This window comes from Neofelis nebulosa, chromosome 8 (assembly GCF_028018385.1).
Source record: "Neofelis nebulosa isolate mNeoNeb1 chromosome 8, mNeoNeb1.pri, whole genome shotgun sequence".
Taxonomy (NCBI): Eukaryota; Metazoa; Chordata; class Mammalia; order Carnivora; family Felidae; genus Neofelis; species Neofelis nebulosa.
Window position 1 is genome coordinate 65,677,041 of NC_080789.1, and position 70,613 is coordinate 65,747,653.

Consider the following 70,613-nt stretch of genomic DNA (forward strand, 5'->3'; position numbering starts at 1 on the left):
GGGCAGAGCCAGGGGTTCAAAGGACCAAGGCCAAGAACGTGATTCTCAATATTTGGGAGCCAAAGAAACTAGGCAGGTCCATACTGCCAGTGGGCAAAAGATATAACACTTTTAGCTAAGAAAGAAAATGGGGCATCTGGGTGGCTCAGTCGGTTAAGCCTCCAACTCTTGATTTTGGCTCAGGTCATGATCTCACAGTTCATGAGTTCGTGCCCCACATCAGGCTCCACCCTGACAGGGTGGGGCCTGGGGCCTGCTTGGGATTCTCTCTCTCCCTTTCTCTCTGCCTCTCTCTCTCTCTCTCAAAATAAATAAATAAACTTAATTTGTTTTTTTTTAAAAAGAAAGAACATTCATCTATTCCTTTATTCATTCATTCATTCATTCATTCACCTGTTTGGTGAGCACCTGCTATGTGTCAGGCACGGAGCTCAGTTCTAGAGTTCGCTTTTGTACTTGAGAAACTGTGCCTGCCTTTGCCAAGCTAGGAATTGATTTATAATAAATCTGTCTGCCCCATATTGAAATTGCCTACCTAGTAGAGTAGATAGAGCGATTTCTATGTGTCATGTGCCAAGTGCTTTATGTAGTGAACCCATCTGCCCCTCTCCACAGCCATACAAGGTAATTGCTAGTATTATTACTCCCTTTTATAGACGACAAAACGTAGGTCTTGAGAAGTTAGCAGCTTACCCAGGTTTCTAGGTTTGGAGACGGTGGGCCTTCCACCTACTAACCTGCCTCACTCCAAAATACACGTCAAGGTAGGCTTTGTCACCAGCCACAAGACATGTGCCCACTTTGACAATGTGTCCTGAGTTCCCGCTCTGGGCCAGGCACTGCCTGGGTCCTGGGGACACAGTAGGGACTAAGGCATGACCTGCCCTCAAGCAATGCACAGAACTAGGTGGGAAGCACGGATGGGTATTATCCTCCTTCTGCAAAAGTAGAAAACAGAAACTCTGAGAGGTTGAGAGGCATTTCTGAATTTTACACAAGGCAAAGCACATAAAAACACGTCCATTTTCTTGCTTCTCCTCAGGTTCCTGTTTCTGGCTTTGTGTATATTCATGAATCAGTGCAATATCCACGAAACTTGCCTGTAGCAGTTGGGGAATGTTTAGTAAGACTAATTCTTTTTTTTTTTTTTTAAGTTTATTTTATTTATTTATTTTGAGAGAGGGAGAGAGAGAGAGCAAATGGGGGAGGGGTAGACAGAGAGAGGGGAGGAGAGAGAGTCCCAATGCAGGACTTGAACTCATGAACCATAAAATCATGACTCCAGCCCAAACCAAGAGTCAGACACTCAACTGACTGAGCCACCCAGGTGCCCCTGTTAGACTAATTCTTTTTTTTTTTTTTTTAACGTTTATTTATTTTTGAGACAGAGAGAGACAGAGCATGAATGGGGGAGGGTCAGAGAGAGAGGGAGACACAGAATCCGAAACAGGCTCCAGGCTCTGAGCTGTCAGCACAGAGCCCGACGCGGGGCTTGAACTCACGGACCGCGAGATCGTGACCTGAGCCGAAAGTCGGCTGCTTAACCGACTGAGCCACCCAGGTGCCCCCTGTAAGACTAATTCTTAAAACTCTTACATTTGTATATTTACAGGTCTAGGCATAGCACATGGGGGAGCATGATACCAATTCTTTACATTGTTCAGAGTGTGGTCCAAGGATTTCTAGGGATTCCTGAGCCCTTCCAGACGGTCTGTGAAATCAAAACCATTTTCTCAATAATACTAAGATATTATTTGCCCCTTTTTGTGAATTCTCTCATGTGTACAGTGTTTCCCAGAGGCTGCTTGGTATGATATGTCATCCTGCTCTGATGGCTGATGGAATGTGCGTTTGTGTGTTGTGTTTTAAAAGTTATCAGTTTTAAGGGGCACCTGGGTGACTCCGTCGGTTGAGCGTCCAAACTTTGGCTCAGGTCATGATCTCACGGCTCGTGAGTTTGAGCCCCGTGTCAGGCTCGGATTCTGTGTCTCCCTCTCTCTCTGCCCCTCCCCCACTCATACTCTCTGTCTCCCTCTCTCAAAACTAAACAAAAGTGAAAAACAAAATTTGTTTAAGTTACCAGTTTTAGTGTATAATGATAAATACTGATAGTTATAATTTACACAAACAAAAGTTTTTGGAGTCCTCAATAATTCTTTAAGAGTCTAAAAAAGTTCTGACATGAAAATGCTTACGAACTGCTATCCTATAGATCCAGATATTACTTTTGGAAATATTTACCATAGAAGACATAGCAGTGAATGTAATGAAATAAAAACATTTTGTAATTTTTTATGACAGTGATAACGTGGCATACGACATCCCATTATTTTGTTTGTACATGATACATCTAATCTGTGGTTTAGTTCTGAATCCAGGTATTGCTTTGAGGATTATACTGGTCATTTCCAGCCTCAGCAGAGTGAAGTGTCTCCAAATCGAACTCAATAAAAAACTAAGAGCTATAATGACTCGGTGAAGGCTAATTTGGCCTGACTGCCAGTAGAACACAAATTCTGTGAAAATCTTGAGTATAACCATATAATTGGTGATTTTCCTATGACAAAGGCAAGAAAAATAAATTTTATTGAACAAACATGTCATTACTTATGAATTCTGCATAATTATGTATGCAATTTATTACTCACCCAAACACTGCCAGTCCACCAACGGCACTCCCAGATGAGCACAATAATAACTAAATTTAGTTTTTCAATGTTTTGTCAATTTTCAGCTGCATAATAACCATAGCTTTATACATTTGAAAATTGTGTCGTCATGAAAGTATAGCATCAAGGTAGGCTGATAGAACATGTTTTATTTAACACTTTAACGCTTGATTGGTTAACTTTTCAATATTCAGACACATGGCCGGAGACCTGGCCTGGGTTCTGCAAAAGTTAAGAGCGAGCCTCGTACTACACACTGGGTCATCATTTCTCATAGAAGTTGGCAAGAGTTTCCAGAATGTTCAGATCCCCCACATCGGCCACTTTTCACTAAAGCTGGTAGTTCTGGTAACAAAGAAGAGAAGAAGGTGTGGAATCTACACCTCGTCTTGCTTCATGGTGCTCACTACGTTTTCCATGGCCCCGGAATTGCCGGAGCAATGTGACAAGTCACCATCCATAGGCAGGGAGCCTCTTGGAGCGTGCGGTATAAGGCAAATGCTTCCTATAGGCAAAAACCAGGACAGGGAGAGCACCTGGGACCCTCCTCCTGTCCCCCAGCACTCTCACATGGGCTGTGAGGATGAAGTCCAGAGTGAGGATGAAGGGCAAACATCTCCCTTGAGCAGGATCATCCTTACGTGGGGCTAGGTCTCAGGCTGTGACTGCCCAGGGGAGCTCCAGGCCCGAGGTTCCCTGTGGCTTGCCAGGTGTGGCTACCCAAGCTTGCCCGGACGCGGTTTCTCAACATGGGTTGCCCGTCAGTCCAGGAAATCTGGGTCAGAAGGCCTTGCCCAGGCCCTAGCTGTCTTTTTACACATCTCCACAGAGGTTGCTCAGGGAAAGAGTCAGGTGGGGAGCCAGGGGGACAGGGTGTTGGTCAGGGGGCGGGGCACCCAATGGGAAACCAGCTCAGTGTCTGGCATTGTAAGAAATGGCATGACAGAGGAAGTCCTGTCCCCTTCACCTCATCTGCATGGTCCAGCTTGACCTCCTTGCGATGTCTCACATTTTTGCCTCCCAGCCCAGAAGGAAGGGTAGGAAGTGGCAGAAAAGCGACTCTGTCAACCTCTGCTGTCCCCTCTGCTCAACATATCAGTTGAGTGTCACAAGGACAGAGAAAGCCATGACCTTGGGTCCTCCTCTTCCTCCACCTCCTCCTCCTCATCACCAGTTACCACTACAGGGTGCTGCACATGGTTCAAAAGGTGATGCCATTTCCTACCCCTGAGGCATCTCAGAGCCAGGAGACTAGGAGGTCAGACATGCCAGCCTCCACCCAGGGTGAAACTCGAAAAGATTTGGAAGCTGATTGGCCCAAGCAGAAGGGCTGAGGCAGAAGGGTGGAGATAAAGGCAGAGTTGGGTAGTGAGGCAGACTGACTGTTCTGGGTCCCAGCCTGGAGAGGCCTGAGTGATGGAGGCCCTAGGGTGTGGCAGGGAGAGGTCAGAGGCTGAGGCCATGCCCATTGCTAATTCAGTCCTCATGGGCATCTGCTACCTGCCAGACTTTGTTCCGTGCAAAAGTGGTCTCTTTCCTCACAGCCCTCATGTTCCTTTCAATTAAGAAATACATTTATCGAGCACCTACCATATACCTGGCTCAGAGTGGGCCATCAGGGTCTCAAAGATAAATACGGTTCTAAAGAGCTTACAATAGAGTGTCAGAATCACCTGGGCACACGGGTGCCTGGATGGCTCAGTTGGTTAAGCGTCTGACTTTGGCTCGGGTCATGATCTCGAAGTTTGTGAGTTCGAGCCCTGCGTCTGGCTCTGTGCTGACCGCTCGGAGGCTGGAGCCTGCTGGGGTTAAGAAGTCAGATGTCAACCACCCTAGTTATGTTGTTGCTGTAATGGGCCATAAAATATGGCGCTGAGCTTCCCAGTAGCCAAGGCAAAGGGAAACAGAGAGGCTCATAAATTTACCATTATCTCGTAAAATAAAACATATCAGGTTTCCAGGAGAGATCATTTTTTTCCTGGTAGTAAATAATAAACATAATTTGCTGTGTGGGTCCTTCCTTCCATCAGTAGTATAGATTACCAGAGTAGATAATGCCTTCAGGGGTAGTTTTTCCAGGACAAAACAATGTAGTGATTTTTATATGGTCCTTTCTTCTGCCAAACATCAACGATGTCAAGAGTGTAACATTAAACTGGAACTGGGCCAAAGGCATTTTTGCATATGGTCAGCTATGCTAACATGGTTCAATTGTACAGTTTTCTGCTGCCATGAACTGATACAAAGATAGAGCTCAGACTATGTAGAGGAATGGTTACGGACTAGGACCCTTCCCCACCCCATCAGAGCTTGAGTACTGACAAATGTTGCCAAGCAGAGCAAAAGTGGCATCTAAATTCTCGCTTGACTTTGTATTTCTTCACTTATGAGTGACACCAAGCATCCTTCAAAATGTTTATTGGCTTTATTTATATTAAGTAAGTATACCTATATTCTTACTGATTTTGATACACCTTTTTCTGTAAACTGCTTGTCTATATTGTTTGACTCTCTTTTTGTTTTTTCCTGAAGAAAGCATTTAATGATGAACCAAATATAGAGTCCATATTCTTTATACTTTTAGGAAAGTTGAGCTGGTTAGGCCCACTTAAAAAAAGAGCAACATGGGGCGCCTGGGTGGCTCAGTCGGTTAAGCGGCCGACTTCGGCTCAGGTCACGATCTCGCGGTCCGTGAGTTCGAGCCCCGCGTCGGGCTCTGTGCTGACAGCTCAGAGCCTGGAGCCTGTTTCAGATTCTGTGTCTCCCTCTCTCTGACCCTCCCCCGTTCATGCTCTGTCTCTCTCTGTCTCAAAAATAAATAAACGTTAAAAAAATTAAAAAAAAAAAGAGCAACAAAAGAATTAGTAAAAACATAAAACTTAATGTGAGTATGTATACTTGTGAATTCATTCAACAAACATATCTGATCATGTATAATCTTCTTCCAAACCATTGCTCACATGATGGGTAAACTAAGGCAAATAAAAGATCACTTCCCAAGCCCCACATAAAAGAAAATACTCAGGCTCATCTTTCTCTCTATGTAATTTGAGAAAATATTATGGATGTTGTGCATTATGCAATGGCTGTGTTTATTTTTCACTGGCTTCTAGGAACCTGTAGCAGGGAAATCTGCTTTGACTATCTATCTATCATCTTTTTTATTTATTTTAATATAATTTACTGTCACATTGGCTTAGATACAACACCCAATGCTCATCCCAACAAGTGCCCTCCTCAATGCTCATCACCCATTTTCCCTCTCCTCCACCCCCTGCCCCATCCACCCTCAGTGTGTTCTCTGTATTTAAGAGTCTCTTGTGGTTTGCCTCCCTTCCTCTCTGTTTGTAACTATTTTTCGCCCTTCCCTTCCTCCATGGTCTTCTGTTAAGTTTCTCAAGATCCACATATGAGTGAAAACATATGATATCTGTCCTTCTCTGACTGACTTATTTCACTCAGCACAATACCTTCTAGTTCCATCCACGTTGCTGCAAATGGCATGATTTCATTCTTTCTCCTTGCCAAGCAGTACTCCATGGTATATACAAACCACATCTTCTTTGTCCATTCATCAATTGATGGACATTTAGGATTTTTCCATAATTTGGTTATCATTTTAATTAATGAATTTATTTATTTATTTATTTATTTATTTATTTATTTATTTTAAATATAATTTATTGTCAAATTGGTTTCCATACAACGCCCAGTAATTTGGCTATTGTTGAAAGCGCTGCTATAAACATTAGGGTACAAGTGCCCCTATGCATCAGCACTCCTGTATCCCTTGGGTAAATTCCTAGCAGTGCTATTGCTGGGTCATAGGGTAGATCTACTTTTAATTTTTTGAGGAACCTCCACACTGTTTTCCAGAGGAGCTGCACCAGTTTGCATTTCCACCGACAGTGCAAGAGGGTTCCCGTTTCTCCACATCCTCGCCAGCGTCTACAGTCTCCTGATTTGTTCATTTCAGCCACTCTGATGGGTTTGATGTGGTATCTCAGTGTGGCTTTGATTTGTACTTCCCTAATGATGATGAGTGATGTTGAGCATCTTTTCATGTGTCTGTTGGCCATCTGGATGTCTTCTTTAGAAAAGTGTCTATTCACTTTTCCAAAGTCGTCTGCCCATTTCTTCACTGAATTATTTTGTTTTTTAGGTGTTGAGTTTGGTAAGTTCTTTATAGATTTTGGATACTAACCCTCTATCTGATATGTCACTTGCAAATATCTTTTCCCATTCCATCGGTTGCCTTTTAGTTTTGTTAATTGTTTCCTTTGCAGGGCAGAAGTTTTTTATCTTGATGAGGTCCTAATAGTTCATTTTTGCTTTTAATTCCTTTGCCCTTGGAGATGTTTGACTATCTTTTTAAACTGCTTTCGGGATCTCATCTATAAAGTGGAGATAATAATAGCACCTATCTCATAGAGTTACTCCCTTTGAGAGATTTAAATGAAATAATCTATGTACATAAATGATAGTAAATGATCGGGTATTAGCTATGATGATGATTAGACTTCTTTTTGTTCATTCGTCAGAGTTTCCTTGTAAATGAAGGAAATATCCCGTTGTCATATGTTTTCTCAGTTATTGGAAAAGTATTTTTTTATGGTGGATTTCCAAATAAAAGATTTATTTATTTATTTATTTATTTTTAAGCGTATTTATTTATTTTGAGACAGAAACAGCATGAGCAGGGGAGGGGCAGAGAGAGAGGCAGAGAGAGAATCCCAAGCAGGCTCCACTCTGTCAGTGGAGAGCCTGATGTGGGGCTAGAACCCACGAACTTTGAGATCATGACCTGAGCTGAAACCAAGAATCGGACGCTTAACCGACTGAGCCACCCAGGCACCCCTAGAAGGTTTATTTATGTATTTATTTATTTATGAGAGAGAGCGCTCATAAGTAGGGGAGGGGCAGAGAGAGAGAGAGAGAGAGAGAGAGAGAATCTTAAGCAGGCTCTATGCTCAGTGCAGAGACTGACATGGAGCCCAATCCCACGACCCTGGGATCATGACCTGAGCTGAAATCAAGAGTTGGACACTCAAGTAACTGAGCCACCCAGGTGTCCCTCTAATATAGAAGTTGTTTTTTTTTTTAATTATTATGTGGTCAAATATATCAAATTTTCCTTTGTGACTCCTGGGTATTCCATCTTGATTAGAAAAGCCTTCCCACTCCCAAATTATAAATCGATCCACCCACACTTTCTTGCGGAACATCTATGGTTTTATTTATTGCACTTAAATCTTTGATCCAAGTAGAACTTGTGTGGGCTCCATCTTTATTATCCAGCCCCCACCCCCAACAATAATCCAGGCATCCCAACGCTGTTTCTTGAACATTCTCTTTTCCCCATTGATTTCAGTGGAAATGCTTACACCTTTCAGTAGCATTCCCAGCCCTTTCCCTAACCTAAAGTTCCTTTTGGTGCTAATATGGCAGGATGGATGCCACTGGAAGAGACAGGCATGGATACGAGCAGCAGAGAGCACTGGACCAGGAGGTAGACAGCTTGGGTTCTCAGTCTCCGTACCGTTAGCTTGATGAGGAATCCTAACAATTCATTTCTGCCTTCTGGGCTTCCGTTCCTCTCACTATAGAATGAGGAGGTAAGACTAGATGGTTCCTAAAGTCTCCCAGCTACAATACTGTTTGGTTCCAGGGATTACAGAGAAAGTGCGTGCATGAGAGAGTGAGTGACAGCTGGAGATGGAGGTATCCGCGGTGTGAGTCAGCCTCTTCAGTGCCAACCCTGCCCCCTCTCACCATCCATGCCCCCATCTCCTCTGCCCAAGGCCCAAAAGCCTGGGAACCAACTGTCTGCCATTGCTAGAGATACTAGCATGGAAGGCAAGGCCCAAGAGAAGCTGCCGATCGGGGGTCAGTGGGCAGATGGCACTGAGAAGGCCAGCCGTGGGTGAGCACCACTGGAGTGTGCCCATCTCTAAGGCCCTGAATCCATCTCAAGAGAGGAAGGCCTGTAGAGAACTGGAAAACCCTCCTCTGAAGGTTAGAAGTGACCATGCACGAGCATGCACACACGTCATTCCACAATGCACACGCACAAAGGAGGGCAAAATTATTTAGCCTTTGAGGTGAGGCAGACCTGGGTTCAAATCCCTGCTCCACTACTTAAACTCTGTGAACTTGGGCAAGGTACTTAGCTTTTAGGGTGTCCTAGAGTATGAGCTTCACAAGATTTATTTTTCAGTGTTTATTTTTGAGAGACAGAGCGCAAGCTGGGGAAGGGCAGAGAGAGAAAGAGACAGAGGATCTGAAGTGGGCTCTGTGCTGACAGCAGACAGCCTGATGTGGGGCTCGAACTCACAAACTGTGAGATCATGATCTGAGCAGAAGTGGGACACTTCTGTGGATTGAGCCACAGAATTTCACAAGATTTTTGTGACAACTCAATGAATTCTAACACAGTGCCTGGGACACAGTGGGAGGCCACTTTGGGATACTCCATGTCTACTCCTGCTCCTTCCCTCACCATCCTGGATGCTCAAGTCTTTTGAACAGGCCATAGCATGGTGCAATGAAGAGAGAGCTGGGCTTTGTGAGCTCACATCCCTAGAGCACCAGCATGGCGCCTGGCCCTCAGTGAGCACACAATAAGTGTATTAATGTTACCATTCGTTACATCCTCGGTGAGCCAGGGAGCTCACCCAGGGCAGCATCCAGGTAGGCGACAGAAGGACGGGACACCCAGACCTGGGGGGAAGAGAGACTGCCTGGGAACCCCAAGCAGGCCTGAGTCTGAGGGATTCACTGACAGATAATGGCATAAGGCCATCTTGCAGCAACCATCCCCAGTGGGAGTCTTGACACACATCCTCACATTTGATTCAGTTCTAGACAGCCTCTGCAGAGCTGATTCCTAGCCCCACATCCCGGTCATCCCCCGCCAGCCAATAAACTGTCATCAATAAGGTTTCCAGATAAAAACCAGGATGCACGGTTACACTCGAATTTCAGATAAACAAGTAATATTTTTTTAAATATATTTAAAAAATTTTTTTAAATATTTTTATTTATTTTTGAGACAGAGAGAGACAGAGCATGAGCAGGGGAGGGGCAGAGAGAGAGGGAGACACAGAATCTGAAGCAGGCTCCAGGCTCCGAGCTGTCAGCACAGAGCCCGACGCGGGGCTCGAACTCATGGACTGTGAGATCATGACCTGAGCTGAAGTTAGTTGCTCAACTGACTGAGCCACCCAGGTGCCCCTACAAATAATATTTTTGTATAAATACGTCCTGAAGCATGGCAGAATATGCCACTCCCAAAGACGCCACTTTGACATGAAGGTTATTTTGAGCTAAAGGCACTTGAAAAACAGCAGATGTAAGAAGAGCAGCCTCATCTGCCTTTTCTTCCTGGAAACAGGAGGCAATAACTCCTGTGTGACAGATGCCCTCCCTGTACCAGGGAAAAAAAGAAACATTCTCTAAACGTGAGCCAAAGCCAAGAGACTTCTGTGCAAACAGACCTCGCTAAAATAAGTTAGTCAACTTAGCTTAGTCAGTCCTTAGCTTCCGATATTTTGGTTTGGTCACTTTTCCACATTTGCTTCTCTTTGTTCAACCCAGTACGAGAGCGTGTGGTTTCACCATTTCTTCAGGTCTTCATTCCCTTATGAGGGTTCCTGTGTCTTGTAAAACTTAACATAAATGTGTGTGCTTTTCTCCCGCTCATCTGTCTTATGTCAGTTTCATTCTCAGGCCCAGCCAAACAACCCTACGAGGCAAGAGGTAAAATTCTGCCTCCCCTGCAGTCCCAAATATTGTGTGGGACATGCGTAGACTAAAGAAAAAAAGTTGTTTATCTGATATTCAAATTTAACTGGGTGACCTGGATTTTTATTTGCTAAAGTTGGCTACCCTAGCCATTGATCGGCCATTGCAATGATGTCCATTGTGGCCATTACAACTTAATATTTGTAGAACATTTTAGTGACCATTGCATCAGCTGTGTGCTGCCCTTTGCAGTCAAAGTCATATCCAATAGCTGGTATGATCTTCCTTTCATCAGATATCACCTGGTGGCGCACTGGACACCACAGTAGGGGGACGTGCAGGTGCTGCTGAGGGGAGGGCCAGAGGCTAAGGACAGGAGAGTGAACTTGAGTTTAGGAGCAATGTCTTATGGTGGCTAGAGCACTGGGCTTGGGGCCAGCTGCTAATTGCCTTGTGGCCTGAGCACATACCATAACCATTCTGAGTCTGTTTGTTAATCTGTAAAATGGGCTAACTTCCAGGATTGACATGAAGCTTCCATCTGATAATGTACCTCTGGAAGCTCCTTGTAAACCACAGATCATCACATGAGCCCAAATTATTAGGCATCAGCCCTCTTGCTCCATGCCTCCCCTGGCCCCCCAACCTTCCGAGAGCAAAGTTCCAGGGCCTTGTCCAGAAAGCTGAGGTTCTTCTACCCAGCACCCCCCAAACCCCAGCTCCGCGTGTTGCCACTCCTCCTTACACACCCTTCACCCTGGCCAGAGTTAGTCACCACCCTTCCACGCCTACACACCTTTGCACAAACCGTTCTTCCTGCCGGGAATGCCCCCCTCCTTTGCTACTGGGAGAATTCCAGCCTCACCTGCTTCCCTGTCTCCCTATGCCTGATGTGGAGTCAGGCAGTCTGGGTTAGATTGTTGGCTCTGCCACCTACCGGCTGAGTGACCTCGGGCAAAGTTCCTTAACCTCTCCCGCGTCGGTTTGCTCATCTGCAAAATAGAGACAATAACAAGACCCACCTCTTTGGGGCACTGTGAGGATGCACGGAGATAACACAGAGCCTGACCCCGACCTGGCACACGCCAGGTGCTCAGGAAGTGATAGCTAACATCACTACTCTTAGTGTGATTATCAATAGCTCCCCTGTCCCAGCTGACCCAGGATCTCTGCACTCCCCACCACCCTGGGAGGTCCCGGCCTGTCCTCAAAGAATACCCAAGGGAAGTCTTTGGGAAAGTGAGGGAACTTTCCTGCCCTTACTGATTAACAAGGCAATTAGGATGAGAGCCAAATGACAGTAGAAATAGAACTCGCCAAGAAGACCTGCGTTCTTAGAGAAGAGAGCTGCATCTCAGCGGGGGAGGGGAGCCCAGGGAGGGAGAGACCACAGCTGCAATAGGAGATTAGCCATGTGACCATCCTCCATTTTGGAGGGGAAGGGCCAAGGGCCAGACAGCTCTGCTTGAACTCTGAGCCCTGCCCAGGCTCTTCCACTTGCCAGGGCCTGCCTTTTTTTCTGGTCAGCTCCTCGCCCCATCCCTCATTCTATTTTTTTTTTTTTTCAACGTTTTTTAAAATTTATTTTTGGGACAGAGAGAGACAGAGCATGAACGGGGGAGGGGCAGAGAGAGAGGGAGACACAGAATCGGAAACAGGCTCCAGGCTCCGAGCCATCAGCCCAGAGCCTGACGCAGGGCTCGAACTCACGGACCGCGAGATCGTGACCTGGCTGAAGTCGGATGCTTAACCGACTGCGCCACCCAGGCGCCCCATCCCATCCCTCATTCTAATGGTGGCTACTTCCACAACCACCGATAATTCTCGCTAATTATGCAAATACAGGCCAGCACTGTGAAAATAGGGTACCAACTAAGAGCGTGGGCTTTGGAGGCAGGCCAAGTATCTGGCATATAATGAATGATCACCATCATCATCTCACATCTTCACAATGACCACTAGATGACAGTGAGCTTTGGAGCCAGACTGCCCCGGGGGTTCAGTCCCTGCTCCACTACTTTCTAGGTGTGTAAAGCCTGATACACTGCTCAACCACTCTGCTTCAGTGTCTTCCTCATGTCTGAGATGGGGATGACAAAAATAGCTCCTACCTCACTGAGCTCATTTGCAGATGAAATGGCATCGTGTCTCTGAAGCACTTAGCACAATGCTTGCAAGATGGGAAGCACTTCATAAATGTTAGTTACTGTGAACCACTTCTCAATTTGGGGCATGACGAAACAGAAGGAGAGAGAAATAAAGTAACTTGACCGAGGTCACCAAGATTGTCAACGGTGAAGCCAAGATTCCACCCTGAGCTGTTTGACTCCAAAGTCAGAGTTCCCTTGGCTCTTCTGTGTTGTCCCATATTTTTATTACCCTCATTAAATACACTTAAGCCAGAAAACAATTTAAAACTATATACTAGCTATAATGACAATGGGTTGAAACCCTCCAAATATACTTAAATCCATGAGTTTATGATTAAAAAAAATTAATCACCTTTGGAGATGCTAAGAAAGTAACTCATTATTGTGAAAACTGTAAATAAAGGGAAGGGAATCAAGCACTGATATGTTTTTCCTGTGTGGCTCGTAAAAGTTCACCCAGGTTAACCACGTAGTGAAGAGAGGGAGGTTTCTGTTAGTAAAGGTGTTTCAGCTGTCAGATGCAGGAAGAATGACAGAATATCACTATTTTGCAACCCCTAATGAAATAATGGATCCAAGCATTGATTATCAACAGCTACTTACGATGTATCTCTCTTGATAGAAGAACACACCCGGGGAGTAATCTTCCCAGATGTTGAACCTGAATCACATCAAGCTTCTACATATAGAGAGAGATGCAACCAAACTCCAGGCTGTGGGAAACTCTACAAGACAAATGACCTTGTTTCTTCAACAAATAAATTGCTAGGTGGGGGGAAAGAGAAAAGGAGGTAATGGTAGTTTAAAAAACGCTTAAGCAACACCAATCATGTGCATTATAGAGACTGTATCTAGATCCCAATTTAAACAAATTACTTTAGAAATGAGACCATTGGAGAATTCGAACAATCGGATATTTGATATTAACACATTGCTGTTAATTCTATAGGACTATTTTTTAAGTCCTTATCTCTTAGAGGTGTGTACTGAAGTATTTACAGATGAAATGATGTAATATCTGAGATTTGCTTCAAAAGAACTCCGGGGTAGGGTAGGCCTGCAGATGAAACTCAGTGGGCCATGAGTTGATAATCATTGAAGTGGGGTAATGAGTACATAGGAGTTTGCTATATTATTCTTTCCACTTTTGTATGTTTGAAATCTTCCATAATAAAAACTACAAGGAAAAAACAAATGAGGGGAGGACCAGAGAAAGAAGGAGAAAGAGAAAATCCCAAGCAGGCTTCGCACTGTCAGCTTAGAGCCCGATGTGGGGTTCCATCTCACAAACCGTGAAACCTGACCTGAGCAGAAACCAACAGTCGGACACTTAACTGAGGCACCCAGGCGCCCCTAGACTATTTCTAACGCTGAATGTCTGCCATGTGCCAGGCACAGTTTTAGGTCCTTGATTTGTTCTCAGTCATTGAATCTCTGAGCCACCATAAGGGCAGGGAACCTGTATTGTGCCCATTTTAGAGGTAAGGATGCGAAGGTCTAAAGAGGTTAGTTAACTTGTTCCAGGTCACAAACAGCAAGTGGAGAATCTGAGGTCTGAGCTCAGACATTCCAGCTCCAGAGCCCTGGTGCTTAATTAAGTTCTACTATAGGCCCAACATGCAGTGCTAATCATCCATCCACCTGAGCCCCTCTGGGTCCTTTCTGCATTCACAGGCACTCCCCGACCCTCCTGTATCCCTACCTCGCCCGCTGCCAGGCAGAAGAGGGAGGGGGCTGTGGGAACCTGCCAGGGGTACCCCACCTCAAGAGTTGAGGTGCGTGAGAAGAGCACTCCTGAGAGTCTCTGACCCATGAATTTTGGGCAAGGGCGGAGCCCTGGCTTGAGGTGGGGGCAGAGCTGTGCCAGGCAGGAGCAGCTGAACATTTCCTCCTTGTACTCGCAGCCCTTCCTGTCTTGCACTGAGTGTGGCAAGGCCTGATGGGCCCTCACCCAGGTGTGTGTGCCCAGGGGGAGGACCGGCCGAGCCAGCAGGCTGACTGCAGGAATGGGAAGAATCTTCTCAGAGAGGGGGAAAGAGGCAGGAGGCCGCACACAATGACATCGAGGTGTCCTCATGGCCTGTTCCCAATTGTCTTCCAGCTACCGAGGAGAAGCGATAAGAGTTTGGCCTCCTGGCTCTCTGGAGATTACAATCTAAAGGATTTGAGGATTAAAATCTCCAAATATTCTGAGTGCTTGTAGCCACCCCGGCAGGCCGGCACCCTGTCGGCATAGTTTTCTGCTATTTGAATCTTCTCCCCATCCTCTCCCTCACCTCATTCATTTTTTTTAAAATTGTTAATGTTTATTTTTGAGAGAAAGAGACAGAGAGTGTGCGAGTCGTGAGGGGCAGAGAGAGAGGGAGACACAGAATTCGAAGCAGGCTCCAGGCTCTGAGCTGTCAGCAGGGCCCTATGGCAGGGCTCGAACTCGTGAAGTGTGAGATCATGACCTGAGCCGGATGCTCAACCCACTGAGACACCCCTCCCTCACCTCATTCATTGATTCGACACTTACTCCATGGCAGGCACGGTGCCTGGCACTGAGGATATAAGGGTGGATAAAACAAGGTTTTATTTATCTCAGGAAGCTCACAGTATGCTAGGGAGGCAGACACAGGAACAGAGAAATTTGAGGGTGAAAGAGAAAATACCTGCTCCTCACTCCCTCTCCCCAGGAGAGGCCTGTGGGGCTTAGCTCCCCATCTCTGGCCTAGTCTGGGTGGGTCACAATCCCTCTGTGAGTCTCCCTTCCCTATACCTTCTTGTGGGCTTTCCTTTAAAAGAGTGGGGAAGATAGAACGGTTCAGTCTAGACCAGCATAGTTGAACAGAAAGAAATCTGTGAGGGGCGCCTGGGTGGCTCAGTCGGTTAAGCATCTGACTTCAGCTCAGGTCACGATCTCACGGTCTGTGAGTCTGTGAGTCCGTGAGTTCGAGCCCCGCGTCGGGCTCTGGGCTGATGGCTCGGAGCCTGGAGCCTGCTTCCGGTTCTGTGTCTCCCTCTCTCTCTGCCCCTCCCCCATTCATGCTCTGTCTCTCCCTGTCTCAAAAATAAATAAACGTTAAAAAAAAAAAAATTAAAAAAAAAAAAAAGAAAGAAATCTGTGAGACACAAGTGTGTGTCATGTAAGTAATTTGTTTTCACATCCACATGAAAAAAAGCGAAAAGAACAAGTAGAACTAATTAAAAAAAAATTGTTTGCATTTATTTCTTTTTGAGAGACAGAGTGAGACAGAGTGTGAGTGGGGGAGGGGCAAAGAGAGGAGACATAGAATCTGAAGCAGGCTCCTGGCTCTGAGCAAGCGGTCAGCACAGATCCCGACACGGGGCTCGAACCCACAAGCCGTGAGATCATGACCTGAGGCAAAGTCATCGTGACCTGAGGCAACGTCGGATGCTCAACAGACTGAGCCACCCAGGCGCCCCACAAGGAGAACCAATTTTAATAATATATCTTATGTAACCCAACATACCCCAAATATTATCACTTCAACCTGGAGTCAATATAAAAAATGTGAATAAGATATATTACATTAGATTTTCACGCTTGGAAAGGCAGTGTGTGTTTTACACTTACAGTATATCTCAGTTTTGACTCTTCACATATTAAGTGCTTGGCAGCTACCCGCGGCTAGTGGCTACTCCATTGGACAGCACACATCCAGATGATCAGTTTGGGATTTGGTCAGCCCTGGCCAATTTTGGAGCTGGAAACTCAACTCCATCACCCAAGAAACAGGCTGTGTCTACTGTGCCAGGAAGAAGGGTAACCGCAGCCTCATGTTCCTGCCCAGAACACAGCCCCCATGGGGGGCCAGGCAGGAAAATGGGCTGAGGCTGCGCCTTGGGTGTGGCCCATTAACCAATCAGAGAGCTAAGGGCTAAGGGGTGGGGGGGAAGGGAGCCCCCTTGGTCGGGGCTCTGACAACCCCAATGTGGGCACAGAGAGAGCTCAGAGACACCGTGCCCTTATTCTGTGGTCTCCTCCTTGTCACATGCCTTTCCATTCCTTCCTCCAGCTGCGTCTGCCAAAATGCTACCTTCAAGATGTAGGGACAAAATCAAGGGAAAAAAGAAGGCAGACCAGAAGAAAACATACCAATATTTTAACCATGATTTTTCTCCAGGTTATGGAAGTAGATAACTATTTTTTTCTTCCCATTTTACCACATTTGCTTAAAATTTTTTAAACTATGAATACACTTTAATTATGTAACCGGAAAAGGAAATCTGTATAGATTTTGAAAATCGTGCTTGGTGTTCAAAGACCGGTTTAAATGCCAACTCCCTTGAAGGATTCCCAGGCCTCCCTCTGTGTCACTGTCCTCTGTTATGGTTCTTACTATACAGCCCTGAGGGTCCTGAGTTTAACCATGGGCTTGTCTTCTCTCCTCTCCAGCATCTTGAGGGTGGCTTCTGCATCTTGCCATCACCATAAGGCCTGCCTCAGTGTCTTCTAGCCAGTAGGGGCTCTCTACATGTTGTGGAGTGGATGACTGAGGCAAGCTGGAGCCTGCAAGGCTCCAATTGGGCTGGATGCCTTAGGGTTCAACAGAGTCCTGCTATTCCTTCTTCTTCCAGCCAAGCTACTCTGCTCCCTGACTTCCATTTCCCAATGTATAAAATCACAAAGTCCACAGGTGGCAGGGGACACACCTTGAGAGTTCACACTGTCCAGTCCGGGTCATACTCTTCCTTCCTCTCCTCTCCCTGTTTCTTGATAGGTTATGTGCTTTATCCACTTGAGCCCAACCTGGTTGTGAACACGTCAGAATTTAAAGTCCCCTAGTGCCAAAAAAAATTGGATGGCTTAGAAGGAATGGATAAATTCCTAGAAACGCACAACTTTCCAAGACTGAATCATGAAGAAATAGAAAATCTGAAGAGACTGTAACTAGTAAGGAGAATGAATCAGTAATCAAAAACCACCCATCGAAGAAAAGCCCAGGACTATATGGCTTCAGTGGTGAATTCTACCAAGCTTTTCAAGAATTCACTCCAATCCTTGTCAAAATCTTCCCAAAAATTGAAAGAAGGGAACACTTCCAAATTCATTTTATCACACCCGCAGTATTCTGATATCAAAGCCAGACGATGCTATCACAAGAAAAGAAAACTACTAGGTGTTTATATCCTGATGAACATAGATGCCAAAGTCCTTAACAAAATACTAGCAAACCGAATTCAACACATGTAAAGGATCACACACCATGTCCAAGGAGGATTTATCCCTGGATGCAAAGACGGTTCAACAAACAGAAATCAATTAATGAGATACATCCATGAACAGAATGAAAGATTGTTTAAAAATCACATTAGCATCTCAGTAGATGCATTTGACAAAATTCAGCATCTTTTCATGATAAAACTCAACGAACCAGGGATAGAAGGAAATTACCTCAACATAATAAAGGCAATATGTGAAAATCTTGTCACTAATAGCATACTGACTGTTGAAAAACCGAGAGCTTTTCCTCTAAAGCTACTTTCTCTCTCGCCACTTCTATTCAACATGGTACTGGAAGTTCCAGCCAGAACAATTAGCAAGAAAAAAGAATAAAAGGCATCCACATTGGAAAGGAAGAAGTAAAAATATCAGCTTGCAGATGATATGACCTCATAGGTAGAAAACCCCCCAAAGATTCCAGAAAACCCCATCAGAATAAATGAATTCAGTAAAGTTATGGGATACAAAATCACCATACAGACCAGTTGGAGGGACGGATAAAGAAGTATAGTGTAGGGGCGCCTGGGTGGCGCAGTCGGTTAAGCGTCCGACTTCAGCCAGGTCACGATCTCGCGGTCTGTGAGTTCGAGCCCCGCGTCAGGCTCTGGGCTGATGGCCCGGAGCCTGGAGCCTGTTTCTGATTCTGTGTCTCCCTCTCTCTCTGCCCCTCCCCCGTTCATGCTCTGTCTCTCTCTGTCCCAAAAATAAATAAAAAAACATTAAAAAAAAAAAATTAAAAAAAAAAAAAGAAGTATAGTGTACACACAATGGAATATTATTCAACCTTAAAAAAGAGGGAAACCCTGCCTTTGGGATAACATGGATGAAACTTGAGGACATTATAAGTAAAATAAGCCAGTCACGAAAGGAGAGAAACGCTGTATGATTCCACTTTCCTGAGGTATCTCAAGGAGACAAACTCATAGAAGCAGAGAGTTGAATGGTGGTTTCCAGGGGCGGGGGGAGGAGGAGGAAATGGAGAGTTGTTGTTTAATTAGTATAAAGTTTCAGCTATGCAGGATGAATAAGTCCTAGAGATCTGCTGTATGGCATCGTGCCTGTAGTTAACAATATTGGATTGCACACTTAAAAATATAAAAGGGTATATCTCATGGTAAATGTTCTTATCACAACAAAATATTTCTTTAAAAAAAAAAAAAAAAAAGGAAGAAGAAGAAGAAGAATTCAAAGGCAACAGGCCCGGTCAACTTGTCCTCAATTCTAGCTCCAGTCCTGGCGGTAGAGGCACAGCCACTTTCTCTTGTTTTCTTTCCTGGGCTTCCTTCCGGGACCCCTAGTGTGACAGAGCCCTTGCCCGGCCCAGTTGATGGCTTGGGGCTGTGTTGGGGGTGGAGGAGCTCATGCCTGGTTGTCAGGCCTTGGCCATGGTCTCTTTTGTGAGATGCAGCTCTCTGCTGGTTCATGTTCTGGCCTCTTTCCAGAAAAAGTGCAAATCTGTCTCACGCCAGTGACTGTCAACAGTTCCGGGGAAATGTTTTTTTTTTGTTTTTTTTTGTTTTTTTTAACATGAGGCTGATCAAACACTTGTAACGGGCCTGAGACATCTCCCAGACCTTACTGTCACGAGTGCTGCAGAGAACAGCCTTCACAGCCTCAACCACACAGACGCCACTGAAATATTTACAAGGTTCCTGGCTCATGAAACGGAGCTTTCCGCTTAGGAGAAAGGGAAGGGACGTGGTGCGTGCGAAGTGTCTACAACGTGTCGCACCACTCAGGGAGTTTCACTTTCGTGGTTTGTTTCTGTGAGGGACCTCCTGGAAGCTGACGCTTGCTCAAGGAAATGAACTTCTAATGGTGGCATTCTGAGCCTGGTGTAGTCTTGCTCGAGGGTTGAGGGCTAGGAAAGGGGTCTCTCCAACCCACCTCTTGGAGAGTTGTCTCCTGTGCTTGTGAATTCAGCTGCCTTGCCTAGACCAACCTCCACCCTCACCCTGGGCTAGGTCATCTTGGGATTAGGCACGCAATTGGCACCTCCTGTTTTCCTTCCTCCAAGCACTTATTTTTGTGCCCTTCTGGTCCCGTGAGGGGCCTCCCTTCCTATCTCTGCCACCACTCTCTGTCTGTGGAATCCTACTCTTTTCTTTCAGATGCTGTTCAAAAGCCACCTCCTCCAGATCTTTTCTGTCCCCCAACCAAATATAACTGCTCCTTGTTCTGAACCTCCTGAAAGCACATCAATCATGTGTGACTTAGTCCGTAGGGTACCAGGGATAAACACCTGTCGTGTCACACCTGACTAGAATTTTATGGCTCTTGGTAGCACGCACTACAGACTGGTGCTTGTTATAAGCTTCTGAACAATGACGAGGGTAGTGCCCATTCAACACACATTAGGGGCATTAAACTGAGTTCCCCGAGGGTGTGGATGGCTGTTCCACATCTTTGTCTCCTCAGCACCTAGCATGGAGCTGGCACACAGTAAGCTCTTGATAAGTGGCCCTGAATGGATGTTCACAACAGCTCTAACCTGTCAGGCCTATCATATCAGGCCCTGTGCGAAGCTTGATCCTAATTAGCTCATCGAGTCCTCCCAATCACTCTTTGAGACAGGCACTAAGGTTCCCCACTAAAAAGCAAGGCCCACAGGGCAGGGATTTGTGTCTTTTGTGTTAGATGCTGTATCTGCGTGATTGCCTGAGATGTAGCAGGCCCTCGGCGAATATTGGTTGAATGAGTGAATTAATGAATGAATATCCATTTTACAGATGAAAAAACTAAGCTTGGAGAGGTTTAATGACTTGCCTAAGTGGTAAGATCAAAATTTGCACCCAGATAGACCTAATCCAAAACCTACCTGTATTCTTTATCAGTGAGCTCTACCCGGTGGAAGAGGAGTTGGGGCTGGAAGGATAGTCTTACTTTTTTTTTTTTTTAATGTTTATTTATTTTTTTTGAGAGAGAGGGAGATGGAGCATGAACAAGGGAGGGAGGAGAGAGAGGGAGACAGAATCTGAAGCAGGCTCTAGGCTCTGAGCTGTCAGCATAGAGCCCGATGCGGGGCTCAAACTCACAGACCATGAGATTGTGACCTGAGCTGAAGTTGGATGCTTAACCGACTGAGCCACCCAGGCGTCCCGATCGAGTCCAACCTTTAAGGATCTTCCCATCTGGTAGAGAAGGAGACATGCACATATAAAAATCCCATAGCACAATGTGTGGTCTCAACAGAACCCGTGGCCATGCTAGGAATCAGGGAGGGCCAGCCCCAACAGTAAGACCCAGGGGACAGAAATGACTTATCAAGGGTCTGGACATTGCTAAGAGCAACAGAGCAGATGGGGCTGGGTGTGAAGAGCCTGGAAACCGCAGCTCCTGCCCTTGGCTCCCCCTGCCCCAGCTCCCAGCAAACGCCCAGAAGTTGGGGGGTGGGGAGGAGAGAGGGGGACTGGAATGTGGTTTCACACCTGTAAGCAGTCCCTGCAGCTGGGAAGAGGCTTCATGTCCCTGTGCTGTGGAGACACATCTGGGGAGGCCTCTTGTCACAGGGGAGGGGGTGAGGAGGTAGGAATGGAAACCCTAGCATAGAGAAGTTGTGTCACCAGGCTGTGGCTGGCCAGTCCGGGAGGTCAGGTTCTTTGTGGCAGGGCTGCTGGAGGGGCCTGTAAGGGCAGCAGTGAGAGGGGCAAGGGGCCAGGGACCAGGAGGACAATTTGTAGGAAGGCAGCCACTGCTGAAGCCCAGGTAAAGCCAGGAGGGCACATTGGTATGCCTGAGCTCACCTGGACCTCCACCTCTCATAGCCCACCCTGAGAAACCTGCTTGCTGTGAGGACCGGAGCTCTAGCCACTGCCTCAGCCCTTCCCTCTTACTGACTTCAAATGTGCAGGTTCTCTCTTCATCCCTGGGGGACAGGGGCTGTTGCAGGTTGGGGGAGGGGCAGTTATGGGTAAGGATCTGGGAAGAGGTACCCGGAAAGCTCTGCTTTTGCCCATCTAGGGAGCCGGAGAACCCCCAGCTCCCCCCACCACACCCCGACCAAGTGCTGTCACTGAAACACTCTTGGCCTGATGGTCCTGGAGATGGGGTCACATCCACTCTTCTCATCTCAGCTTGACCCCCAACATGTCATGTAACTTTGGGTTTGTCACTCACCCTCTTTGGCCTCTTGCTTCTATGGCTGTAGAAAGAGAAACCTCGCCTCTGTCCACACCTCCGCCCCCCGCCCCCGTCCCACCTCCCAGGCGCTTGCTGCAAAGAGAGCTGGCTGAGAAGCGGAGCAGAACAAGGATGGGGATGGGCTTCCTCGCTTGCGTTGGCCTGAAAGGAGGGGAAAGGAAACGTGGGGGCCCACACCGTCCCCTGCTCTGAAGAGCGGCCCTGGCCACATGGACTGGTGGTCTCTCAGTCTGTCCCTCTTACCTCGGCCTGGTCATTGAAGACAGTGAGGGGGTTCTGGGAGAGAGGGAAGAACTTTCTTCTGACTCTCCACCCCCCTCCAGGTGCTGTTCTGGGCCTCTTCTCCCCCCCTCTTCCCTTCTGGGCCTCACTCTGCAGGATGTCGTCATGTATTCCATGATTCAGCCACTGTCTACGTGCTAACGACCAAGGAGCCCCAAACCTCCGAATCCAGCCCAGTCCCAGCTGCCGCACTGCTCGACTTGATGAGGCCCCAGAGCTGGGCTCCAGGGTGGGAAAGGGCATGACATTCGCCTAAAATACAATGCAAGGTGCCCCCTGAGCTATGTAAGGAAGGCACTGCCTAGACATCTCTTCTGGGCACCAGGAGCCTCTAGCTAACTGCCTAGGAGACATCTCTACCTAGATATTCCAGGAGCACCACAAACTCAACCTGACCCCCCCACCACCACCACCAAACACATCAGCCCCTTCCTCCCTCTTACTAATGGCACCATTCTCCCAGGGTCTCAGCCTGCAAATCCCTCTGTCTTCAGCCTCTTCCCAAGTCCTGTCAATCCTGCCCCAAGCTGTCTGCCTCTCTCCATCTTTTCTGCCCCTGGATCATTTGTCTTATTTTTAAATTAGCAAACATGCATGGGGCACTTGCTATATGCCTGGCTCTGCTCTGAGTGCTTTACTAATACTCAGTGAGGAAACAGAGGCACAGAGAAGCAAAGCATCTTGCCCAGTGCCGGGATTTGAGCCCAGGCAGACCGCTCTGCAGTCTGGACTCCAGGCCGCCACAAGAACTCACAGAGTCTGCATTCTTATCAGCATTGCCCTCCTTCAGGCCCTCCCCACCGTTCCTCACAGGCTGACCCTTCTTCCCTTCTTGTTCAAGAGATGCTTTAACGACAAATATCACTACAGCAGTTTGGTCTTTCTGAAGCATGATTTCGAACCTATTTCCCTGCTTGAAAACCCTTGGAACTTCCCCCCGCCCCCACTTCTGATGCTAACAGAATAAAGTCCATTCTCTGGGCTAGAGAGTCAGAGATGTGACCCCAACAAGCTCCCGGCTCCCTGGGGAACCTCTCACTGTGCCTGGCTCCCCTCAGGCACCCCTTTCTCTAGCGATCCTGCCCAAGCCTGCTTCCCGCCCTGGCAGTGCGCAGGGGTGAGCTCTGAATGGACCTTTTCCCGTCGAAGAAAGGCTGCATGTCTGAGTCCCCTTTGAACCACCAAAGCTTCTACCACAGTGTGTCACATAGAGCTAGGCACGACACACGTGATGAAGGAATAACAGCGGAACTGAGCTGCCTTGTGAGGGTGGAAATTATTTCATTAAACAACATTTATGGAATCCTTGAGGCTAATACTAACAGCTGACGCTGAGAGCTTAGAAGAGAAAGAGGGACCAAAAGTCTAAACACAAGATATGTGTCAGAGGTCACAATTGCCAAGGAAATAAAATAAAGCTGGGGCAGGAAAGAGACTGCCCGATGAACTGGGTGGTGGTACATTGGTGGCATTCCTACTTATATAGGATCAGGAAGACCTTCCCAAGAAGGTGATGTGTGAGCAGAGCCATGAAATGAGTGAGGGAGTGACCCATACAGCAATCTGTAGACATTCCAGGCAGAGGATGTAGCAAGTGCAAGGGCCCTGAGCTAACAGTATACTTAGCCTATCAAGGAACAGCCAAGAGGCCTGTGTGGCAGGAGTGGAGTAAACAGGGAGAGAAGGAGCAACTGAGATTCGCAAATACATGAAAATGCTGAGGCCTACATAAATTCAGGCTCTGTGTAACACCATATGTCTGGGTAATAGTCACAGCTAGGATTTATCGAGTACATTCCACATGCCTGCCACAGTTCTCAGCCCTGCCAACGTGGAAACTGCTAGACAGGTTCTCTTAGAATCTACCAGGGAGACAAAGAAACTCCACAGTGTCATGTGACGGGTGCTAGGAAACTACAGAAAAAAGCATCAATCCCAGACCAGGGGCCAGGGAGGCTTCCTGGAGGAGGTGGCCACTAGAGATGTCACGCAGGAGGAGAAAACTGCTCCAGAACACAGATTGGGGGGTGGGGTGGGGAGGGAACGGTGGTGGCGTGCAGGCCAGGCAGACCTTGGGCAGCAGTGGGGGTGGGGGGAACTATGCCAACAGTTTGCAGGAGGAAGGGGTCAGGAGAAGGGCTGGGAAGGACAGCGAGGGCTGAGAGAGCCTCTAGACAGGGACACCCGGCTTAAGCAAGCATGTAGGCAGTTGGTAGCTAGGGGGCGGGATACAAAGGGCGAACAGAGTTGGAGTCACAACTCAATAATCTAGCTGCACACCAAGCACCCTGCTCTCTCACCGTCATTAGGTGGGTCTAGCTGAGAGATGACAGAGAAGCAGATGGTAAGGGGCCATCCCTGCATTGGGACTTGGTTTCTCATCTTATCCTACAAAGTTCAGATCCTTTTAGGCAGATCTCAGAGTCCTCACCCTGGAGCGGCCCAAGACACTAATTCCTCAGCTAATAATGACTCACATGCTGGCTGCACTTTGTGGTCTTCAGTGCGCTTCCACCGCCATAACCTGTGTGCCTCACAGTCAATCTAGGATGGACAGAGCTCTTTCTTTCCATAGGAGACGCTGCAGCTCACAGAGATCAAGGCCTTGCCAAAGTCACAAGGCCAGAGGGTGATCAAGTTGGGAATCCAGCCCAGCTCGTGAGATTGCAAACTCCATAGCAACACTGCAGCAGCTTTGGAAAACTGGGCCTGGCGATGGCCAATTCCCAAGGACAAGCCTGGGAGAAGGGAGGGAACAGGCTCTGGAAGGGGGCAGGGGTGATGGAGGCAGGAGTGGAGGCAGAAAGGAAGCAGCAGCTTGGGAATGGGGATGGGAGTTGGAGTCGCTTTGAGACAGAGCTAGAAGCCTCTCCAGAAAGGCCTGGTTAGATGGTCCAGCAGGGCTGAAAACAAAAACAAAAACAAAAACAAAAACAAAAACACCAGCACCTGCATCCTCCCACACCAGGCCTCTGCGACAAGGTAGGGAGGGGCCCATTGCTCCCATTTCACAGGTGGGAAAATGGAGGCAAAGGAGAGGTGCCTATATGGCTTGCCAAAGGCCCATAGGAACTGAGGGCCCAGGGGCCCTATTAGAAGCCAGGGAAGGTAGATGAGCCAGCCGTGGGAGACTTTCCCCACTCTGCCATGGATGATGAAACAGATGAGAGGGGAGGTGGAAATGGAGACAGAAATCTGGGACGCATCCAGAGGCAGGGAAGGGGGAGGCTGAGGCTTGAACAGAACCTGTCAGCGGCAGAGATGGTGGAGAGATCAGGCCCTGACACCCAGCTCCAGTTACAGGCAGGCAGCATCAGCTGGTTGGGTGTCACGGAGTCCCCGCGCCTCCTCCCGCCCTGCGGACCCATCCACTTGGGTGGCTCTGCAGCACGCGCTCCCTAGTCCCGGGATGAGGGTTCAGGGTGGAGGGGACGGGGGAGGGGGCGGCGCGCCTCCTCCTCCCCACGGGCTTGTAAATCCGCAGCGGCCTCCGCAGCAGCCTCCCGGCCCGCCCCCGGGCCCCCTCCTCCTCCTGCGCCTGAATGGTACATTCCGGTCCGCCTGGCCCGGCTGCAGTGGATGTTGCTAGAACCCACGCGGAGGAAGGAAGAGACGCAGGCAGGCTGCGGTGACCCAAGCGGCCGCCCCTGCCTCAGGGACCCCTTCCCGGAGAGACGGCACCATGACACAAGGAAAGGTACCGGCATCTCCCCCACCTGCGCCATCATCCTTCATCCTTCAGCTCCCCGCTCCCCGTCATCCCGAGCAAACTCTCTGGACCACTATAAGCATCCTTCCCCGGCGCTTGTGCGAAGGTCCTCTGTGGTCCTTGTTGCAGTCAGAGGACCAAAAGGCGCATTTCAAGTGATAGGTCAGGGCCTCTTCCTGCCCAACAGGCCCTCTCACCCCAGGGGCTTTGGCATCTCAGGACCCTTCACAGGTACCCAGTTTCCCTTAAGGAATCAACCTGGGTGTCCAGGGTGTGGTGGGGGGACTAGAGGGGGGCACCTGGGTGAGCCCCAAGGAGTGGTGCCTATCCTGCCCCAACATTATGCTCATCTTTCCCACCTCCACAGAAACCCCCACCCCCACCCCCCAGCCAACTCATTCCACATCTGGACACATGCTTTGGTGGGGGAGGGGATTACTATGGCAACCCTGCATCAGGATGCTTTAATTTTGGTTTTTGTTTTGGCTCGACATGGGACTAGATGGAACCAGATAAAACGTCGTCTCTTTTTTTCTAGTTTTAGGCCTGAAATGGAGGGGAAGGGCTGGGGCAGAGACTTGGCTGGCCTAGTGTGGTTACATAACATCAACAGCCTGTGGAATTATACAACAATCAGGGCCTGGGGCAAAGGGGGAGGGTCCTCTGGCCCTCTGTTTTGGGGGTGCCAAGGATTGGGCAGAGAAAACAGAAGAGGAGCCTCCCCTACATTCCCCCTTCCTTTCTCCAAGATGAGCCTCAGAGCCAATGGCATCCTTCCCTGGGCTCTCAGACCCTCCTCTCTGTTTTTAAGCTCCTGAGACCTCAAAATGATGTCACTGGTGATACCACCTCCTGCCATTGGGCAGACCTCACTTGGGAATGAGGGTGTGTGTGGGGGGGGGGGGGGGGGCAGGGCCCAGGAGGCTCTGGGGCTGATCGGCAGGGTGGGGGTTGGGAGGAGGGCCCATTCGTGACAGGGCTGAAGTCAGAGGTGATAATTCTTTTCCTGGGTCTGGTTTCAAAGGACCTTGGTTCTGGTGGGCTGAAATGGGTTTTCCTGGATGTGAGCCTTCTGGTCTGGATGAGGAAGGAGGTTGGGGAGTGGGAGGGCAGCAGGTGAACCAGGGCCCCATTCTCACAGGCCTAGGCTCCTCAAGGCCCTTCCCTAAGGAGGCCTGGGGGGTGTTCACTGTGGTGAAAATGAAAAGCCCCCTCCCACACCTACTGCTGATTCCACCCCCCCACCCCCACCCCAGTCACTTTGCTGACATCGCCTCCTGTCTTCAATGAATGTAGCACATTGCCCCTGCCTCCTCTGCCTCTCACCCCCAGCTGGCTCACAGGCTTTCTGAGGATGGAAAAGAACTTTCCAGTTCACCGGTCCTTAGGGCTGAGTGGAGACAGAGATGTTCTGGTGCTCGCTTCCCTCTGGGCTGCCTCAGCTGGACGCAACCTGCAAAGAATGAACTCAGCGGCCTTCCTCTGCGGCCCTTCGGGTTTAACACATTCTTTCTGAAGCCAGAATTAAATCCCATTCATTTTCTGAGGCTTAGTCTTTTTGTTGCCGGGTCAGTTTTCATACACCCCCTCCCCCACAGTCTTCCCTTCCCTGGTGGCAGCACTCAGGCCCTTCCAGCTCACATCCTCTCCCCTAAAGCTTAAGTGGACCCTCTGGGGCCTGGGGCAGAGCTGAGTGTAAATGGGCTTGAGTTTTCAACCTGCCATGGCACAATTCCCTCTGGGCCTCAGTTTCCTCATCTGTCAAATGAAGGAAAGGGCTGAGCTAGATACCTTCTGAGATCCCTTCCAACAGTGAAGGTCTGCGATTCTGTTCTGGTTTGGGAGAGAGGCTGAGGTTCACAACAGGATGAGGCCAAAACAGGACCCTTCACCAGGGACCTCTTGCCCTTTCCCCACTCTATGGTCACCTTTCTTCCTCATATCTCCCCTCACCCCTCTCTGTTTCCCTGCTCGCCCATCCCCACCTTCCTAGTGTCATCTCCAGCCCAACAGAAGGAGGCCAGTCCCAGTGGATGGGGCCTGGGCTCTTCAGTCCAATGAGTTACGTGTGGCTCTGTGACCTTGGACAAGTCATCCTTCCTCTCTGAGCCTCAGTTCCCTCATTTTAAAAGAGGGATCAGGGGTGCCTGGGTGGCTCAGTCGGTTGGGCATCCAACTTCAACTTAGGTCATGATTTCATGGTTTGTGAGTTCAAGTCCCTCATTGGGTTCTCTGCTGTCAGCACAGAGCCCACTTCAGATCCTCTCTCCTCCCCCCTCTCTCTCTGCTCCACCCCTGCTCTCTCTCTCTCTCTCTCTCTCTTTCAAAAATAAATAAACATTAAAAAAAAAAAACAGGGGTCAAAATATAACCACCAAGGTAGCAGGGAGAGTAAATGAAAGAATCTTTCATTCAATAATATTCTTGAGGGCCTACTCTGTGCCAGGCCCTTCCCTGAACCCCGGGGAGACAGTGGAACTATACACACCCCTTCTCTGCCCCAGGGACAGCCCCATGGTGGCCTCTCCTAAGAATTTCTCCTTCCTCAGTTATTTTTTAAACTTTTTTTTTAAAGTTTATTTATTTTGAGAGAGAGAGAGGGCATGCATGTGCATGCAGGAAGGCAGAGAGAGAGAAAGAGAGAGAGGGAGAGGGAGAATCCCAAGCAGGCTCAGCACCTGAGCCCAACACAGAGCTTGATGTCACAATTTGTGAGATCATAACATGAGCCAAAATCACGAGCCAGATGCTTAACTGACCAAGTCACTCAGTTTTTTTCCCCTCTCCTTCCTCAGTTTTTATTCCAGCTTCAGTGTGTGCCTCTGGCCAGCCCTGACCCTCCTGGAGCTCAGTTCTCCCATCTATAAAAAAAAAAAAAAGGGGGAGGGGGGAGAGTCTTCCTCCGCCACCATCTTTATTGGGGTATAATTGACAAATGGTAATTGTATATATTTAAGGTACACGGACCTGAATGTTTTGATATACATGTATATTGTGAAATGATCACAATCAAGTCAGTTAACATCACTTCACATAGTTACCTTTCTTTGTGTGTGATGAGAACACTTAAGATCCACCCTCTCAGCAGATTTCGAGTATACAATACAGTATTGTTAACTATAATCACCATGCTGTACGTTAGATCTCCAGAACTTATTCATCTAGCACAATGGAAACTTTGTGCCCTTTGACCAACACCTTCCCATTTCCCCCACCCCCCAACCCCTGGCAACCACCATTCTACTCTGTGCTTCTATGAGTTTGGCTATTTTCGATTCCCAATATAACTGGTATCACGCAGTTTTTGTCTTTCTGTGTCTGGCTTATTTCCCTGAGCCTTGCTGCAAATGGAAGGATCTCATTCTTTCTTAAGGCTGAATAATATTCCATATCCCATGTAAAATAGGGAAATTATTGTCTGCACCCCCACCCTTCCTAGTGCAGGTGATAAAGTACCCATGGAAGTTCCAGATATTGGGGGCTGGTGGGGAGGACTTGGAAGGCACCCTTTCCCTGGTGACTGTCTCTCTTCGCCTCTATTCCACAGATCTCCGTGGCTAACAAGGCCCCCGGGACAGAGGGGCAGCAGCAGGCCAATGGTGAGAAGAAGGAGACTCCAGCAGTGCCCTCGGCCCCGCCCTCCTATGAGGAGGCCACCTCTGGAGAGGGGTTGAAGGCAGGGGCCTTCCCCCCAGCCCCGTCGGCTGTGCCTCTCCATCCCAGCTGGGCCTATGTGGATCCTAGTAAGTCTCTCAGCTCCTGGAGGCTGGAACATCATGGGGAGTGGTAGGCCCAGAGGAAAAACTTGGGTAGGAGGAAGTTGCCCATAAATAGATGCATTGTATGGTTGTTATATGAGGCTCTGTTGTCAAAGGCTTGGGATTTGGAGGGCTATTCCAAGGGTAGGTCAAGGAGGACTCCATGAAAAGGGAGAGACACGATATTTTCTGTCATAGTACTCTTGGATGGGGAAGAGGGGATTCTTTTCAAGTCACCAAGCTAGGGCAAATACAGAGAGTAAATAGGGGGAGGGGGTGGATCAGGGGCTATTCTAGAAAGGCTTTCCTCAAAGGGGTACATTAAAAGGGTGGAGAGAGGTCAGAGTAGACACAGGAAAGGGCAGCATTAAGCTGTGGCTGGCTCCCTGTGAGTGGAGGTGTCGTGTTTACATATGGGCTGATTCAAAACTTCCCCCTGAAGGCCCCAGGGATGTTGGGGGCCAGGGGTCTGAGGATCACTTCACCCTCACTTTCCTTACCTCTCTTCCCTTCTCCAGGCCTTTGTTGGGGACAGGAGGACATGACATGGGGAAGGTATATGGATGCCAGCCTTAGTGCCCCTCATGGCCAGGCATAATTCATAGGCACACTTACCCAGGAGAATGCCAGCTCCCTGTAGACCAAAAATCACAGCCCGTGGGAGCCCCTCTGTTAGACTGAGCAGCTTATGGGAGCTTTGCCTTGGGGCTGGGAACATACAGCTCCCCACGTGCTAAGGAAGGGCCCCTTCTCAAATCTTCCTCAGCCCCGGCAGCCTCCCTAAGCAGCCCCTCAAACCCCCCCCCCCCATCTTATATACTCCCACCCTCCCCAGCAGAATTCTAGAAGGAATCCCAGGAACAATGCCTCAGACAGAGCTTCTACTCACCGGGAGTGGCCACCATGGTCCACACCCCTTATCACAAACTCTCTCGGCCCAGAGCCAAGCAGACCTACCACACCGTGACCTACTGGAGAGCCAATGAAGGTCTGGTGTTTGTGTGAGCCCTTCTCACTGCCCCAGACACCCACAGGACTTTCTCTGTCCTCATCGCCTGCTCAGTGGTCTGGCCATTTGGGTTTTGGCAGGAGATGTAGACCGCACATGAAAGTGGAAGACAAAAGGGTGAGGGCCTCCAGGCCCCAGGTTTGCAGTGGGTTCCCCTCTCTCCCCCTTCTTCATTTTCCATATTCAGGTTGCCAGGGCTAGCTGCCTTAAATAGTGTTTTCCAGGGAACTGTCAGGGCAGGAAGGAAGCTCATTTTAGTCAACATGCGACAAACATTTCTAAGTGTGTGTCAAGCACTGTGACCAGTGATGCTAAATTTCTAGCGATGCATGGATTTGCAAGACTTGTTGCCCCCACGGGCCTGACTGTATAGACAAGTAAATAGACACTACCACACAATGAAAGAGATGCAGTGATAGAGGCCTAGGCAGCTTACCTAATCCGTGTGGCAGTCAGGGAAGACTTCCTGGACAAAGGGGTATCCACATTGAGTCCTGAAGACTCAATGAGTTAGCCTGGTGAAGAGGCGGGGAAATGAGTGTTCAGGCTGAAAGAATACAATGTGCAGAGGCAAGAAAGCACGTGGCCGAAAAAATATAGTCAGGCTGGAGAAAAGTAGGAGGGAACAGTGTGCATTGGGGCTGAGAGCTCGGGGGAGGCTGTGGAAGCTTTGTTAAAGAACTTGAACTTGAGTAAAAGGCAGTGGGGAGCCATCAAAGAGCTTGATGCAGGGTCAGCTTTGAAAGACCAAGACTGATGCTTTTGCTGTGGAGGGAGGGTAAGATCGTGGAGAAATGGCAAGAATTAAAAGGACAGTGGAAGAGAACAGAGCAGAGGCCTCAGGAATGGCCCAGATGAGGGGTGCAAAGGAGAGGGCAGCATAGTCCCCACCAGGCACAGAGCCATCGGCTTTTGCTTTCATCTAGTTTTGTCCCCCGGAGGTGAGTGTCACAGACCCATATCACAGAAGACACTCCAAGATGGCTGATAGTCAGTCTGAGAAGAGGGAGCCACATGTGGGTCTGTTTGACTGTGGATCCTATGCTCTTTCACAGGCCTGATGTCTGGTTTCTCAGTTCTGGGACCAGGCCCCCAAACTTCATCCCCAGCCATACCCCACTCCTTGCCCTTGTCCCGGCTTTACTTCCCCCTCCAGTCTTCCCCCTGCCCTGCTTCCCAGCTGGAGCACCAGAAGGTTCTCCCATCCAACTAGTCCCTGGTTCTCACCCCAAGGGCCTCAGAGCAGGCAGGGGTAGGACCTTAGACCCTGAGATGTGCTAGGTGGCCTTGGGAGAGTGGCTGTCTCTCTCTGATTCTTAGCCACTAAAGGGAGCCAGCGTGTTTAGGGAGGAGAGTGGGGGACACAAGAGAAAAGGGCCACATTTGTATGGCAGGGATTGGCCCCCAGGGAGCCCCAGTCAGCATGCAAGGAAGGGGTAGGGAAATGACAGTGTATTCTCAGGACTCAGGAGAAGCAGCTGGGGAAAAAGATCTGAGGGTGGGATGGGTGGGTGGGAGGTTTGAGAATGGAACTAGAGAAAAAAGCTTCCCCAGTCCAGAGAGCCAGTTTGACAAAAGTCAGCTCTGAACAGGTGGCCATTGGGGGCAGCATTTATATACATGGGAGCCCTCATGGCCCTCCCCATGTCCATACAGGCAGCTCCAGCTATGAGAACGGATTCCCCGCCGGAGACCATGAGCTCTTCACCACCTTCAGTTGGGACGACCAGAAAGTTCGCCGAGTCTTCATCAGAAAGGTAACCACCTCCTCCCAACTCTCCAGGACTGGGGGACTGGGGGGAGGACAGGGTGTCCCTTGAGAAGGCCCTGGCCCAGCCCTCTGTCTACAGAGGCCATCCCTGTGTCCCCTTCTCTAGTGACCCCAGCTGAGAGCACCTGCTGGGAAGTGCTTCACCCCACTGCCCCCTGCTATACCCAAACTCATTGTCTCAACCTGTCTCCAGATACATGAGGCCCCTTGTCCTGTGGGGGTGGGCTCTGGAGCAAAGTTGCTTGTCTTTCACCTTGTCCTGGGTCCATTCTAGTGAAAGAAAGGGGAGGGTATAGGATGTAGGTCTGGAGAGTAGAGTCACTGGGAAGCTGGGGTACTCGCTGAGCCTCACTGGGGGCCTGAGCCTCCCTAGCCTCCAGTGGGGGCTCCCCAAGCTGACCGGAACTCCCTCCCAAACCTAGGTCTATACAATCCTTCTGATCCAGCTGCTGGTGACGTTGGGTGTCGTGGCTCTCTTTACCTTCTGGTGAGTTGGTTGTGTGAACCAGCACCTTCTAGGGGCAGCCATGGCAAGGCCTGGGGCGGGTGTCCCTGAATCAGACTGCTCTTGGAATGTTTGCCTGAAAAGATTTGTGTGGGGCAGTGGAGGCCCTCACACTGGGGAGGAATCTTAGGGAGTGCCCACGGAGGAGTCCTCTATCCATCAGGGGTGGACCCGGTACCTTCTGGGCCTGCTGGTGCCTGCGAAGTGGTCATTCCTCTCAGATCTTCCAGCCCCACAGCCGGGTACCTCCATGTCCCAGCCGGGGACTGTGGCTGGGGCTCCCTATGCCCACAGCCGGGTACCTCCATGTCCCAGCCGGGGACTGTGGCTGGGGCTCCCTATGCCACCAGGATCCCTTCTTCCTTTCTTCTTCGCAAGTCCTGGGAACCGTGGTGGGGCAGGTGCAGACATGGAAATGGAGACATAGGGGAGATTCTGATTCTCTCCCCCTCCTTTCTCTGCAGTGACCCCGTTAAGGACTATGTCCAGGCCAACCCAGGATGGTACTGGGCATCCTAGTGAGTATACCCCAGGCCTCCAGGCCCCTTCCCAGAGAACCCTCAGTGGCACAGGGTGGGAAGTCTCCACGGACAGAATCCAAGCCCATGGCTCCCTCCACCCCAAAGGAAGACTGTCCTCACAAGAGCATGACCAGACAGGCCCTTTGGATCTGAGGGGGAGGGAAGAAGACAGACATAGGTTCTGGTGCTTGCACAAAGAGGGGAGGTGGGCTGGGGCCCTGGCTGGAGAGACCCAGACCTTGGCCCTGAGGAGAAGGGGGGGGGGGGGGGCTGGAACACCTTGGCCCACACTAATGATAATGTTGCTACTCTTATTAACATTGTTGTTATTAATGCCTATAAATTATTAATCATAGTAACTACCACTTACAGAATGCCTAATAAGGGCTGGGCCTTGTTCTGTGCTCTGGATATACAGTATTGCATTTGATCCTCGAGTCTACTGGGTATGATTATCTCAGAAAACTAAGGCTCAGAGAGGTTGAGTAATTTGCCCAAGGTCACACAGCTAGTCTGTGGCGGAGCTGGGATTCAAATCCAGGATTCAGGTTGAGGCTTGTGCTCTTAATCACTCCACTTGGCAGGCTCCCTTCTTCTCAAGGCACTTGGCTCCTGCTTGCCCTCTATTCTTTAAAGAACATGGCAGGTAACTTAAGAGAAGAAGTTGGGTGGCGTAGGTGATCCTTGACCCTCTTATCCGAGCAATTAGGGGTCATTTGGGGGTAATTCCAGGCCAGAACTACCCTGGGCTCAGAGCAATACCGCTCTAACCGCTCTCTCCTCCAACGCTGTACTGGGCACTGGGGCTACTGGGGAGGAGACCTCTGTAGGGAAAGGTAGTGAGTGGCACAAAGCAGCACGGGAGAGAGCAGCACTCAGAGGAGGGGAGGCGGGAGGGCTGAGCCTGAGACATCCAAGACCTCAGTCCACTTGAGAGCGTGCACCTCAACAGATGCAGACTGAAGTGGCTCAAGCAAAAGCACGGGAGTGGGGCTGCACGTGGTACATGTAGTAAATACGGGACAAGACCGGCAGGGGGCTGGAAGGCTCCATGTAAGGGAGTCTGACACATCCCAGAGAGCAGGGGGACCTTCCGGGGTGGGAGCTCTGAATGCCCGGCAAGGAGCTTGCGCACTCCAGCTGTCCCAGGCCCGCTCCTGGGTAGAGGTATGGTGGAGATGTGGGCTCAGCCCAAAGCCTCCTGAACCATCCCGAGCCCAGAACAGTCCGGGTGGGCCTTGAATTAATACAAGCCAACCATAGGCTGACAGGAAGGAGGCCCATCCTGGCCTCGGTGGCTCCTCAGAGGAGCAGAGGAGTGGAGGGGAGGCTCAGTCAAGTTGGGAGTCCCAGGGGAGGAGACATTCACGCCTAGAGCCTTTCTTAGGGTATAGAACAGAGGACCCGTCTGCAGACCAGGCAAGGAGGCATGCATCTTGGGGAACTGGAGGCACTGTATGATAAAGCTAATGAGGCCCCAGGGACGGCCACCCCGGCCAACACACATGGCAGGTTGGCATGGCTCCCAGTACGTCAGCACCCCCTGGCAGACTCAGGTGCCCTGAGGACTCTGGAATGGAGTCCCCAGGCCCCTCACCAGGACTTCTGTGGGAGGGTCTGCAGGACTCCAGGTCCTGAGCAGATGGCGACAGGGAGACAGCCCGGGAATGAGCAGGCTCAGAAGTGGGGCAGAGTCCACCCCACTGAGGGCAGGCATGAGACTCTGGCCCGTGAATGGTGAGGTTTAACAACGCTCCTCCTCAACATCTCCAGACAGAAAGCAGAGATGCTCTCCCTGGCTCAGGGGTGGGGGTGGGGGAGGAGGAGAGAAATCAGGAGTGGGCCTGGACCCTGTGCTTTTAAGGGGCATCACAGAGCCTTAGAGGTGCTTGGGAATCCCAGCACCAAGATGCTGCTTTTTTCTCCAGAAAGCCACCCTGTGGCACTGTCCTGCCCGGTCCCCTCCCCATCCCTCAACTCTATCCACTTTGTGCCCTGAATTTGCTTCTGGGTCTGAGACCGAGTGGGTCTCATCTCCTTCAACGTACCAAGCCCTTAACAGCAATAAGAACGAAACCACTCTTTTTCTATGTGTGAGACACGGTGCTGAGTGCTTTACAGGTATTTGTCATTTGATCCTTATAAACAACCCTACCAGGCAGACACTATGATTATCCCCATTTTACGGATGAGGAAATGAGGCTCAGAGAGAAGTTATCACTTGCTAAGCAGCACAGTCTTGTGCACTTCCCCTACATGTTCTGCTGCTTCCCCTGCTGGTCCAGGATCGGCCCTAGAATGGGATATGTTGCGGGAGGACACTGGGTTTAGACCCGCTTCCACCTGAGCCTCCCTCCCCTGTTCTGACACTCTGTAAACAGACCAGGGCTCCAGCCCAGGCCTGGGGCCCAGGCTCTGACATGCAAGTGAGTCTCTCCTTCAAGTCTGTGATTCATTCTCTGCCCCCTGGGATGGCAGCCTGCCAGCCCCCGCCTTCCACTCACCGCTGTCTCAAGGCCCCGTCATCTCCCTCGGTGGGCTCTTACCTTATTGTCTGATTGCTCCCTCGGAGCCCTGGCGGCTGGGGGGGTGGGGGGGGGGGAGAAGGAGTCAGGCTGTGGGGCGGGGGTGGGGAAGCAGGCGGAGGAGGAAACTGTGAGGCCCAGAGCTGGGAGAGGTGGTTCAGAGCCTCTCCAGGAGGCTGCCAGTCCCATTATACTAACAACTCCCATTCTCAAGTCCTTACCCTGTACCGGGGCCTGTCCACGCTTGACCTGTGCGCCCTCAAGTCAATCCTGCTACAGCCCCTGTGAGCCGGTACCAGTGCTCCTGTTTCACAAAGGAGGGGAAACGGCGCTCTGCAATTAAGTAACTTATTTAAGCTCACACAATAGGAGTGCAGAGCTGGGCTATGAATGCGAATGTCAGGCTCCAAAGCTGCCCTGTAACCCCCAGGTCATGTCCCTCTGCCCTTCCTGTGACCTCTGGTCTTGAGGGTTGAGGAGCTGTGGACCAGAGAGGAAAGGAGACAGGGCCCTTGCCCTTTGGAAGCTCCCAGTCTGGCGGGGAGACAGGACCCACACCCAGGACACACATAGACAAGGCTATTATCATTATTATTATTGCCCAAGTGACTGACCAATGACTCAAGTGAGACCAGAAGAGAGCAGATGCTGGAGTGTTTCTCAACTGGGGCAGGATGTTTCCACTGTCCTTCGCTGGCCCCCGATACTAAGAACCCCTCAATCACTGTGACAACTGTTCCACATCACTCGAGACCACTGAAGAATAGGAGAAGGTGAAAATGGAGGCGTCCTATTTGCCAAAGCCAGTAGGCTTGTCTCCACCTCTCCATCCCTTATTCTTTTGCCTTTCATCCAGAAGTATTTAAAGGCCACCTAACCATTGCCAGGCTCCCGCTTAATGGTAGGAATGCAAAATGAGTAGGTTGCTCCAGATGCTATATCCGGGTGGGGGTTCAGATGAACAGGCCTGGAGGGTGTGAGGGTGCAGGCCTTGGTTGAGGAATGTCCGTGGTGCGTGGAGGGAGCCCCTCTAACCCAGGCCTCAGGCTTCCCTGCCAGTCGGTCCTTTCCAGCAGGAGCAGAGTGTGGCAGGCACATTGTAAGGGTGCAGAGAGGAGGAAGAGCGGAGTGCAGGGAAGGGTGGGCCAGGGAGGTAGGTTCAGGGAGGCACATGAAGCAGGGCCTTGCCAGGTCTTTGGTAATTTTAAACAAGGAAGTCTCACGGTTGGATCTGCCTGTAGCTTGGAGGGTGGAAGGCAGGGGTGGCAGCAGGACCAGATGGAGAGAGGTGGCCCCACCTAAAAGGGTGGTATTGGGCATGGAGAGAAGGTGACAGATCTGAGAGCTGCCTGGGTAGGAGGATTGGCAGGTCCAGGTGATTAATCGGGCGAGGCTGGGTGAGAGTCAAGGATGCTGAGCTCTCTGTTTGGGCGACTTGGACGTGCATGATGTCCCCTGCACTAGGAGACACAGGAGCAGGGGCAGGGAGAAGGGCAAGTTCACTCCTAACCTGTTGGGTTTGGAGCATTTCTGAATGGCCATGTCTGCTCAGTAGGCAGTTGCATATTCAGGTCTGGGGTTGAGAAGGAACACGTAGATCAGAAACGAGGGTGTGGGAGCCATGAGCATTTGCCTGCTAGGGGGAGTCCTGTGGATGAGCGAGCCCCCAGCGAGAGCATGAAGGGAGACAGCCTGATGGGACTCTGTGTCAAAGGGACTGGGCAAATTTAGATACTCTGAAGGAGATTGGGAAGGAGTGGCCAAGGAGGTAGGAGGGGACCCGAGAGTGTCATCTTGGAACCGGGGGAATAATGGGAGGGATCCAATGTGGAAAAGTTAGGCAAGACAGGGACTGACAAGTATCACTTGGACTCAACAAGGCCACGGGGATGTGGCAAAGCCAGCTGTCATTAAGTGGGGCTGGGGCTGAGTTTGTGGGGTTGGGGAGCAATGAGGAGATGAAGAAGGAGACAGTGAGTGAGGACGACTTTTTCAAGCAGCTTGTCTGTGAGGGCGGATAAAGTGGAAGTAGCTGGAACTGGGGAAGACATTGGTTGAAGATGGAGAGCGGTTAAGGAGGTTCGTGTAGGAGGAGAGGTGCAGGTAGATGCTAAAGGTGATGCTATAGAGATAGACACGGCGGGGCCATTGAGGGTGTGGGGCCCAGAGTCCAGGCTGGGGCGATTGGCCTGGGATGGAAGGACAGAAGAAAGGGATACTACGTTTGCCAGTGGCAGGCAGGGGGCCAAGGGAGCTCCACGCCATCTCAAATCTTTCTGGAACACACCAGGCCAGACCTTGCAGGAGCGAGGCAGCCCGGGGGGTTTGCAAATGAGGGAGGATGGTTGGAATTGCTGCTCTGGGGGATAGGTGACAAACTGAGAAGGGAGGTGGGCGAGGATGGCAGGTGCCATGTTCAGGGTCCACCGGGGGCTGGAGACCATGCATTGGCGGTGGCGTCCACGTAGGTAGGCGTGAGCATGCCCCTTGGGTCCTCAGCCCCTCATCTTCTACCTCCCGGACTGGCCGTCACTTCCACTGCTCTCTAGAAAATCCTCGATCTTCAATCCCCGTCTCTGGGGTTGTGCCTGAGTTCCCTTCCAGTCTTCCACTGGACATGGCCATCTGATCCAGAAATTCATACCACAGGTACCTTCTGCCTGTGCCAGGCGCTGGCAGGACAGATGAGGGCCCTTCACCTGATTCACTTGCAGCCTAGTAGGGTAGACCACCAATAAAGTAACAAGATTATTACATGTAGTGAGAAAGGTGGGAGGGGACTGAAGGAGGCAGCGTGGGGCAGTGGTGATAAATTAGGACTCTGGAGCAAGAAGGTATGAGGATTATATTAGTCTTCATAAAGCACCTGGAACTCTGCCTGGCACCTAGAAAACACCGTATACGAGCTTTCTGTATGAAGTATTGGGAGTGTCTGGGAAGGCCACTTTGGATTGGGTGGTCAGCTGTCCATGACACCCAAGACTCCATGTTTCCAGGAGCAGGCTCACCCAATTCCCATTCCTGGCTTTTGGAATTGTACCACCATCCTGCCCGTTGCCAGGTTCTAGGACGACCAAGGTCTTAAACACCGTTCCCCCGACCCAATCATACTACCTGGTGCCTGTGGACGGCAGGGTGGGGGGAGCAGAGAGTGGAATGAGCAGGGGACTGGGTGGAGGGGCCTCAGGGGGCACGGGCTGACTGCCCATCTGTTTCTCACAGTGCTGTGTTCTTCGCCACCTATCTGACCCTGGCCTGCTGTTCTGGACCTAGGTATGTGATGGCTTGAGGAACAACTTGTGGGAACATGAAAAGAATCTCGAAAGCTCTGGCCCCAGTCCTGCCTGCTGCCAGTGTGCTGTGAACTTCTGAGAGGGCTCTACCCTCTGGGCTCCATCAAGCCTGCCCCTCCCTCCTTCCCTTGGCGCCTCTCAGGTGGCAACAGGGTGGTGTGGACCAACAGATGGGGGCACCTGGGGGTGTGGCTGAAGGAGGAGGCTCCAAGGAGTGGGGATGGGTTTAGGCAGAGGCCCCCCCTTCCCAGCTGCAGTGACCCAGCCCGTGGCTGCCGGCACCCCCCCCCCCCCCCCATCTCCTCTGAACTCGGTGGTTTGCCTTACAGGAGGCATTTCCCCTGGAACCTGATTCTCTTGACCATCTTCGTAAGTGACCTGGGGGTGGCTGGGGACAGATGCTGAGTGCACATAGTGGGAGGAGGAAGCGGGGGGTGCTTCCAGGGCCAGGAAGTCTGGGCTGCGGATGTCCAATGGGAGGTGACTGGTGGAGGCCGGGGTATTTTCACCCCCCTTCTACCACAAAGACATCCCACCCTCTCTTTCCAAATAGGCTTAGTCTCCCCCACCCTTTACTCCAGCCATTGTCTCTTTTCTTTGTGATGTTGTTTTTAAGAGGTTTGAATGTGGCATCCTGGAGCAATGGATAAAGAAGAGTAGGTCATAGAGAGGAGGGAAGAGCAGGGCTGCAAAAGGAAGAAGGGAACACAGCTAGTGCAGGCCCGTCGGGATGCTCCTCACCAGGCCTGAGTTGTGGAAGTGAATGTGTGGGGGCGAGGCTGATGCAGAGTTGAGGGGTGTGCCCAAGGAGTGGAGGCCCAGACTGGGCCCCCAAAGGCTGGATTCTGGAGCATTCCCTCATCCTGCTTCTCCTTCCAGACCCTGTCCATGGCCTACCTCACTGGGATGCTGTCCAGGTAAAGGGGACAGGTGGAAGGGGACGGGCCACTCTCGGAGGGGAGCTGCCCCTGAACACACCCCTTCAGAGAGCGTTCAGGGAGGGTGGAGGTCCAGGCAGGCAGGAAACACTGGCCTGGAGCCCTCTTCTCGCACACTCCGTTGAACAGTGATGGCAGGACCTGGCCAGGTCAGGGGGTGGAGGTGGGGAATGGAGGAGAGCAAGATGACCTCTCTCTCAAACTGCAGCTTGAGAGACCCCAGCCTGGGTGGTCACACTACTCCCTGTAAACCTCCCTGGCACCAGCATAAACCCCTCTCCATCTTCTGCAAAGAGGAGTTTGAGTCTAAGCATGCTGGGGAGGGCAGAACCCAGGAGAGAGGCTGGGGGCCAGAGGTTGAGGGATCAAGTCTCCACAGAAGGCGGTGGGCCTGGGAGGAGGGCGGAGGGAAACCAGGACCCCTGCCTGAAGCTGAGCCCCCCGGCCCTGTGTCCTGCAGCTACTACAACACGACATCTGTGCTGCTGTGTCTGGGCATCACGGCTCTCGTCTGCCTCTCAGTCACCGTCTTTAGCTTCCAGACTAAGGTCAGCTCTGGGGCTTATGGGTGGGACAAGGCCTATGGGATGGGGGGCTCCAAGCTTGGGTCCCTGGCTAGGGAGGGGGAAAGGGGTGTGTAGAGTCTGGGAGGCCACTTGAAGGAGGGGAGGAGGGGGGACGCCAGGTTCTAGGTAGGGAGCATAAGACAGCAGCCTGCTGTTTAGGGCTCAGCCTTCTGGCCAGCACACCACCCAGCAGGGGTCCCCAGGAGTGCCAAGCCACTCTGTGCCAGCCCAATGGCTCACACCTGTCCCATCCCTGCAGTTTGACTTCACCTCCTGCCAGGGTGTGATCTTCGTGCTGCTCATGACTCTTTTCTTCAGTGGACTCATCCTGGCCATCCTCCTGCCTTTCCAATACGTGAGTCCCCGGGTCTCCCAGTGGGGCCCCTGGGGAGGGAGGGAGAGCCCCACCTCGCCCAAGGGTGCCATTTCCTTCCCACCTTCCAGGGAAGGCCCAGAGCCAAAGGCCCACAGCTTGTCATCCTGTCCAGCCCTCCTGGCACCTGCCCTGAGCTGGTTGGCAGTGTAAGCAAACAAACAAGGAGGCTTTTCTTGGCAGGCGTGGGCATCTGCTCACACCATGAGCCACATCCGGCTTCACCTTTCTCATCCTCCCCTCTAAGGGGGAGGTGAGGCCGAGGGAGAAGCCACAGCACATTTAAACCCTGGGCCAGGACCGGAGCGCAGGAGCTCCATGGCGCCACCAAGCCCAGAAGGGCCCTGAAGAAGGACCTCCTGGGGCCCATGAGGGATCAGCCAAGTCCAGGGGGCCAGAATCTGGCTGGCCAGGCAGGCAGGAGGTGGGGCAGTGGGGGTCTGAGCATACCCCCACCCCATTACGGTGTCCATGGGGCCAGCCAAATCTAAGCTGTCCAGCCTGCACTGGGAAATGCAGCTTGGACGGCACAGGGCTCAGGGGTGACTGAGGCAGTCAGTGTGCTGCAGGTGGAGAAGGGGCAGACCAAGGGCATCACAGGAGGGGCTTGAGGTTTAATCCTGGGAACCCAGGGGATGAAGCTATTAGACTCCTGCTAAGGGCTCAGTGCTTGTACCCCCGCCCAGGACTCCTCTTAACCACCTTTGGTGCATGGTCCCCCCACTGCCCCTTTTCTGCCAGGCTAGAAGTGGCATTCCCCACTCCCCCTTCCCCCCACCCCATCCTGCCCAGCCCCAGTCCGCAGGGTATTGGCTCCAAGTCCAGGACATCAGGATTGGTTCTGGCATTTCCTTGGCAATTCCCAGGATCCTGTTGACGAAGGGAGGGGCCGGAGCTGGTCTGGGGGCCCTCTGTGTATCTAGGATGGGGGAGAGGCAGTTATAGCAAGTGGCTTCCAAACTTCAAAGAACCGTTTATTGATCCAGGTCAGGCTACTGGGATGCCTTTGTTTCCAAGAATCTTCTGGGGGAAGGCCCCGTGGAGGGAGGCATGGCTGAAACCTGCAGGGTTTCCACACCCAGCTGGGTGCCCCGGAGACCTAGGGGTGGCCAAGGTTGGGAAGGGGCACTGCAAGCAATCGCATCATGAACAGCTGGCAGGGATTCCATAGGATCCCCCATCCCCCCATCACACACACACACAGACCTCTGAGCCCCTTACGCCTCCAGGCAAAGCTAGGGAGGGAATTCCCCTACAGAGGAACAGACAGACCCCACGTAGGACAGGGATGAGTGTGTCTGCCGGGGGGGGGGGGGGGGGGGGCAGGTAGTGGCCTGAGGCCAGACTCAGGCAGGGAGGACAGCAGGGGTTCAACAGGTTGAGTCTCCCTCGACCAGCCTGAGTCCGGGGCTGTGTATGGAGGGAACACCAAGTACATGTCAGCTGGGAACTCCCCTGCCAGTCCCTCCCTGATCACTGTTCCCTGGGGCTCCCCAGACGCACCCTGAGCACACAGAGAATCAAGGACCCCTCTCTGTCCTGGGGCGTCTTCCGGACTGCTGGGGAGGGTTGGGAGTTGCTGTGAGAGAGGGAACCCACCAGGGAGGTCTGTGCTACATCCCCCGGTCTCTGGACTGAGCCCTCCTTTGACGCCTGTCACCCTATACCCATTTTGTATCTGTTCCACAGGTGCCCTGGCTCCACGCTGTGTATGCCGCTCTGGGAGCAGGCGTGTTTACGTTGGTGAGTGTGGCTCCCTGGGGGCCCCGCCTTCTCAGCCTCTGATCACCTCTCCAAGCCCCTCCACTATCCCCGTCTTCCTCATGGACCTCCTCCCTGACACCTTGTAAAGCTCCTGTGGGCAGGTCAAGGCTCAGCGCTGCCTTCAGGGAATGCTCTCTGGTTTCTGAGATACACCAGCTTATCTGGGCAGGGGAGAAAGAAGGTGGTAACAGGATTGGAGCTTTAGACAGAGCTGAGAAGAGGCACCCCTAGCTCCTGGGGAGGGCCAGTGCTGCTTGCAAGGGTGAGAGATTGAGGGTGCCCTGGCCACAGGGACTAAGCTAGTCATTGCTCTCCTAGGGAAAATCTGGGAAGGCTTCTTGGAGCAAGGGAGATCCCCAGTGGTCTTGGTTGTTGTCACCAAACTGAGAGTGTTGGTGGTGATGATGATGATGGTATTTATTGAACGCCTCCCCCCACCAACAAGCTCTCCATGTGCATTTAACCCTCACCATGACTCTGTGAAATAGCTTCTGCTGTAATCAGGTTAAGATGAGGAACCCGAAGCTCAGAGCCTAAACGACTTGCCCGAGTTCACACAGCATCCTAGGAAGCAGGGGACCAGAGTGACAACCTGGATGGTCTGGCTGCAGAGCCCCATTCTGGGTATGAGGCTACGTGGGGAGGAGCTCGGGACGGCCCCAGGGAGATGCCCAGGAGACAGGAGGTAGCCAGGGATAGACATCTGCCTGGAAGAGCCCAATACAGGCCCTTTGCTCAGGTGGGCACCTGAATGTGATGGTGCTCTGGGACCCGCCCAGGTGGGCAAGCTCATCTCGGTGACCTCTTCTCAGGGGGCACACAAGGTAAACACCAACACCAGCAGGAGGAGTGACCAGACCCTCCTGTCCCTCGTTGGAATGTTTTAGTGCTGAAGGCACTAAAAAGGGATCTAGTGAAACTTCAAGCCCTTCCTCTCGTAGATGAGAAAACTGGACCACAAAGAAGTTAAATGGTTTGTCCTGTTTCCTGGCAAGATGATGGCATATCAACTAAGTGTGGCCTTGGTCAAGGCTAGGCTGACCAGTTTCTCCCAGTTTACCCAGAACTTTGCCAGTGTGAACACTGAAAGTCCCACTGCTTGAGGGAACCCCTAAATCTCGGGCAAACCAGAAAGGTCACCATGCAGCACTAACTTCTCTTGGCTCCCTCACCAATACTCTCTTTCCTCCAGGCAGGACCTACTTAAAATAAGTTCCAATGAGGGGCACCTGGGTGGTTCAGTCAGTTGCACCATGGACTCTTGGTTTTGGTTTAGGCCATGATCTCGCGGTTTGTGGGTTTGAGCCCCGTGTCGGGCTCCGTGCTGACAGTGCAGAGTCTGCTTGGTATTCTCTCTCTCTCCCTCTGCCCCTCCCCCTGCTCTCTCTCTCTCTCTCTCAAAATAAATAAACATTAAAAAGTTCTTTCAATGAAAAGGAAGGGGTGGGGAATAAGACCAAGAGGAAAGAGAAATGCAGGGTCACATGGGGGGAAGTGAACCCGGGAGGCTTCAGAGGACAGTGTTTGCCAGGGACAAATGGAAGAAGAGGGGTCAATGTGCAGGGCAGAAGGGGAGCACGGCGAGCATCAGTGGAGAGTAGGGGAGTTTACTTGGCTTCCTGTGGATCAGATCACAGCCAGTATGTCAGCTAAGCAGGAAGGCTGTACATACAAGGAAGGCTGGATGAATAGTAATCCCTTAAATTTGTTTAATAATCCCTTGTGTTGTTAAAATAGTAAAAATAATCCCAGCCATCTGTTCCACCCTTTACATTTTAGAAAACACTTTCACACCTATTACCTCATTGGATCTCCACCACAACCCAGGGAAGGAGGCAGCACTGATGTTATTAAGACCTGCTTTCCCCATCCGAAGCCCTGGGTGTTAAGAGTTGGCAGATGTGAGATAGGACCCAGGTGTCCTGTGCCCAGCCTGGTGCCACTTCCAGCACCCCTGTGGTCCCCCTCAAAGAAGACAACTCCTATTAGCTTGGATTTGGGAAGAGGCTGGAAGTTCTTTCCAGCAAACCCCCTGTTCCACCCCCGCCCCGCCCCCATCAGTATTGGCCTTTCTACTGGACTATTCCCATTAGCATGGAAACAGGCTATAATTTCTTCTATCTGGAAACACACACACACACACACACACACACACACACCACTCTTGACCCACATCCCTTTGCAGCACCCCCATTTAGAGCAAAAATCCTTATAAGGGAATCTACACTGATGATAAGCTTCCCCCAAAAGTAATGCCTTCTTATGAAACCTTTGTAAGCTAAAATGGTATAAGCGAAGAAGCAACTAATGTCTATGAAAAAATTTTTGAGTATCCCAGCCCCCCTCCAAAATAGCCTCTCTTAGGTTTTTCTGCTACCTTAGGACATATCTTGCTGACATGATGCACAAAATAGAGATAAAACACAGATGCTCACAGACACCGCTCAAAACTGTGGCGGCTTGATGCCCAGATGCTGGGTGTAGTTCCCAGGGAAGGAGCTCCGGGGTGCCACTCGTTGTCTGGGGTGCATGCTGCCTCTATCATTGGGTGTGCCGCCTCTATATAACAGCTCACTGCAAAGCAAATACTGAATGCTACCCCCCCCCCTGCCATTTTTTTTGTAAAAGTGAAAATCCTCTTTGGATTTCTTTTGGCTAGCGAAATCAGGTACTACCAGGTCTTTGGTAAAAATGAAACAATGTAACTCAAACTTTCAGAAAGCAAGGGATACCTGTATTTCCAATTTGTCTCCTCCTTTCTCTCCTCCCAATCCTTCTCGAATTCTCTCACCCTGTTAATGCTCTCAGCGGGATCAGCAGTGGTCATTTCTCAGCCCTCATCTTGCCAGACCCTCAGCCTGTTTGATACAGTTGCTCATTCCTCCACCCAGAAGCACCTTCTTCCCTGGGCATCTTGGCCACCAGCTGTCCTGTCTTTCTCCTGTCCCCCTGCTCACACCGAGGACCATAGGGCCATCAACTCCTCTCTTTCTACACTCACTCTCTACAGGATCTTTCAAGTCAGGATCCTCTCAAGACTTTGAATACCATCGTTTATGCTGATGGCCCTACAGTTGATCTCCAGCCCAGAATTCCAGATTCGAATTTCCTATTGTCCACTCAGTATCCGCATTTGGAAACCTAATAGGCACCCCAAACCTGATATGTCTGAAACTGAGCGCCTGCTCTCGCTGAACCCCTGCTTCTCCCACAGCCTTTTCTCCATCTCTGTAAATGGCAACTCTGTCCTTCCAGTCATTCAAGTCAAACGCCCTGCTGACATCCTCCACTCTTCCGCTCTCCTCACACCCCACTTCTGGCCCTATAGCAAATTCTATCGGCCCCACCTTCTAGGCAGAATTTGACCACTTGTCTCCACCTTCATGGCTACTCCCTGGTCCCCCTCTTGAATTGCCACCGTGGCCTCCCACTGGCGTGGCCCCCACAGTGTGTGCTCAGTGCAGCAGCTCGGGTCGATCCTGTTAAGTGTGAATGAGGTCACATGTTTCCTGTGCTGGGCCTCCAGGGATGACTTCCTGGGCCTGCAGGTCCCCCCTGACCTCACCTCCTCCCATGCCCCCCACCGCCTGCTCTGGTGCAGCCATGTGCAACGCCTTGCTGCCCCTGAGCACGGCAGGCTCACTCCCAGCCCGGGGCCTCTCCACCTGCAGATGCCTCCATCTGTCCCCTCGGATCCACTCACAGTTCCCTGTGTCCCCTCCTTCAAGTGTTCGCTTGATTTACAATCCTGTGTGACTGAGCACACACGCACGCACACACTGCCTACTCCTCCTCCCTGCTTTATTTCTCGCCACAGCACTGTTCATCCTTTTTTTCTGATTTGTTTGTTGATTGTCTCCCTCCAGCAGAATGTAAGTTCCTTGAGGGCAGGGGTTTTTGTCTAGCTTGTTACTTCACTGCATCCCCAGTGCCTGGCACCCCTTTGATGTTTATGGAACGAATAGGTGCCTGAGAGGCATGTCCGAGGGGCCAGGACTGGCCGAGATGCTGGTCAGAGCAGGGAAAGAAAGCCTCAGTTGCTCGGTGAGTCACAGGGGAGGAGGAACCACGGTGCCTAATTAGCTGTTAATGTCTCATTAGGGCTCCTCCTCCAGATTATGTAAACAATGGCCAGGAGCACTTGTTCTGAATCTCCCAGCTCCACCTCCTGACCTTGTTCACCTGGGCCAAAGGAGGGAAGACCTGCACAGGTTCCCTGGGGCCCCTGGGGTAGGGGAGAGCCGAGGAGGGCCCTGGATTCACTGCCCTCCCTCCTCTGAGTTTTAGGTGGACAGAGGCCATCAGAGGCCCAGCCCCACAAGAACAGTCTCCGGGCCCTTCCATGAACCCCAACTCAGAAGGCCATTGACCTCAATCTGACCCTACTTCCTGCATCAGTTCTGTCCTGTGGAAGCTGTGGTCCCCTAGCTCCAACCCATCCCCAGCACCCAGCACGCCCAGTCTCTTCATCTGCCCATCCCGGCATCTCCCACCCTAGCCTGTGGAGAATTCTTAGCACCACGAGGGGCCCTCCCAGCGACACACTCAGAGCATCCCTGCCCAGCTGCCACAAGGAGGGTGGGTGAGAAAGGGGAGAAGCCTCAGAGGAGACCCCAGACCTCCAGCGAGGACCCACCCAATGCTCCCAGCCTGGGCCTTGGAAGGGCTGTTAGAATTCAAATGGTTTTTCTCTCCTAGATACCTTAGCCCCTCTCTGACAGTCTCTACCATCTGTGAGGGCAGGGCCACTGAGCTGGACTAGGCTGAGATCAGGGGTGGGGAGCCCAGGCTTCTTAGGGCCGAGGTCCAGCCTTGAGGAAGAGGCCCCTCCTAGGCCTCACCCATCCAGCCTTGGTGCATTCTCAAGAGGCTTTGGGTTTTCTGCCTCACCCCTATCTCATACCCCTCACTGGGCACCAGACCCAAATGCCAGTAGAAGTGGGTGAGTCAGCCCGCAGGTACCTCAGGGCTTATCCTCCTGACCCCACTAGTGCCCTCTCCTTCGGTGCTTTTTTTATAGTGGCTTATGGAAAGTCAGGCGGGGGAGTATGAGGGCTTGGCTGGGTGAGATGATGGGGCAAAGTGGAGGGGCTGGGACAGAGCAGGAGGGTTGGGGCAGGGAGAGAGAGCGGGTTGGGCCAAGGGCTTGGCCAGCAGGTTTCCCGCTGTGGCTGAGCCTCAGTACTTGTGTCCTTCTTTGGGGAAGCTAGGATCTCCCAGCCACCTAAACCGGGAAGCCAAGCCAGGAGACTTAGGAAAGAAACTAAGCATGGGACTTTGGAAATTAGGCGACAAGCCCAATACGAACAGAACTGTCCCCTGCCTGGCCTGGATGGATTGGAGACCTGAGAAAACATCACAGTCTGTGTGTGTGTGTTTTAATGTTTATTTGTTTTTGAGAGACTGAGCATGAGCGGGCGAGGGGCAGAGAGAGAGGGAGACACAGAATCCGAAGCAGGCTGCAGGCTCCGAGCTGTCAGCACAGAGTCCAACGCGGGGCTCGAACTCACAAACTGTGAGATCATGACCTGAGCTGAAGTCAGACACTTAACCGACTGAGCCACCCAGGGGCCCCTCACGGTCTCTGTGTTTTAAGGAAGATTAGCCAGAAGCTGTGTGGGTAGGCCAGAGCCTGAGAGACCAGTTAAAAGACCACTGCAGGCAGAGTGCCAGAGTTGGGGACAGGGTGGCAGGAAGAACAGGTATGTTGGTCAGTACTGGATGCTTCAGGGCCTGATGGTGTTTGGATGAGTGAAGCTGAGGTAGAAAGATGCTTTGTAGGTGTTGGCCCTGCCCATGGGGAAGATACATACAGCCCTCTGTCCTCAGTCCCTGCAAGAAAGGAGTGTTGAGGTGAGTCCTTAGTGCTGGCAGGGACCTATTTGCGCTGAGGCCCTGAGACAGCATGCTCCCCACCCCACACGCACCCTCGTAAACCACACACACACACACACACACAGACACACACACACACAGTGTTAGCTGCCAAGCTGGATGAAAGCCCCATTTTCCTGACTCTCAGTCCAGCTATTCTTTCGACTCTATCTCCTTGTCCCATTTCACAGGTGGGAAAATAGAGGCCAGAGATTTCCTGCTGCTTGACTCCCTCCACAGCAGAAGAACCCAGGGAGGCTTTCTCAACCTTTGAGATCAGGCTTTCAGCAGTTACTTCCATCCAACCCCAGCAGAGAATCTGTGTCCCTGATTCCCCTGACTGGCCTAGGCCAGCCGCACAGCATCTGGAGGATTCTGGAAAGAGACTCCTGTTTGCCCCCGCCCCTGCTTTTTTACTCAGGGCTGTGATATATGCCCTACCTTCTTCACAATTAGAGAAACACTTTGAAAAGCAAAAATGGCTACCCAAACCCAAGGCAGGGGTATCATTTTATTTTAGACTTACCTTTATTTCATTCAGAGCTCAGAGGCTCTTTCGCCTCAGTTTTTTACGTGAGCCGGAAAGATCTAGTGAGAACCTTCTCTGTTCTGCTACCCACCACTAAAACAGCCCTGACACCTCACCTGCGGCCTCATCTGAACCCTCCGAAGTTGAGCGCTCTCCTCTGAGGGCAGCAGCAGGGAGCGTGGATTGACGGGTAATTGCTCCTTCAGGGGGAAAGTGCACTAGGTGTCCCCCTCCCAGGACCCACCTCGGTTTCACTTCCTGAGGCAGTCCTCCTCAGGAACCCATGCCCTGCCCAAACCAAGCCCTTCAAACCAATACCTTAACCTGGAGACAGTTTAAGGAGGGAGTCCTTAAACTGGAGGGAGTCCTCCTCCCAGCTCCACCCCCCCACCACCAGGGGTGGGGGACTGAGGGAGGGGCGGTTCAGAGTCCCTGTAAGGAGCTGGGCAGAGGAGTGTCTAACTGGCATGCTGGGGCAGGGAGGGCAGGAGTCACTGCTCTCAGATGCAGAGCAGAACCAGGAAGAGGTGCTATGAGAAGGGCCAGGGGAGCCCTCCAGGTGGCCACATGCACCGCACCCAAATGACTTTCAGGATCTAGCTCATCCTCTTACCACTGTGACCTTGGGCAGGTTACTTGACTCCTCTGTGCCTCACCTGCTTCGTCTTTAAAATGGGCCTAATATGAACTATTCCACAAAGTCGTGGTCGTAATTAAATAATACATGAAAGGAAAAAAGAAAACAGCCTGGCACTTGGAACTTGATAGTTTCTCAACTACCATGGTAACTTTTACCCTTATCGTAAATGTTAACCTTGTAACTCAGAGCACCAAATTTTGGAGCAGAGTACTTGGGTTCAAATCCATGCTCTGCCGTATTCTAGCTGTGTGAACTGATAAAATCGTATAACCTCCCTGTGCTTCCGTTTCCTTATCTCTAAAATGCAGGTAATGATAGTACCCAACATGTAGGTTGTTGAAAGTGAATTAACATATGCAAAGCACTTAACAAAGTGACTGGTGCATCATTAGTAACCGATGATATTACCCGTTAGTGATAGTCAGTTGCAAGATTTGAACCCAGGTCTGTGTGACTCCCCAATCTATGTTCTTTTTTTTTTAATGTTTATTTATTTTTGAGAGAGAGAGAGAGAGAGAGAGAGAGAGAGGGAGAATGAGTGGGGGGGGGGCGCGCAGAGAGAGAGGGAGACACAGAATCTGAAGCAGGCTCCAGGCTCTGAGCTGTCAGCACAGAGCCCGACGCGGGGCTCGAACCCACGAACCATGAGATCATGACCTGAGCCAAAGTTGGATGTTTAACCAACTGAGCCACCCAGGTGCCCCTCCCCAGTCCATGTTCTTAAGCACCGTATTACATTCATGCCCTACCTCAGAGGACCACACATGGGCTCTTCCACATACTTCCATACACTGCTCCCCTTTTATCCTGGGGTAGGCCTTCTGGCTCACACACCTGCCAGATCCTGTTCCTTCAGTGGCTGCCTAGAGGTGCTCCCGAAGATGTAAGATTTAAACTTTTGACACTCAGGTCAGTGAAGACAAGAGAAATAACTTCTGTTGGTACCAAGCCACAAATGGACCCAGGTCTCCACTCAGTGCCTCTCCTCTGCTCCCCTACTCCCTCACCCTGTCCTGCATCCCAGCCTTTAAAGGCATAGGGCTTGAGGCTGGCATCCTCTTCCTGCAGAATCCTCGAAGTCCAGGCTCACCCTCTAGCCCAGAAAGTGGTGGCAGGGCCAGATGGGTCCAGTGCTCCCTGTAGCCCCCCAGGAAGCCTCAGCTAGCCTTGAGTTCTGTGCTTCTCTTTCCACCTCTTCCAGCCTTCTACACACACACACACACACACACACACACACACACACACATACACACACACACACACACACACACACACACACACCGGATCCCAGAGCAGTGTCACATGCTGGAAGGAGAATGGGATTTGAGGTCAGAAGATCTGAGCTGTCCTCTTGGCTGTGTGAGGTGGGCAAGTCCCTCACACTCTTTGTGCCCCAGATTCCTCAGAAGGTTCAGCAACTTTTTTGTATGTTACTGTAATCTTTCTTTTAAAAATTTCTTATTAGGGGCGCCTGGGTGGCTCAGTAGTTTGAGCGTCCGACTCCTGATTTCGGCTCAGGTCATGATCCCAGGACTGTGGGATCGAGCCCTGTGTCGGGCTCCCATGCTGAGCAGGGAACCTGCTTGAAACTCTCTCTCTCCTTCTGCCCCTCTTCCCCTGCTCATGCTTTCTCTTTCCCTAAAAATAGAAAATGAAATAAAAATAAAACTTTTTAATTAAATAAAATATGAAGACATTTGTTCACATATTTCAGTTTTTAAAATCTTACAGTATGTAGATAAAGCAAATGCTATTTGCATGTCCTTCACTGCCTTGCCCAGTGGTAAGTGCTGCGATCAGTTGTCTCCTTCTGGACCTTTCTACATGCATTTTATAGGTATTTGCTATATAGGCTTGTATGACATATAGTTTTGTGAGTTTTTGGGTTGTTGTTATTACAGAAAGGGGATCGTATGAGGCAGATTTTTGTGCAGCTTGTTCTTTTCTAATAATAGCGTATATCAGAGATGTTTCTGCCTTGGTGCTGCTGCCCGTAGTTTATTTAACCATTCCCTAGTTGAGAGTTTAGGGTTTCCAGTATTTCACTGTTAGAACCGGCGCTGCTGTAAATGGCCTTGGGCGTGCTGTTTTGCACACTCATGCTGGCATTTCTGTAGGATGGACATGGTCCACAAGCTATTTTTTTAATGCTGACTCAACACATTGTAAGGCCAGCGTTTTGCATCCGGTGCCTGTTTGTTGCTGGCTCTGAGCTGGCCTCTCCATGGCGTGGCTCCCCCAGCCTCACCTCTGGGAGGAGAGGACAAGAGACATAAGTCCAGGTCCTGGACACAGCAGGGTCAGGCCAAGTGTGTGGCCAGGGGGCCCAGCCAACAGGGTGAGCCAGGAAAGTTTGCCTTTGGCTCCTCTGCCCTCTGTGCATGCCCCCTCCCCCTGCAAGCCCACTCTGCCTGCTTCTCTATCAGAGTAGGAGACAGATGGTCACTACCTTGCCCAGCGTCCCAGAGCTAGTGAAGAGCGGAGTTGAGGCTGCAATCCAGGTCAGGCGGACTTCCAAGCCCGTGCTCATAATCACCCTCATCTCTCCACCTTTGAGGGGGTCATGCCTTGATGTCCCCCGGCACGGAAGAAAAATGACCATCAGCAAGCCACTCACTGGCTCTGAGACTCCTTTCCTTGTATGTAAAATAGTGATAGTAATTCCCACCTCCCAGGGCATATTGGGCTACAGAAATGAGATAAAGGATTAGTGTGTGAAAGGGCAACTCAGATGTAAATTAATAGCCTCCTAGACCCACTCCTGCCTCTTGCCCCTAACCCATGCTCCTCCTCCCACATGCTCCTCCTCTTGTGTTCAGCTGGCCACCAACTCTAGGAAGTACCCGTGTCCTTTCAGATGTCAGCGGTCAAATCAGCTGAGATCTTAGCTGCCAGATGTTAACTATAACCAAGATATCCACTCGCAACCAAAACGTTAGTTAACGATGCTTACCAACACCCAAGATTATCGGGCTACTTGCCCCTGTAATGAATGCAAGCTCATAATGTAATCTCTGATAATTTGCTTTCATTAGACTGTCAATTCTCTGAAGGCAAGCTCCTTGGAACATAGTAGGTGCTCAATAAATATTGGTGGGACTAAATGAGGGAAAGCCTGCAGCTGACTCGCAGGCATGAAGTTGCAGCGACAGGTGCAATGGTATTGGAATCTGGGGCAGGCTATCCCAGAGAGCACCACGTAGATAAGCATCCGTGGCTATAGGCCAAGGGCAGGGGCGGAAATCACTTCATTCCTCTTCCTTCCAAGAGCAAAGCCTGCTGGCTGCTGTAGGAGGCCTCCTGGGTGGGTGCTCCATGGAGGAGCCACCCCCAGACCTGGTTGGGTCCGAGCCTTCTAGGTTGAGAGAGTCAATTTCATTAGCTCACCCAGGGGTGACCAGGCTCTGAGAAATCAACCAAGCAAGCCACTGATTGATAAGCCAGATCAGCAATTTATTAACTTATGCTGGCAGCATGACTGCTAAGCAGCCTGTAGCATTCAAGTCGGTCCCTCTCCTTGCGCGTTCTCTCTTTAGAGGGCAAATTTATGTGAGAATCCGAATCCTATTCAGAAGGAGCCGAGTAGAACGAAGTGACAGGATACGAAAGAACAATAAGCGTTGAGGCCACATACATCTACTTACCCTCAAAACCATGCCATAGTGTGGTCATTATTACTGTCCCACTTGGTAGAGGAGGACACTGAGGTCAAGTGGGTGATGGTTACTGAGGGGTGGAACCGGCACTCAAACCCGAGCGGTCCGACTCCAGTCCTGCGTTCTCATGCACCGTTCCCTCAACGCTGCTGAACTCAGGGAGCCTGACGTGCCTGGCACAACCCCCCTCAGCCCTGGCTGTGGCTCTCCGCGTTCCTTCTGTCAAGGCTGCGTAGCGTCCCCTAGTAACATTTCCGCCTCCTGGATGAGCTGTTGGAGACACCTGGCTCTCAGCAGCAGCATACACGTGTTCTCAAAGGGGCACCCCTCCTTCTGCATGTAACAACTATAAAGCCACATTAATAGCTCACGTCCATTAAGTTCGTACCACGTGTCAGGCACCTTGCCAGCCACTTGGTGTGCATTATCTTATTCTCACGGCCTCAGGAGGCAAGCACACTCATCTCCCTTTTACAGACCTGGGCTCAGGGAGGCTGCCTTGCCCAGGGTCCCAGAGCTAGTGAGGAGCAGAGTTGAGGCTGCAGTCCAGGTCGGTCAGACTTCCAAGCCCGTGCTCATAATCAACCTCCCCCTTCCCACCTTTGAGGGGGTCATGCCTTGATGTCCCCCCATGCTGGAGCTGTTCCATATTGGAGCCTCTGGCCCTTGAGCTCTAGTCCCTTTCTCTCTGTCCCTTTGCCCCACTGCTTCTGCCACACCGAATTCCTCACTTTTCATACCATGGCCCGCGCCTCCCCATGCCTTCTCTGTGTAGCAAACTCCTACTCATCCTTTGAGGCCCAGGCAAAATGTCACCTCTCCTGTGCTACCTTCCTCCTGCTCAAGCAGCCCTAATAATGGAATTTACCAAGGTTTCTTTTTTTTTTTTTTTAATGTTTATGAATTTAGTTAGAGAGTAAGGGGGGGGGGTGCAGAGAGAGAGAGAGAGAGCATCTCTGTACTGACAGCACAGAGACGGATGCGGGGCTCGATCCCACAAGCCATGAGATTATGACCTGTGCTGAAATCAAGAGTCTGACGCTCAACTGACTGAGCCACCCCAGGTGGCCTCTGAGTTTTGCTGCAAGCGTCTGGAAGTGTTCCCCCCTAAGCGGTGAGCCCGGAAGGCAGACATGGTGTCTCTGCCAGCAAATCACTTGCACCAACTCTTGCCCTACACGTATTTATTGCCTAATGAACGTTCCAGAGGACCCAAGGAACACAGGTCTTCCACACACAAGTTACGGAAGAGCCGGGCACAGCCTGGTTAACAAGAATGTGAATGCATTTTAAGAATCCCAATCCCGGGTCGACCAGTGGCTCATAACCTTTGGGTCGCTAGTGGAACTTTTTGGCTTCATTCTCCCAGAAAACTACACCATGCCTGGGAAGTGTCATATGCCATTTCTTGCGGCTGTTCTGCTTCCTATTCTTGGACCCCAGAGAATAGCTAAGTGGGAGGAGTAGGATTCAGTGTCGACAGTAGGAAGGTCTGGTAAGGGGGCAGCAGGGTGGCAGAGAGGAGCTGCCTCTAAGGGAATAACTGTTCCTGGTCCATGAGGCCAAGAAGGTGCCCTGGGGAGAAAGTGTTTCCTGGCAGGAAACACATTAACCCCTGGTGCTGCCCATGAACAGTGGAACACAATGGCTAAGCGTGGGGGCCCTGGTGCCGGCCTGCTCAGGTTCAAATCCTCGCTTTGCTACTTCCCAGCTATGTAACCTCAGGTGAGAACTTAATATCTTTGGGCCTCGATTTCCTCTGGGAATAATCCCTACTCGAGGAACGTTATTAGGACTAAGTGGGCTAATTTCTGCAAAACACAGAAGAAGTACCTGTTTTCTCCTCACTGTTACATGAAACATTCACTCATCTTCTAAGGGCAGGGCTCTGAAGCAATGGTGAGAGGACTAGGCCTCAGCTTGAAGGTCCCCTCCCTCAGGAAGCCTTCCCAAGCTCACTGTCAAACTCACATGGGTCAGGTTCCTTATTACCGGCCACCCCCCTGTGGCACTTCGCATTTCTCTTTGGTTACACTCATACTAATAACTAGTTCCCCTCTAGACTCTAAGCTCTATGAGGTCGGGGATCTTGTCTGTCTTGTTCTTTACTATTTCCCCGTGCTTGGCACATAGTAGGTACTTGGGAAACAGGTGTTAATTAGAGATGGAAGGTGTTGGGAAAGTTCCAGATTCGGGCTGTTCCAGGAGGGTCACTGAGTGGCCAAACCGTATATGATGGTAACAAAATCGGAGAGGGCCTGGGTGGGGACACTGGGCCCCCTTGGTCAGTGTCAGAGTGATGGACTTTCTGACTTCTCTCTTTCCCCCTTCCCTCAGTTCCTGGCATTTGACACCCAGTTGCTGATGGGTAACCGACGCCACTCACTGAGCCCTGAGGAGTATATTTTTGGAGCCCTCAACATTTACCTAGACATCATCTACATCTTCACCTTCTTCCTGCAGCTTTTTGGCACCAACCGGGAATGAGGAGCCCTTCCTTCCTTCCTTCCTTCAAAGAATGTCCCCTTGCTGGTCCTCTGACCCTCCCTGTGCTCCTGCAAACCCAGATATAAAACTAGCTGCCAGCCCATCCTGTGGCCTCCCCTCAGCCCAACACTCACACCCTCGCCCTCTGCAGCTTGTACCCAACCACCAGGGGCCCCGTGGAACTGAGGTCACACCATCCCCTGTGCTGCCCCTTCCCCCCAGTTACATCTCCCAAAGTGCACAGTCAAGGCTGGAGGCTCCCCTGGGTTTGAGGACCCACAGAACGAGTGGGAGGAGCCCGACAGGATTCCAGATGTGGGAAAGGGACCCCAGGAAGCCTGGCTGAGGCCTGCACCCCACCAGAGTTCCTCCTAAGACTGCCACAGCTGTGTGACCTTGGGGCACACTGTCCTGTGTCCAATCCACTCCTCCCTTCTTTCCTTCCAGATCAGGCACTGACCCTTGTAAGGAAGGGGGTGGGAGGACAGCTGGGCAATGAGGCGAGGCTGCTCTGCAGGGTGGGGGGCTGTGGGGGGGACCAAATGGTTGTCCCAGACTGCCAGTCCTCTCTGAGCTTTGGGACCAGCAGCTTGTTCTCGGCACTTGAGCCCTGGGGCCAAGGGCAATGGGAGAGGGACGGGATACCAGCGCCATCTGCACTTGCCTTGGTTTAGCTTCCTGGGCCATGATGGAGCACTGTTGGGGCAGGAGGTGGGGACAGGGGGCTCCGCTCCTAAGTGGGGACCTACCTGTCCTGGGGCTGTAAGGGAGGTGGGAGTCGGCAGCCTGCCGAGAGGCGTGGGCTCTGTAGTAGCACCCATTCACCCAGACCTTCGTCTCCCTGGGGGTGTTTGAGGTTGGCGGGACTGAGACCCATATTCCCACATCCTCTTCTCTTGATCCCCTGGGCTGCCCCCGACCCCACGCCTGAGGCTGAGTGGAGTGCTTGGGCCCTAGAGGATCGGATGTTCCTGGAGAGGGAGGGTTATTCTAGCTGCTGAACAAGCCCCCGTGGGAGGGAATCCTGCCCTGCCCCACGGCCTTTGTGCGCTTCTTATTTCCTAAACTCTCCCCCATCTGCTGCCAGGCCTCCTGAGGCCTCAGCTGGCAGTGCCCCCATGTCCCTCCCCCTGGCTTCTCCGGCCATTCAGCCCGGAGTCCTAAGCCCGCTCCATTCCTTATCTCCTTATCTCTCCAGTCTGGAAGCTGTTCAGCTGATGCTAACAGCCAGGGCCAGTCCCCCCAGCTGGTCCCATGTGATGAAGTCGGGTCTCCTTATCAGCCTCCAGGCGGCTGAGATCTCCGGCAGGGTGTGCGTCAGTCACCCGGCCCCCTGCAGGCCCTGCTGGGGAGGGGACCAGGGGGCCACACCTGGGGGAAGTGTGTAGCCGGCACCCAGCAGCGGACTCTGGGCCAGTGGAAAGTTACTGGGTGGAGTCAGGGAGGCTCAGATACCTGCACCTTCCCTTGGCCTCTCCCTCCAGGGCTCGCCTCTCTCCCCTGTGCTGGGGGCTCTGTTTGCTCTTGGAGGGAGTGACTAGGTATGTTACCTGTCTGTTTTGACTCTTCCCTCTCCACCCTTCCTGTTGCCAGCTTCCAAAACACACAGCAGAAGCATTTGAAATTTTGTTCCACCTTGGGTATTTGAGGACAGAGGGAACCAAGAACCGATGGTGGTGTTGGTGGATGAGACAAAGGCAACTGGGAGCATGGCTGGGATGCCTACTCTGTGCTGGTCTAAGTCAGTCCGTGAAAACAATCCTATAAAGGGAGTAGCCTGCATATACCGACTGCAGAGGGGAAAGCTGAGGCGATTGCGAGGACTGGTAACGAGTCCAAGGTCATACAGCTGACAGACAAGGTTGGGGCTGGAATGAGACTGGGCAGTCAGGCCCTGACAGCTCTGGAGATTTGTTGGCCTCAGTGCCACCCCTGGCCTCCCCCTCCCTCCACTACCACCACCAAATTTTGTACTTTGTAGTTGCCACCTTCTGGGCACAAGATGGGAAACCGGAATCTGGTTTCTGATTCGCGGCCTCACTGCCGATGGGCTCATGGTATTAAGCTGTGATTAGTTTCGTATCAGCAAGATGGAAGACCATGGCCAGAGAGGTGCCAGAACACTTACTTGCACTGACTTCCTTATGCAGTTGCTACCTTTCTTCACTTCCTCTCCTGAGCTCTGGTCCTAGCTCCAGAGGCGTCACTCCCCCACTCCTTGGCTGCTATTCTCAGCCTGGGCCTTGGTCATGTTTCCCAGAATCCTCCTGTCCAAGTCCTCCTCTTCCTGGGACAGTTTTTGCAGAAATAGGATTGAGAAGCTTATCCAAGGCTGGGCTCCAAAAGCTTGGGGGAGGAGGTAAGCCCTCAGCAACAAACAACATGACTGGGCAACTTGGCATTCTCAAAGCAGCGTGTGCTGTCCAGTCTCCCGCTCTGGGTCCTGGGAGGGATCCGGGACACAATGAGCTGGCAGCAGAGTCAGGGCTCGGTGCCCTCGTCCCCGCTGCATCAAGGCCGGAAGGAGCCCCAAGAACACCTGGATGGTCCTTGGAAGGAGGAAGGGGGTGGGGGAAGGTGTTACAGGAATGTGGGATTAGGAGAAACCTGAGCTGACCAGGTGTCACAAGCTGCAGAGAGGAGAGACCGCTGGCCCCATACATTTTTGGCAGGGGTGGGGCTGGGCCCAGGAAGGGGTAGTTGGATTTTACAGAGCTGGAGGCAGCCAGGAATCTGACCATCTGTGATGAGGTCGGGGGAAGACAGATCAAGAGATCCTCTCCTGGGATTGTAGCTGGGCGCCTGGGAGGCACAGGGAATTCCCCGGACTCCTGCCCCAATTCCCAGGTGCATGTGTGGCTCCTGTGTTGCCCGTGGAAGCCCAGGAATCTCAGGGGAGTCAAGATCCAACAGATACCCGTATGCTAAAAGGCTCTGCCTCTCGCTCCCTCAGCCTCCAAGGGACAAGTCCAGGAGCTATCAGCTCGCCCGGTGGGGGGGGGGGGGGGGGGGGGGGCTGGATTTCACACAAGCCCTTTGCTGCCCCTCGGTGGCCGCCTGAGGAAAAGCAGGGTCTGGTTCTGCAGGGAAGAAGCAGAAGGGCTGTGTGGCCTGAGGTTTCAGGCAGGATTTGGTTTTCACTCTCGGCTCTTCTCAGACCTCTCTCCTCATCGGCCTCCGACTGATCCCTTTAGTCCAAGCATCGTCACATCTCTGGGACACTGTTCGCCTGTCTGCTGGAAACCACCCTGCACCACCCGGCAGCCAGAGCTTTCTCCCAAGTGACTGAGGGCAGACATACCGCCAGACACAGTCCTTTTGGCCTCAGCTCCTCCAAGTTTCCCAGGGTCCGCGCCTGTTCCCTTCCCTGGCCTCACCTTCCTGGTCCGTGACTGACAGGAGATAAGAATAAAATTATGACACCTGAACCATTTCCTTGGCCTGCCTTTTGCTTGTCGCCTCAGATGGCCGGGGAGTCTGTGTGTGAGGTTTAACTCAGATTCAATGTGAAAAGTTCACACCAGAGCTGTTTCTCCCAGCATAGCTAAGTGTGAATTAAATCTCCACATTTATCTTGATGTGGAAAAAGAAACACTGATCTTCCTGTCCGTATATACCCTTTGCAGAGGCTCTTGGGATCCCTGGACCTGTCACAGCCCTACCAGAGGTGCCTCCAGATAGGGAAACTTCCAGGGAAGCCTTTGTGCATCGTTCTGTTAGAAGATCCTTCCTTATTTTGACCCAAAATCTGTTCCTCTAGAAGGAGGGCCTATGTTGTAGCTGGAAGGATCCCCAGGAGCAGTAGCTTTAAGAGTCACCCCTCCTGTGGAGCCTTTCTCAGTCCTTCCCCCAGGTACCCTCACTCACCCCTCCTAGGAGCCCCCCTGCCCTGTACCACCCTGGTTACATTTTAGTCGCTCTTTCTATCTCCTTCTATGACACTTGAGCTCCTTGAAGGCATGAACTGTGTCTTGTTCACCCTTGAATCCACAGGACTTACGGCAAATAGTCTCAATAATGCCTTTTGGATGAACGGAGGGATGAATGAATCTGCGCCAACCCGTTGGTTTTACTGAGGAGGAAACTAAGGAGCAGAAGGTGCAGTGATTTGTCCAAGTTTATACACGAGTTAGTGACTGCGAGTGGGACCAGAAGGCACATGGGGTGGAGATTACATTGCCGAGTTCCTTCAGGGAACTTGGGGCCGAGGGTGCCGTGTGGGAGGGGGACACACCACACTGAAGCAGTGGGAGACAGTCTCCTCCTCTGTGACAAGGTTTTGGTATAAATTCAGCTCTAGCAGGGAAACGAGCAGGGCAACATTGAGGGGACCCTGAAGAGAGAATGAACAACACGTATTAAGCACCCGCTGTGTACTAAGCACCTCCATAGACAACAAAGATAGGAGAGGGAGAAAACAGTGTTGCAGAACAGAAGACGTAGACGACAGCTCCTGACTACTCAGCTGATGGTCCCAAGTAAATGCTCTTTACAGCATCCCTGGCAGGGAAGCAGGTGCTGAGATGTGGAACAGTGAGGGGAGTGAGGTTCTGAGTCAGGGTCTAGAGTGTATGAAAGGCTGAGCCTTGCAGACTGGTGGAAAGGGAGGGAGGGCCGGCTACATAGGCGGGATCGGCAACACGGGGCTCCCTCAGCTCTTTCAGCTTCCAGCCAGCCCTTCAGCCCCACTGGGTCTGTCTTCGGCCCACTCATTCTTCTTCCTTCGTTTCCTAGGGCTGCAGTAACAGATGACCACAAACTGGTCGCTGAAAACAACAGAAGTGAGTTATCCTCACACAGTTGTGGAGGCTAGAAGCCTGAAATCAAGGGATCAGTAGGGTTGGTTCCTTTTGGAGGCCCTGGGGGAGAACACATTGCATGCCTCTCTTCTAGCTTCAGGCGACTCCTAGCAATCATTTCCGTGGCTTGTGGCTGCCCTCCCATCTCCACCTTTGTCTTCACATGACCTTTGCTCCTATGTCTCTGTGTCTTGAATCTCCCTCTCCTTTCTCTTATAAAGCTACCTGTCTTGGATTTAGGGCCCACCCTACATTCAGGATGATGATCTCTTCTCAAGGTCTTGAATTACGGCTACAAAGACCCTATTTCCGAAAAAGGTCACTTTCCCAGGTACCAGGGTGTTAGAACTTGGACATCTCTGCTTGGATATCACTATACAATCCACTATACCATCCGCTCCCTTCTGGCAGCTACTGTCTCAAGCGGTGGCCTTCAAGCACATCCGTCACCCACACCCCCTGGGGATGGTCCTCGCACCAAGGCTCTTCGTTCACATTCCCAGGCTCCTAAGTTAGGCTAGAGAAATGACAGAGCTGAGCTGACCTGGTCCACTTCACATATGTCATCTGCTTTCACTCAAGCCTGGCTACTCCCAGCAAACTTATGTTTGCCCTCTTGCTGATTACACACACACACACACACACACACACACACACACACACCTACCTACACCCAGACACTCATACACACAAAGATCCCTTCTGCCCAGCCTACTAACCCCAAACCTTCTCCAAGATCTCTGGTTTCTTTTCTGGGAAAACTTTGCCAAAAGAAGTGAGCCTTATCCTGTCCCTCCAGAGCTCTATGCCTCTTTATTGGCTCCTTTTTCTCCATGCTAAGGAGGCCAGATGCTCTAGCCAAGAGACCCAGCTGGTCCAGTCTTCCAGCCATGCCCATCAAGTGGCACCCATGTGAGCGAAGAAGCCATTTTGGAAGTAGATCCCCTAACTTTGGCTATTTCAGCCCCCAGCCATTTGAGTTTTCCAAGCTGAGGCCCAAGACATCACGGAGCATAGACAAACCATCCTCTGTATGCCTCATCCCAATTCCTAATTCACATAAACCACGAGCATAATAGTTAATGCCACTAAGTTCAAAGTAGTTTGCTCTGCAGCAACACAGTTTGGTTGCTGGAAGGGAGACGCTGCCATAGGAAAACTTAAAACATCTGCCATTTCTTGGGCATTCCAGGTAATAGGAGACACCAGCCAGACCTCAATGAGTCTGTTAGGGAAGGCTAGATGGGCTTCAAGGAGAAGGAGACTGCAGGTGAAAGTTCAAGGGAAAGTTGAGAAAAATGTACTTGGAAGCTGGAGGAACAAAGACCCTTGTGTCATGGTAGAAACTTCCGCAAGACTTTTAGCTGCACTAACTTGAAAAATAGAAAAATACCTGACGAACTGATGTCGCTAGCTAAAAAGATTTCCAGGCGGAATGTTGAAAGTGTCAACTGTCTTATTTTGGCTTCGTATCATAAGAAACAGATAGTGAGAGGAGAGCTAGGGAAGAAATTGTTCTGTTTTTGAGCAGAATTTGGAGGAGGTATAAAAAGGCCATGACAGTCTTTCAAGCTAGCTAAGAATTCTCAAAATAATAAAGGGCCCCATGGCAAAGATCAAACCCAGGACACTGTCAGGAAAACACAGTCTCCTGGAGAAGACGAGGCCGGAAGTATGATTGTAAGGTCCTCTTAAACCCTCAGAGGGGCGCCTCGGTGGCTCCGTGGGTCAAGCATTTGAGTCTTGATTTCAGCTCAGGTCACCATTTCACGGCCAAGGGATCGAGCCCCGCCTTGGGCTCTGCACTGCACATGGAGCCTGCTTGAGATCCTCTCTCCCTATCTCTCTGCCCCCACCCCCTGCTCACATATACACTCCCTCTCTTGAAGTAAATACATTTAATTTTTTAAAAAAGCCCTCAGAAAGATCTAAAACGGTGCCTCCATGGAATCTTTCAAACAGAAGTACTCCTAGAGTCTTCAAGGCATTCGTTGCACAGCCGCTCTGCTTCTAAAGATCTTGAAGAGACTCCCTCGGCAGCCTCACTGGGGGCCCAAGACAGGGGAGGCCTGGTCTCAGAGACTAATGAGTGCAAGTTGTCTGATGAACTGAACTCCAGTGAGATTCATAGCAAAAAGACAGAATGTATAAGACTTGTATTGGTTGAAGCACCACCAGCTCAGCCTGCAAAGGAAAGAAATAATACAAATTGAGAAGCAGCCTTTGGACTCTTGGACTTCTAAGGGCAGGAAGCAAGCTGAGAAAACTACTCAGCTGTAATATGGGCTATTTCCTATAGAAAAGAAAGTGACTCCAAAGGCAAAACCAGGAGGCCAGAGGGTAGAGTTAAGAGCCACAGGTGATCATTGCCAGGGAGCAATACTGGGCCCTAGTCAAGGAACTGGTAACAGGTAGCCAGCTGGAGTTCAGAATTGCTATAACCAATGTCTGCGGTGGACCTCACCCTTCTCCCTTTTGAGCCAGAGCCTCTATTGTAGTTGTCCTACGCCTGTCCAGCTCCTGTACGTTGTGTGTGTGTGTGTGTGTGTGTGTGTAGGTGGGTGGGGGTAAATAGCTTGTCTTTAGTTCAGATTAAGAACAGCCTTACCTAAGGAACCAAATGTGAGGAGCTTCACATGCACATAGACTTGATTTAGATGTGATTCTGGACCTCAAATCTAAGCCTGATATTGTAGTGGGAAGAAACTTTTGGGGGCCTCGGGAGGGACATGAGGCCAGAGGGTAGAACAGAGCAGTTTAAAACAATGACCACAGTTCTTTGACCAATGGAATGTGATGGAAGTGCTCTTGTGTGAGTTCCGTGAGTTTCCTGGCCAGCAGCTGTGGCAGAAGTCCTGGTTGAGCCCGATGGGACCTCCTTGGTTCAGAAGCTCTTCACTGGACCAGTCCCTATGGCACTGGGATGGAATGTGCTGAGTGACCGGACTTGGATCATATATTCATCCCTGAGCTGCACTCACTGATGGGGATAGGGAATATGAGGGATATTTTCCCAAAGGATAATCGGAGTGTGGCTCCCAGAGAATACTGAATGCCAATCGGCCAAAAACAGCACATGTCTATCACCTTAAGACAGAGAGTCTGGGGGCGCCTGGGTGGCTCAGTCGGTTGAGCGGCCGACTTCGGCTCAGGTCATGATCTCGCGGTCCGTGAGTTCGAGCCCCGCGTCGGGCTCTGTGCTGACAGCTCGGAGCCTGGAGCCTGTTTCAGATTCTGTGTCTCCCTCTCTCTGACCCTCCCCTGTTCATGCTCTGTCTCTCCCTGTCTCAAAAATAAATAAAATGTTGGGGCGCCTGGGTGGCTCAGTCGGTTAAGCGTCCGACTTCAGCTCAGGTCACGATCTCGCGGTCCGTGAGTTCGAGCCCCGCGTCGGGCTCTGGGCTGATGGCTCAGAGCCTGGAGCCTGCTTCCGATTCTGTGTCTCCCCCTCTCTCTCTGACCCTCCCCCGTTCATGCTCTGTCTCTCTCTGTCTCAAAAATAAATAAACTTAAAAAAAAAATTTTTTTAAAAATAAAAATAAAAAATAAATAAATAAATAAATAAAACGTTAAAAAAATTTAAAAAAAAAAGACAGAGAGTCTGTCCTTAGGGAACTCAGCATAGTGGTATGGAGGTGACAGGAAAGTGACTGTAATGTGGTAGATGCCACGCTAGCATAGTTAGATGAAGAGTTAGAAAAGTCTTCTTGGAGAACTTTGAGCTGGATCCTAAAGGATGAGTCCATTTTATTCAAGCAGGCAAGAGAAAAGAGGGCCTTTCAGACAAAAGATATAGCTTGGACAAGGGCCTGGTGTGTGTGTGTGTGTGTGTGTGTGTGTGTGTGTTTGAAGGGCCCAATAACTGACATTGTGTGCCTCGTCTAGCATGATGTATTATCAAGGACGCATTCTACTTATGTAATTTCTACCAAAAAACTCAAAGCCTGAATCTGATACACGAGGAAACGCTAGACAAAACCAAGTCAAGGGATATTCCACAAACTAACTAGCTTGTATTCCTTACAAATGTTCTGCAATGAACAAGTGATAAAGAGCACACTTAACATGATGAGCCCTGAGTAATATATAGAATTGCTGAATCACTGTACCATCTACCTGGTACTGGTATAACACTGTTAACTATACTGGAATTAAAATGTTTAATTTAATACAAAAGAGATCTAAAATTTTTTTTTTTTTTTGAAAGAGTGAATCTTTTTTTTTTTTTTTTCCAACGTTTTTTATTTATTTTTGGGACAGAGAGAGACAGAGCATGAACAGGGGAGGGGCAGAGAGAGAGGGAGACACAGAATCGGAAACAGGCTCCAGGCTCTGAGCCATCAGCCCAGAGCCCGACGCGGGGCTCGAACTCACGGACCGCGAGATCGTGACCTGGCTGAAGTCGGACGCTTAACCAACTGCGCCACCCAGGCGCCCCTAAAATTTTTTTAAATGTTCTGAAATGTAGGCTTTCGGTGTTATCTCCAAAAGAGTCTATAGCACCATTGAAGCTCAGTGAGTAACACATAAAACGTTAATTTGCTTAATATTGATCAAATATACAGATACACACATATATTTTATGTATGCTTACGAAGAAGAAAAAAATCTAGGTGGATATACGTTAAAATGTTCATTGTGGTCATCTCCAGGTGATGAATAAGACTTCGGGTCTTTTCTGGTGGCTTATCTAGATTTACCAATTTTTCTGTATTGAAAAATTACATAACTCAGATAATAAAATATACTATAGGGGTGCCTAGGTGGCTAAGTCGGTTATGTGTTGGACTTCGGCTCAGGTCACGATCTCACAGTTTGTGAGTTCAAGCCCTGCTTTGAGTAAGCACGAGCCCAATTGCTCTCTCTCTCCCTCTCTCTCTCCCTCTTTCCCCTTTGTGGGATTCTCTCTCCCTCTCCCTTTCTCTCTGTCCCTCATTCACTCGCACCCTCTCTCTCAAAAAAAATACATTTATACTATAAAGAAAAATTCAAAGAATAAATAGAGAACAAAGAGGGAAGGATGATAGGAAAGAAGGAAAGGAGGAAGGGAAGGCAGATGGAAAGGAAATTGGCAGTGTGACAGTGACAAAGTATCACCTACTTGGTGCATGAGGTATCCTTTCCCGAGTCTTACTTTGTTCGTCCTCTCGGTACAACTGTACATTGTTGAGAACCTATTCCTTCTTTATAAACCAAGCATTCATTCAGTTAGGTGACATTTATTTAGCTGCCAGCACCATGCAGTTGGGGACGCAAAGACAGGACATGGTCACTTCCTTCAGTAAGTTCCAAGTAACTGAAAAAAACTGCAATGTTGTATGATAAAGGCAGTAACAGACTCATTTAGGTAGAGGGAGGGAAATACTCTTTCTGAAGAAGAGCGTGTGGTGCTGTCGCACAAAAGAGGACACACATGAGCTGAGTCTCAGAAAAGTAGGAATTGCCGGGGTACGGGGGGGTAGATGCCAGGCATAGGGAACAGCATGTGCAAGGACATGGAGCTCCCACCCAGCCTATTCAGGGACTATTAGTGGTTCAGCGTGGCTGGAATAGAGATGTTAGAATGGGGAGGGGAGTGGGCGGAGGAGATGAAGCTGGAGAAACAGACCAGTGTTTAGAGGACCTTGTGGATCATCTTTGCCTCTCAAGGCCTCTCCGTGGGCCAGCAGCCTTGGCATTACTTGGGAGCCTGTCAGAAGTCCAGACCCCAGACCTCCTGAATCAGGATCTGCATTTTAACAAGAGGTTCAGGTGAGTCATGTGCATATTCATGTTTCAGAAGCCCTTTGGACTTCATCCTGTAGATACCAGGGAGCCTGACAGATCTGTCTTCCCTTCATGTCCTTAGTAAGGGAAAGGGTGGGGTTCTTCATCTTCTCTTCCGGGTTTCTTCACCAGCTCCTCTGCCTCCGCTAACCCCAGAACATTCCAGGCCTCCACCCCACTGTTCCCTTCACAGACCTTGCCTCAGCCACATTATCCTCAACACGCCTCACAAAATTCTTGAATGTAGGGAATCCCTTGGGTTTAAAAGATGTAAATGGAAAGGGTAGGATTCTATGATTCTATGGAAGGATACTTTGCGTAGTAGGGTGACCTTATGAAACTCATTATGCCCAGGCAGTGGTACATGCTGAAAATGTAAGTAGGTTCAAATAACATTCAGAAAAATTTACAGACGCTAAGTCCGTAGTGAATTCAGAAGGGGAACTGAGGATGCTTGGAGACATCATTCCTAACCTTTTCTTAGTAATAAGCTGTGTTGGGGGGTTTTCTTTTCTGACTATAAAATTAATATGTGTGCATTATTGAAAGCATGGGAAATACATTAGTTTGAAGAAGAAAATAAAATGGCAGTCAGAGGGAAAAACAAACTGGGAGAGAGATGGAAATCAAGGGCATGAATGTGTGCGCAGACACACACACACACACACACACACACACACACTTCTCTTCCACCCACTCCCTGGCTTCTTCTGATTTGGTTGTCAATAATTGTGAATTAATCAATATTCAACGTTTACCTTATTAAGGCTATAAACCCCGTCGACACTGAACTATGTAGTATACGGTGATTACTTTTCCTTTCTTGCACCATGTTTTGCTTTTCTGGAGGTTAATCGGTTATTGTGGTTAATTGTCCATTTGCTTAATTTCTTACGTCCTTATTAATAACTTATCTTTACTACTTACGTGGGTAAATATCCTCTCAATATGTCCAAATATATTAGATGTTCTATCAGTTTTATCTTGTTGACACCGTATTATCTTTCCAAATCTTCTGACTTCTCTGACCTGCACTGGTTACTCCGAATATCTGTTGTTCAGCTGTTACACAGGAATCCTCGGGCCTCCCCATTCTGGGGAATACCCTTCACCACTCTCCTCTATTAGAAACTGTATTCTAGGGGCGCCTGGGTGGCTCAGTCAGTTAAGCGGCCGACTTCGGCTCAGGTCATGATCTCGCGGTCTGTGAGTTCGAGCCCCGCGTCGGGCTCTGTGCTGGCAGCTCAGAGCCTGGAGCCTGTTTCAGATTCTGTGTCTCCCTCTCTCTGACCCTCCCCCATTCATGCTCTGTCTCTCTCTGTCTCAAAAATAAATAAATGTTGAAAAAAAAATTAAAAAAAAAAAAGAAACATGCATTCTAGATTCCATGGATTTCTTGGTTCTTACCTCATTTTGCTGGAAAACCTTTCCCAACGGCTTCCTGAGGAAGAGTTGATGGGAAAACAGGTTTTTGGCTTCTCGCATGTCTGGAAGTATCTTCATTTTGTGTTCACACTTAATTAATCATTTGGCTGTGTATCAAATGAAAGATTGGAAATAAATTTTCTTCAGAATTTTCAAAACATTGTTTCATTGCCTTCTAGCTGCCAGTGTTGCTGTTGAGAAATCCACTATTATGATTCTTGAACCCTTCCATGAAATCTTCCTAAGAACATGTAGGGTTTCCTCTTTTTCCTCAATGTTCTCAAAATTTACCATGTTGTATCATGATGGGGAACTGTCTTTATCCATTATACTTCACACCTGATCAGCCCTTCAGCTCTGGGAAATTTTCTTGAATTAGTTCTTTGATAGTTCTTTAATAAATTGATGGTTCCGTTCTCTCTGCTTTGTCTTTCTGGAACTCCTATTATTCGGATATCAGACCTTTGGGGCTGGACTCTATTTTTTGTCTTCTATTTTCTATTCCTGCCTTCTTTGCTCTACTCTGTGGAAGACTGTCTCAATGTCATCTTCTAACTGTTCTATAGAGTGTTTCATTTCTGCTATTATATTTTTAATTCCCAAGACTTCTTTTTGTTCTTTAAATGTTCTTTTCACCCAATATTTTATTATGAAAGTTTCCAAACATATAGAAAAGTTGGAAGAATTTTATGGTAAATATCCATTTAACCACCACCTAGATTCTTTTTATAGCTTGTTTCATGCATGCACTATCTCTCTTATTTCTTAGAGGATGTTAATATTTAATATGAATATTTCATGATTTTTTATGCTTTCTTCTCCCTGCATAGTCTTTGCTCCTCTGTTTCTAGGCTGTTTGGACTCTTTCATATTAGAGACTTGCTTCAAATGTCTGATGAGCCAGGGTCACCCATCCTATTTTAAGAATAGTCCCCCCGATGGGATGTAGTAGGAAGAGTACATCCTCATCTAGGTAGTTTTCCTGCTCAAAACCAAATCTGAATCTGATTAAGACTCTAGAGCTCACCAACAATTCATATAGAATACAAAGTTCAAGAAACTTACTAAATGATTTCTACAATTCAGAATATCGGAAACTCTATAGGAGAATATATCTAATTTCTTCAACAAATAAGCTGTTAGGCTAAAGAAACAAAACCAAAAACACGCACACAAAAGAGGGAGTCACTACAGATTGAAAGTCATATCAATCAAATGCCAGGTGTGGACCAACTGTAAAAATAGATATATTTATGAAACAATCAGGAAAATCTTATCACTTACTAAATACATTTGATATTAAGAAATTATTACCTTTTCCTTTTTTAAATATTTTTAATGTTTATTTATTTTTGAGAGAGAGATAGAGTCAAGCAGGGGAGGGGCAGAGAGAGATGGAGATATAGAATCGAAAGTAGGCGCCAGGCTCTGAGCTGTCAGCACAGAGCCCGATGCAGGGCTTGAACCCATGAACCGTGAGATCGTGACCGGAGCCAAAGTCAGACACTTAACCGACTGAGCCCCCCAGACGCCCCAAGAAATTATTATTAAATTGTTGTAGGTAATATGTGGCTGTATTAAAAAAAAAAAGTCCTTACCTTTAGAAAGATCTGTGTATTTACAGGTAAAATATGACATCTAGGATTTGCTTCAAGACTTAGAGTGGAGGCACAGTGGGTAGAGGTATGCAAGAAAGAAGATTGGCTCTCTGTTAGTAATTGTTGGAGCTGAGTAGCAGGTTCATGGAGATTATTATACCATTCTCTCTACTTGCACATATGTATGAAATTTTCCATTCAAAAAAATGAGTGGGGCATTAGGAAGCTGATCATAAACTCTGAGCTGGGGAGGGGCTTGTCTCTATGGGCTTCACTGGCTGGTGTTCTGGCTGGGCCATTTCCCTAGAGAACTCCTCCAAGAAGCCTCTTCAACCCTCCCAGTCAAAGGGTACAATCCTGGATGTCAGTTATCTAGAAAGTGATAGGTCAGGAAATCTGAGGTTTTCAACATTCAATGTATACATGTTTACTTAAGCTTGCCATAGGCTTATCCTTGCCACCAGTGGGCTGGTGTTCCCTAGACCAGAGATCCTCTGTTTTACCTTTTCCGCTTTCTTCTGGGATTCGTGAGAAGCAGTCAGATGCCTGCATTGGGTGGTTATGAGAGTGGGGGTATAACTGCTTCTTACATCGATTCTCTAGTAATTCCTCTTATTTAAAAAAAAAAACTTTTTATTTTGAAATAATTATATGTGCACGGAAAGTCCCAAGATGGTTCAGTGAGGTCCCATATTTCCCTTAAAAGAAACCCTGTATCCATTAACAGTCAGTCCTTACTCTTCCTTTCCACACATCGCTGCCCCATTCCTAAGTAACCATTAACTATTTTCTGATTCTAGAATTTTGCCTATTCTGGACATTTTATATATGGTATCATATAATATGTGGTCTTTTGCAACTGGCTTCTTTCACTTAGCATAGTTTCGAAGGTC

At 50.2% G+C, this 70,613-nt stretch overlaps 1 protein-coding gene and 1 long non-coding RNA gene across 3 annotated transcripts; one reads left to right on the forward strand and one right to left on the reverse strand.

Annotated features, from left to right (window-relative positions):
- Positions 1 to 19,315: 19,315 nt before the first annotated feature.
- LOC131519627 (uncharacterized) lies at positions 19,316 to 36,073 on the reverse strand. Its single transcript, XR_009265724.1, has 3 exons — positions 36,034 to 36,073; positions 22,176 to 22,466; positions 19,316 to 20,923 (listed from the first exon to the last, which is right to left on the reverse strand). It is a non-coding gene; the product is annotated as an uncharacterized LOC131519627 (long non-coding RNA).
- Positions 25,736 to 59,560, forward strand: FAIM2 (Fas apoptotic inhibitory molecule 2). 2 transcript variants are annotated; one of them, XM_058742848.1, is made up of 12 exons: positions 25,736 to 25,911; positions 29,471 to 29,666; positions 32,347 to 32,447; positions 32,884 to 32,948; positions 33,431 to 33,484; positions 39,235 to 39,285; positions 39,635 to 39,674; positions 40,185 to 40,222; positions 40,704 to 40,791; positions 41,069 to 41,164; positions 42,872 to 42,925; positions 55,983 to 59,560. In XM_058742848.1, exons 1-12 carry the CDS (start codon positions 25,897 to 25,899, stop codon positions 56,130 to 56,132), a joined length of 948 nt encoding a protein of 315 aa, XP_058598831.1. In that variant the 5' UTR covers positions 25,736 to 25,896; the 3' UTR covers positions 56,133 to 59,560. The 2 variants fall into 2 exon arrangements, with proteins under 2 accessions (XP_058598831.1, XP_058598832.1); XM_058742849.1 differs by lacking the exons at positions 25,736 to 25,911; positions 29,471 to 29,666 and adding an exon at positions 30,570 to 30,669.
- Positions 59,561 to 70,613: the final 11,053 nt, after the last annotated feature.

Bases quoted from the DNA above. Each gene is read 5' to 3' on its own strand.
- FAIM2 (XM_058742848.1), top strand. The intron at 40,223-40,703 runs GTAAAGGGGACA...TGTGTCCTGCAG, and splicing joins CTCACTGGGATGCTGTCCAG to CTACTACAACACGACATCTG. The intron at 42,926-55,982 runs GTGAGTGTGGCT...CCCTTCCCTCAG, and splicing joins GAGCAGGCGTGTTTACGTTG to TTCCTGGCATTTGACACCCA.